The sequence below is a fragment of the Pseudochaenichthys georgianus genome, unplaced genomic scaffold (genome assembly GCF_902827115.2).
Source record: "Pseudochaenichthys georgianus unplaced genomic scaffold, fPseGeo1.2 scaffold_745_arrow_ctg1, whole genome shotgun sequence".
Lineage (NCBI taxonomy): Eukaryota > Metazoa > Chordata > Actinopteri > Perciformes > Channichthyidae > Pseudochaenichthys > Pseudochaenichthys georgianus.
In genome coordinates this window covers 1-71,851 of record NW_027263296.1, presented here as the reverse complement: position 1 = coordinate 71,851, position 71,851 = coordinate 1, and the positions used below count along the sequence as shown (strand labels likewise).

The following is a 71,851-nucleotide window of genomic DNA, read 5'->3' as shown; positions in this document are numbered from 1 at the left end:
ACGATGTGTTTTGGGATATTTGTGGAGTTAGGTGGTCCGCGAGTGTTTTTTCATTGGTATGAAAAAAGTTTGAGAAACACTGCTCTACTGACAGTTCTCCGTGCTTCAATGACACACCCATAGGACACACTACAGGAAAGGGAAAACACCTAAAATGGTAAATAAAGTGATTTGTCATTGCGTCTACAAACCACCTGTGCTTCACAACACATGTCAACATTACATTATTGAACATTCACTCACTGATGTTGCATTCGAGGTTTCAATCTGTTCACCAGGAGCAGTTTGGGGTTCAGTTTCACACACTCTGAACCGAACAAAGCTAACTGAGACTAAGTTCAACTAAACTGGACAACACTAAACTGAAACAAAGATGACGGGATGGAAAGAGAATCCCACAGTAGATACGCTGGAAGGACGATGACCTCCATCTGCAGCGACCACACTAACCAGGTTTTAGTTTTCCGTCCTTTTAGGAGCAAATTACATTTCTGTCGACCTCCCTCCTGCAGGAGCGCATTACGCAGATACACATCTGGCCATCTTCCCCTGAAACCTCCACATTATGCATCACGTATCGAACGCAGAGCGACTCTGAACCGTCGCTTCCTCCCCGAGCAACTCGATGCCTCGTTACAGCCATTAGAGCCAGACATTTCCATGACACCGTCCACAGGCTGGAGAGGAGCTCCTATCCTCGGAGGTGGAGAACCAACCCGCCGGCAGGATCACCCGCCAGGCCAGAGGAATCCAAAAACTCTCCCATCACCCCCACCACCACCACCCCCCCACCTCCACCACTACCCCCCCACCTCCACCACCCCCACCTCCACCACCACCACCACCACCACCCCCCACCTCCACCACCACCACCACCACCACCCCCACTACCCCCCACCACCACCACCCCCCCACCTCCACCACCACCCCCACCATCCTGTGAGTCTGCACTTATTTGAACGTGTGTGTGTGTGTGTGTGTGTGTGTGTGTGTGTGTGTGTGTGTGTGTGTGTGTGTGTGTGTGTGTGTGTGTGTGTGTGTGTGTGTGTGTGTGTGTGTGTGTGTGTGTGTGTGTGTGTGTGTGTGTGTGTGCGTGCGTGCGTGCGTGCGTGCGTGTGTGTGTGTGTGTGTGTGTGCGTGTGTGTGTGTGTTGCGGGGCTTTTAAAACCAGACTGCTGATTCGACTCACAACATGTAAGTTGGTGTGTGTAATCAGTACTTAAGTAAAAGTAGTAATGCTTCAGTGTAGAGATACTTTGTACTTGTACTTACTGTAAGTACAAGTACAAGTACAAAGAGTAGACGTTGTTATTATTCAGAATAGTATGATACTTAAATTGCTATTCTTGAAGCATTAATGTCTTCATCACTTCAATGCTGCAGCTTCTAAAATACTGGGTTTGTGTGTGTGTGTGTGTGTGTGTGTGTGTGTGTGTGTGTGTGTGTGTGTGTGTGTGTGTGTGTGTGTGTGTGTGTGTGTGTGTGTGTGTGTGTGTGTGTGTGTGTGTGTGTGTGTGTGTGTGTGTGTGTGTGTGTGTGTGTGTGTGTGTGTGTGTGTGTGTGTGTGTCAAAGTAATCAGATCTTAAGTAAAAGTAGTAATATTACAGTGTAGAGATACTCTTTGTACTTGTACTTACTGAGTACAAAGAGTAGACGTTGTTATTACTCAGAATAATGTTATATCATTAAATTAGTATTCTTGTTGCATTCCTCGCTTTAATGCTGCAGCTTGTGAATGACTTTGTTTCTGCGATAACACACGTCAAGTCGGTGAAGATGTTGCTTCACTTGGAGGTCTGTTGGCACATTTGTGTTTTTATATCTGCATCGTTTTTCAAACTGCAGCGCGTTTCTCACGATGCAAGTGTTTTGGGCCGTCGCAACACGTTTGAGCCTGACGGCCACAGTAACTAAAACCTGTAAGTCTTGAGTAAATGTGAGGCAATTAAAACTGCATCTGCCTCAGAAACGTAATGACTCTTGAATACATGTGGCACACATTGGGAAAACTCAAGTATGGAAAATAGTAAGTACTGGAGTCAACGTGTTTTTACACTGCTCAAAAGCGTCTCTATCACAGGCTGAATGCTCTGATGTTGCCTTTATATAATAAACGAATCATTGAACAAAATGTCTCCAGTTTAAAACCCAGTTCTTTGATGCAATAGTTAAGAAAGTGTAACCCTGATGTTTGATCATGTGTGACAGGTCGACATCCATCCATATAAAACAAAGCGAAAGCTCCATGTGCCGAGTTTCTCATTTCTTGGCAAACCAACGTTTCACTTCCGCATCATTGGTCCAATGCACCGGCGGAGCGATGCTTGTCGTTGCTGATGTCTCTGTGGAAAACGGGGACAGTTGGCTTCAGGCTCTTTTCCCTTGGATCAGAAATCTCCAAACACAGCTCCGTTCAAAGCGACAGCGTTCTTGTAAAGCGTATCTGAACTAATGCTGCCTCAGTGAAACGCAGATGACTTCACAACACTGTTCCTCACATTTCACTTCACCCTGACGATGAAACATCCATGTGTGTGTGTGTGTGTGTGTGTGTGTGTGTGTGTGTGTGTGTTTTTGTTTTTAGAAGAATACATTGTAAGGTATTAGAGAAAATTGCAGCTGATGCGTTCAGAGAGAAGATCTGAGGCTGGCTCTCACACACACACACACACACGCACGCGCACACACACACACACACACACATAGCATGTATACATCACTTCAGGGGACATTACATTGACTTACATGCATTTCCTGGAGACTTACCCTAACCAAGTCTTCACCCTAAAATTAATGATTCATGGGGACCTCCATTTTGTCCCCATAAGGGAGGCAAGTCCCCACACGTGACTATGTAAACAGATGTAGGTCCCCACAAGTATAGTAATACTAGACCACACACACACACACACACACACACTTCCCGCAACAACAACATCAAAAGATAGGGTAAGGCTTAACAGAGAAAGGCTTCTTTAAAACACCGCAGAGAGACACGGTTCCTCCTCTTTCCATATGCAACATGTACTGTATGGACATTAGGACATTAGTCCTCAGTGAAAGAACAACAAGATTCTGACCCAGTTTGTACATTTCAAAGATCATTTTTCAAGTAAAGAAAGTCACACTTTGTCCTAATACTGTTGAGGTATAGCACTGTGCAAATGCATGCATGTAATTAGAGAAAAGACACAATGTCCCTCTGGCTGGAAGAATGAAATGTCCCTCAAAGAGACAACATAGACTCCACTTGAGCACCACAGTTCCCAGTCTTCCTCCCTCCCTGAAACGCCTCCATTGGACTCCTTTGTTTACTTCTGGAACACTGTGACATCACGATATAACACTCGCACTTCTATTGGCTAGCGCTCCAACACATTGTACGTGATAGGCTTATGGGCGGGACATCTCTGAGCGGTCGACCAATCACAACAGAGCAATCAGAACGGAGTCAAAACCATAAAGCCGATTCTCTCTCTCGTATCCTGCTAGTTATCTCAAATATAAAATGCAACAGTTATCGGATAACTGCTTTTTTTAATGCAACGGTAAGGGAATACGGTTATGTGTCCTGATTACATCATCCCGTAACATCTTATCTGTGACTCCCCAAGCACGCTTGCTCCTATAAGTGGTCGGCAAGTTGCACGTCTGTTCCCACGGGCCAAGTGTCTCGTTATGTGTCGATCACAATGCCAGATTGGTTCTTGTTTTCGCTCAATCCTTAGCCTCCAAGATTGTTAGAAAAGCATCTGCTGTCTCATCTGTATCGACTGGCAGCCCGTTGAAAGCCTTACAAGACAACAAAACGAGTGCAGTCTGGTCCCGTTATTTACATTACACCGTGAACGAAATACAACTAAAAGAAAAGAGTTATTCTGTCTTCCTCTCCACGTGAAGCTTATTTGCGTTGAAACCCACTCTCTGATGAATACACACAGATGATCTGAAGCGGTTGATATCTTAATTATAAGTAAAGAAACGATGTTGTAATTCTTCCCGCAGACGGAAATCACTGCAGTTGGATGCCATGCAGTATAAACAGTTGAAAAGGGGAACATGTGTGTATTTCACAGAGGGATACAGTTCACTGCCACTTTTGTCTCCTGGTTGTAAATATGTGAGGTTAGCCGCAGGAATGAGAGCTGGGATAAAGTGCTGGGTCCAAATGTAAAGTCATTTAATCGGCGCAGCGACACCGAGAGAATCGCCTGCAGATTATATTTTGGTAGAAAAATGCTTGTTGACATTTGATAGTGTGAGACCCTGATGCCCGCTGTCCTTTCTCAGGGGGTTCTGTGGCTTTGCTTATTGAACTGGGTTTGAAAGCAGCAGACAGGAATGTAATGCAAGAGATTTCCTGTTTGCAATGTTCAGCAAAATTAGAAGGCAAGGAAAGGCAAGTTTATTTATATAGCACTTTTCAACGCAAGGCAATTCAAAGTGCTTTACAAAAAAAAAAAAAAAAAAATGAAAGACATTAAGCATTAAAAAAGAAAAGCTAATAAAATAAACATTAAGGAAAAATACATGGATAAAAGTTACAGTGCAGTTTAGTCTAGAGAGAAAGCATGGCTACAAAAGGGCAGTCAGCGGTGTGAAATGCACACGAAATGCAGAATCGACACTCCACGTATCACTGCTTCAATGGACGATGCTTGTTCGGAGTATTGTATTTAGTGACTTATTCACCTTTCTTTTTCCCACCTCTGGAACAAAGACATATGTAAGTTATTCTGGCTTAGCATTAGCATCACTGTAAAGAGAACTAGAGAAAATACAGACTCCACACTAAAGCAAATATCTATCATAACTCTCATTACCAGAAGGGTAGAGAAAGTCCCACCGTGTTAACATTTATAAATACAAGTTAACCGACAGAGCGATTTCACTCAACCTGTCAGTGTACTATTTAACTGGCTAGCTGTGAGTTATCTATCCACAACCCAGTCTCACGGCATTTCGTGTTATAGTCACGAAATTAATTTAATCTATTGATTCGTGTTCACCAACACGATTTCCTCCTTTTTTTTCGTGTCACACAGAACGATTTTAAAAGCAATGTATTTTTATTGGTTGTGTGTTTCGTGCCTGCACCACGTCTTTTCGTCCGGTCGGGTCGTGGAAGACAGGAAGCTGTGTGGTTCATAACAACATGTTCTTACTCAATATCTTACCCTAGCCCTATCCCTTTAATTAAAAAAAATAAAGTGTTTTTGCCGTCCGCGAGGAAAAGAAATGTCGCTCAGAGCCTCAGAATACTGACATTTTTTCCCCTTCTAATTTGTTATTATTTGGTGCAGGCACGAAACATACTACCAATAGAAATGCATTGCTTCTAGAATCGTTCTGTGTCAGGACACTGAAATCTGTATTTTTTTTAAACCTGTTTTTCCTTCTAATTTGTTATTATTGCTTTTCATCGTTCTGTGTGACACGAAAGAAATGCGAAAATCGTGTTGGTGAACACGAATCAATAGATTAAATTCGTGACTATAACACGAAATGCCGTGAGACTGTGTTGCTATCCTACAAGCTATCTAGCAAACGTTAGCTATCTATCAATCAAACTATCCAGCGCACATTAGCAATCTAATTACCAATCAATATTCAAATGTGCTAGTGAACGTTAGCTATCTGATTAACAAGTTAGCTAAAAATGGCTATCTATCAAACTAACTCACGCCAGCTACATCTTAAAAGCCACCTATCAAACTTTAGCTATATAGCTAGTGTTAGCAATTCTTGAACCCTGAGAGCGGGGGAGACTGAAAAGAGTCGAGGGAAGCTTATAAAAGTTAACAGCATTTAATTACACAAAAGATGCGGTGGTGGAAGAGATAAATTATTGGCTTGCTCGTCCTGTTGTCATCTGAGGTCTTCTCCTATTGGCCGGAATCGTCGGGGGCGGGTCCAATCCAATCCCTGCCTTTTTCTGTTTCTAAATTACATCATTCTGGTGTCTGTGGTTATTTAAACATTCCCTGATGAACGTTATTCAGCGGCAATAAATGAGTGTTAACCCCAGTGTGCTCAGTGTACAACATCATATGCCATTTCACCTTCGATTCACGGTTTGAAAACGTAGCATTTCGCCACATGCTAATGCTAACCGGAAGTGAAGAATTTTCAGAATAAAAGTATTAAGTTAATAGTGTGAACTTCCGGTTTTTCAGAATAAAACTGATTTAAATTAAATAGTGTATTTAATTCAAAATACGTCATATCAACATTGATTTTAATTTCTAACACTAATTGGTATCTCTGATCAGTTACATTTGAATGATTATGTATTACCATATGGTTAAACATGTAGTGAGGAACCCTCTATCCTTCTGGCAGTGAGAGTAATTATACAAAACATTTTTGACGTGGACTTTTGTATGTCGACTCTCAAACATCGAGCATCTCCAAACATTGCCATGCATTTCCTAAATATGCGTTATTTGGATAAACTCATCACACATTTGTTATCTAAACGGTTGCATTCCTACATTTCCTTCCTCTATACTATAAATAAAAATAAAGGCACAAAATGCAGCGAGTTCCCATTCCCCTGCGAAAGAAATAATATGAATACATTGAGTTCGACATGTTCGTCTTGATCTTAGAAACAGCCAACTGCACTTATAAAACACTTCTTGGGCTTTGTGCATGTTCCACGTCCCAAACTTTCCAATGTTCTCAACGGTTTTTACGACTCGGACTTCAAACATTTAACAAATGAGAACATGAGCGAGAAGTTTCCCTGCACACAAAGCAGAGCGAAATGAAATGTAATTCCCCTCTGACTGCTCTGTCCACATGAAAGTGAAGACGAGGTGGAGTTAACTGATGAGGAGAATGAGCACGTAGAGGAAGAAGTACTCAGATCGTTTACTTAAGAAACAGTCTGGCATTCATAGTTTTACATTTACGCTAAACGGTAAAGATCGGCTTCCCTAAAGTACCAAACCCGAACGTACTCATTATGCAGAATTGACACTTTTGGAGTAATATGCTCATTCCAGTTAGAGATCCCAAGTAGTACTGTATACATTTCTATGTGATTTCTATTCCTATTAATAATGTGAATCCACAGAGTAAATGATATGATGTTGTTACATACATTTAGAGAAGTAAAGAGTATAATATATGCCTCCAAATTGTAGTCGAGTACAATAATGAATTAGCATAACATGGAAAAACTCACATACCTCAAAATTGTACTTAAGTAAAGTACTAGATAGATGTACTTGTTGTTCCTACACTGACATGGATGAGATATACTATATCCGTCCTGAATTATGATTTTGATTGGGTCACAGCAGCATGTCATTACACACGTTTAAAACATAATACAAATGAATAGAAATGGACTTCACTTAAAAAGCAAAACACAGTATCGAACTATCTAATAGCTATACAAATTCCAGCACAAGTTGGTATACTCTACAAACTTGTCTAAAAACATAGTATACTACACACACATTTGTGCCGCACATACAGTTGTTGTTGTTGTCGGTGTGTGTGTGTGTCCTAGTATTACTATACTTGTGGGGACCTAAATCTGTTTACATAGTCACGTGTGGGGACTCGCCTCCCTTATGGGGACCCAGAAGTGATGTGTGTGTGTGTGTGTGTGTGTGTGTGTGTGTGTGTGTGTGTGTGTGTGTGTGTGTGTGTGTGTGTGTGTGTGTGTGTGTGTGTGTGTGTGTGTGTGTGTGTGTGTCTCGTCTAATGCTGATCGAAGAGGATGAGTTGAGACTTTTCTTCAGGAGAGGATCAGACCTCGGTGGAGCTCAGAAAACTCACGAGGATTTAAAACCTCCCTCTCTGCTCTCTAATCGCTGTGTTGTGGTTGTGGCGCTCCCCCCCCTCCTCCTCCTCCTCCTCCTCCTCCCCTCCTCCTCCTCCCCCCCCTCCTCCTCCTCCTCCTCCTCCCCTCCTCCTCCTCCTCCTCCTCCTCCTCCTCCTCTCTGTATATAAGCGTGGATGTCTGCTTGTGTTTCACACTCAGAGGGAATGAACGCATGTCTGTCGGACGTACGATCCGGAGGGCCACCATGACCTCTACGGTGACCCCGGAGACGGAGAGACCTCCACAGCTACAGGTGAGCCTCAGGTACTCAAGCTGTTCAGAGCAGCAGCCTCTCTCCATGTTCAAATCTCTGTGAGCTACAAAATACTGGTTTCAGATTTCTTAAGGAAGTATTTCGAGATGTTGACTGAGAGGTTTGTGAATTACGCAACAATGTAGACTCGGTATCTGCTGGTGAAACAATCAAGACTACGTTTCTGCTCAGCTGCATCGTTTCTGCATCACTTTTGATATACATTTAAACAGGCTTTTAACAAGTTCATTCGTAGCCTGGACTTAATATTTAATAAAACTGTTCAATATCAACGAACTTCTATTCTTCCACACCTCTATCATGTCGCTGTATCTCGTAACTCGGAGACACGGAATAACGTGAAAGTAGCTGGAAACCAAGATTTTTCTTAATTTTTTTAAGTCATTATTTAAATGTTCTGGTTCATATTTGCAAAGTGTCCTCTGCTGGGACATGTCTCCATGCTTTACAAGACCGTTTACATGCACTAGAACCTCAGTAACACACTCCAGGAAAGGGACAATAATAATAACAATAGGGCCTCTTTAAATAGACTTGTGCATCAAACTTAAACATCTAACTACCAAGTAATGACGTTTTATTCACTTCAATTCTTACGGCCAACCGATTCCCTTTATAAATAACTCTTTCTAAAACAGACCCATCTCCTCGAGCCTGACGGAGTTGCAGGTTTTCTTTTGCGGCGCGAGAGGCTGATAAAGTGTATTTTTAACCTCTGAGGGAGGGAGGGGTGTCACTGCGTCTGTTTGGGTGATGCAGGAAGGGAGAAGGGGGAGGAAGAGGAGGAGGAGGAGGAGGAGGAGGAGGGGGGGAGCGCTATGCCATGAAAGGAATGTTGGCTCACACTTAACAACAGTGGTGGAAGAAGTACTCAGATCTTTAGCGTGGGAGTGACATCATGCATCGTGAACCCTCTGTTGCACGTCCTGCTTTCAAAATGCTGTGTAGGGTCGTGTGCCGCTCAGCTGCAGGGTCACGTCTGGGTTCAGGCCGGGGACGCGTCTCAGAGGTGGGAGAAGGACTCGGGTCGTGTACTTGAGTAGAAGTACTCAGACCTTGTGAGTAAAAGTAGAAGTACTCAGATCTTGTGAGTAAAAGTAGAAGTACTCAGATCTTGTGAGTAAAAGTAGAAGTACTCAGATCTTGTGCTTGAGTAACAGTAGAAGTACTCAGATCTTGTGAGTAAAAGTAGAAGTACTCAGATCTTGTACTTGAGTAAAAGTACTCAGATATTGTTCTTGAGTAAAAGTAGAAGTACTCAGATCTTGTGCTTGAGTAAAAGTACTCAGATATTGTTCTTGAGTAAAAGTAGAAGTACTCAGATCTTGTGCTTGAGTAACAGTAGAAGTACTCAGATCTTGTGAGTAAAAGTAGAAGTACTCAGATCTTGTGCTTGAGTAAAAGTAGAAGTACTCAGATATTGTACTTGAGTAAAAGTAGAAGTACTCAGATCTTGTACTTGAGTAAAAGTAGAAGTACTCAGATATTGTACTTGAGTAAAAGTAGAAGTACTCAGATATTGTACTTGAGTAAAAGTAGAAGTACTCAGATATTGTACTTGAGTAAAAGTAGAAGTACTCAGATCTTGTACTTGAGTAAAAGTAGAAGTACTCAGGTCTTGTACTTGAGTAAAAGTAGATGTACTCAGATATTGTTCTTGAGTAAAAGTAGAAGTACTCAGATATTGTTCTTGAGTAAAAGTAGAAGTACTCAGATATTGTACTTGAGTAAAAGTAGAAGTACTCAGATCTTGTACTTGAGTAAAAGTAGAAGTACTCAGATATTGTACTTGAGTAAAAGTAGAAGTACTCAGATATTGTACTTGAGTAAAAGTAGAAGTACTCAGATCTTGTACTTGAGTAAAAGTAGAAGTACTCAGATCTTGTGCTTGAGTAAAAGTAGAAGTACTCAGATATTGTACTTGAGTAAAAGTAGAAGTACTCAGATATTGTACTTGAGTAAAAGTAGAAGTACTCAGATCTTGTACTTGAGTAAAAGTAGAAGTACTCAGATCTTGTGAGTAAAAGTAGAAGTACTCAGATCTTGTGAGTAAAAGTAGAAGTACTCAGATCTTGTGAGTAAAAGTAGAAGTACTCAGATCTTGTGAGTAAAAGTAGAAGTACTCAGATCTTGTGCTTGAGTAACAGTAGAAGTACTCAGATATTGTACTTGAGTAAAAGTAGAAGTACTCAGATATTGTACTTGAGTAAAAGTAGAAGTACTCAGATCTTGTGCTTGAGTAAAAGTAGAAGTACTCAGATATTGTACTTGAGTAAAAGTAGAAGTACTCAGATATTGTACTTGAGTAAAAGTAGAAGTACTCAGATCTTGTACTTGAGTAAAAGTAGAAGTACTCAGATCTTGTGCTTGAGTAAAAGTAGAAGTACTCAGATATTGTACTTGAGTAAAAGTAGAAGTACTCAGATATTGTACTTGAGTAAAAGTAGAAGTACTCAGATCTTGTACTTGAGTAAAAATAGAAGTACTCAGATCTTGTACTTAAGTAAAAGTAGAAGTACTCAGATCTTGTACTTGAGTAAAAGTAGAAGTACTCAGATATTGTACTTGAGTAAAAGTAGAAGTACTCAGATCTTGTACTTGAGTAAAAATAGAAGTACTCAGATCTTGTACTTAAGTAAAAGTAGAAGTACTCAGATCTTGTACTTGAGTAAAAGTAGAAGTACTCAGATCTTGTGCTTGAGTAAAAGTAGAGGTACTCAGATCTTGTTCTTGAGTAAAAGTAGAAGTACTCAGATCTTGTGCTTGAGTAAAAGTAGAAGTACTCAGATATTGTTCTTGAGTAAAAGTAGAAGTACTCAGATATTGTACTTGAGTAAAAGTAGAAGTACTCAGATATTGTTCTTGAGTAAAAGTAGAAGTACTCAGATATTGTTCTTGAGTAAAAGTAGAAGTACTCAGATATTGTTCTTGAGTAAAAGTAGAAGTACTCAGATCTTGTACTTGAGTAAAAATAGAAGTACTCAGATCTTGTACTTAAGTAAAAGTAGAAGTACTCAGATCTTGTACTTGAGTAAAAATAGAAGTACTCAGATCTTGTACTTAAGTAAAAGTAGATGTACTCAGATATTGTTCTTGAGTAAAAGTAGAAGTACTCAGATCTTGTTCTTGAGTAAAAGTAGAAGTACTCAGATCTTGTTCTTGAGTAAAAGTAGAAGTACTCAGATCTTGTGCTTGAGTAAAAGTAGAAGTACTCAGATATTGTACTTGAGTAAAAGTAGAAGTACTCAGATATTGTACTTGAGTAAAAGTAGAAGTACTCAGATCTTGTACTTGAGTAAAAGTAGAAGTACTCAGATATTGTTCTTGAGTAAAAGTAGATGTACTCAGATATTGTTCTTGAGTAAAAGTAGAAGTACTCAGATCTTGTTCTTGAGTAAAAGTAGAAGTACTCAGATCTTGTTCTTGAGTAAAAGTAGAAGTACTCAGATCTTGTGCTTGAGTAAAAGTAGAAGTACTCAGATATTGTACTTGAGTAAAAGTAGAAGTACTCAGATCTTGTACTTGAGTAAAAATAGAAGTACTCAGATCTTGTACTTAAGTAAAAGTAGAAGTACTCAGATCTTGTACTTGAGTAAAAGTAGAAGTACTCAGATCTTGTGCTTGAGTAAAAGTAGAAGTACTCAGATCTTGTACTTGAGTAAAAGTAGAAGTACTCAGATATTGTACTTGAGTAAAAGTAGAAGTACTCAGATATTGTACTTGAGTAAAAGTAGAAGTACTCAGATCTTGTACTTGAGTAAAAATAGAAGTACTCAGATCTTGTACTTAAGTAAAAGTAGAAGTACTCAGATATTGTACTTGAGTAAAAGTAGAAGTACTCAGATCTTGTACTTGAGTAAAAGTAGAAGTACCAGAGTGCAGGAATACTCTGTTACAGTAAAAGTCCTCATTCAAAATGTTCCTCAAGTGAAAGTAGAAAAGTATTCTCATCTAAATATAGTGAAAGACAGTAAAAGTAGTCGTTGTGCAGATTGGTCCATTTCAGAATAATATATATGATATGTTTTATAATGATTTATCATGAAAGTGTTCTCAAAGCTGGTGAAGGTGCAGCTAGTCTGAAGTACTTTGTAGACTGCAGGGTAGCTGGTGAAGGAGCAGCTAGTCTGAAGTACTTTGTAGACTGCAGGGCAGCTGGTGAAGGTGCAGCTAGTCTGAAGTACTTTGTAGACTGCAGGGTAGCTGGTGAAGGTGCAGCTAGTCTGAAGTACTTTGTAGACTGCAGGGTAGCTGGTGAAGGTGCAGCTAGTCTGAAGTACTTTGTAGACTGCAGGGTAGCTGGTGAAGGTGCAGCTAGTCTGAAGTACTTTGCAGACTGCAGGGTAGCTGGTGAAGGTGCAGCTAGTCTGAAGTACTTTGTAGACTGCAGGGTAGCTGGTGGATTTACTCCAGGTGGAACTAAAGTCTGATTTAACACTCGATTAGATTTCACATCATTCATCCAGATCTGTGAAGTAACTAAAGGTATTAAATACATGTAATGGAGTAGAATTACAAAGTAGCAAACAATTGAAATACTCGAGTAAAGTACAAGTACGTCAAAAGTGTACTGAAGTACAGTACTTGAGTAAATCTACTTAGTTACTGTACTCCTCTGATTATGAGATATTGAAGCATCAAAGCTGGTTAATATGGAGCTAATCTCTACCTTTTATACTTGTGCTTGATATTTTATTAACACATCATGGTTTTTGCATTAGTTAATTTATAGGATGTATTAGATCACAATCTGGAGCGAGATCTGTCAGATACACAACGTGGGGCAAAGAGTACAATACCGACTTCCAACGTGTAGTGGAGTAGAAGTATAAAGTAGCATAACATGAAAATACTCACGTCAAATTGTACTTTAGTAACTGAATAAATATACTTTCCACCACCGCCAAACAATACCCTTGCAGTAGAGAAAGCTTCCCTATTGTATTTTTACCCATAATGCATTACTGTGCTCCTTTAAAGCTGCACACCATTAGCGGAGCAGACATTTAAAGTCTCCGTTTAGGTGGAGTTTCAGTCATTCCGCGCTCTGACTCACAAAGACTTACAGTACATATTCAAAGAGATGAAAACACGGGAGGCTCTTCTTTGAGGGAGAGCATCTGGATTAAAGTTCAGCACGCGCGGCTGTAAGACTTATTTTGTGTCCGTGTGTGTGTGTGAGCTTCTTGTTGTTCAGTCTGCCCTCCACACACACGCAGAGGAGGTTAACATGTCTGGGGTTAAATATCAGAAGCTGACACAGAGAGTGCTGATTGGCTAACGGGATTTCAGGATTTGGCTCGACAGGTAAACGAGCACACACGGTAATCTGAGGACGCTCTGACTACAGGTGAAATTCTACTAAGAAACAGTATATTACCGCATTATGATATATATATATATATATATATATATAAATGTGAAGAATGACATAAGGTTGCTTTTCTTTTTATCCCAAATAAGGCAACGTCACATGTTACAGCAGCACAAGAAACAATGATATCAAATATTGTACTATTTTGCTTGTTTGGTAACACTTTTGATCAATTATTTGAATATAAAATAGTGGTAGTAGTGGTTGTCTTGATAAGAAGCGACATTTTCGTTAATTAAAAACGCATTTATGTAAGAAAAATATCTCAAATGTCGATACTGCCGCCAAAAACCCAATAGTGCTTAATCTGATTCAAATTGTACTGCATGTATTACGAGTTGTAGGCTATGCCACAAATACATATTAAACACAAATACTAATATGAACCTGGAAATTAGCATAATAGGGCTCCTTTAAATTTGACAATGTGGACAAATTAAATGTCTTTACCGTGTTCCTTTATCAATATATCCAAGTACCTTTGTCACATGACTCTTTGATCCTTAACCAACAACAAGTTTCTCTGAATGATCAGAGCTCTAAACCAATGAGGGACTAACTTGAAGAATCAGAATAAACAAAGATTTAAAAGCAGACATGAGGCTTAAAGATATCCATATTTCAGATGTGTTGATCTCCATGAGTTGTGTTTTCTCTGCGCTCATCCATCTGGTTTCTCTATCTGATTTAAATCCTCCTCAAACCCAAACCATCCATCTCTTCTTCCTGGTGTTCTGCGCTCGCAGTGGAAATGTTTCCCTCTTCCTCTCTGGCTTTTGTTTTCCACTTCTCGGGTGAGGAACATGAATCACGACCACATTTTAGCCACCAGGAATATTTGTTGAAATGCTTCTCTCTGCTCTGGTTAACGCGCTTCAACCAGCGTGTTGTGATTCATGGAAAGAAGAGGCGAGGAAGGACACAACACATCTGAATCAGTAAACTACACGGTAGCTATGCACACATGACAACAAAAGCCTTGAGTCCTTGAATCCTTACTTTATTTGACCAACAGCAAAGAAATGTCCAACCGAATTGCAAAGGACAGTGGAGATGATTGGCAATTTTTTTTTTAAATAATTAGTGCCTTTAATATATAAATACTTAAAGGTCACCTATCATGCTATTTGTAGGCAATAGCATAGGTCTCAGATATATACAAATATATAAAAAACATGAAGTGTTTTGCTCAAAATACCAAACAGACTATTCTAGCCACGCCTCATATCCCTCTGTTTCACTTCCTGTTTCAAAAGTGCTGATTTGGGGATAAAGCTTTAAAGAGGAGGGGTCTGAGCTCATGCGGGACCCGGCAGCTACCGTCTAAACTAAATGCTGCCGTGATGAAACGTCATATCATGGATTATCAAGGATCTGAAACAGTCTGGAGCTCAAAGGCTTTCTCTCTTGCCGGTTACACCACAAGGTGAGTTCCTTTCTACTTCCTGCTTCTTCACACACATGCTCTCCAGCACAGGTTAGCTCTGAGTGTTAGCGATGCTAATGTAAACACCGACCATATGACGTCCAAAACAGTCGGGCATTGTTTCTGATAGCAACGTTTCTAGGGTTAGGGTCCACATTTCAGATATTACGTCATATCGGACGCAAATCTGGATCAGCTCCGTTGTTCCCCGTTTTTAGAGATTTGGGTACGGAGGAAAAGAGAGACGCTGCGTGAGTTCAACACATGTTGATGTAGAAAAGACATCAACAAGTGCATTTTGCATGATAGGTCTCCTTTAATGTTTGGCACTAAACAACCCTAATAAGACGTATTATCATAATTATTATTAATTAATTCACTATACTTACTTTAGAATAGTCCATCCATAGTTTCTCTTGGAATAAAATCACACAAGTGGCGGTGGAGATTATTTGTTGACCCGGCTTTAAATGATATGTTGGCTTTACAACTGTTGAACTCCGCTTTATCATTGCCTAGGTCTTTGTTTGCGTTTGGCTCATTTGTTCACCCGAAAAACACGTCGTCTACCTGTACCACTGAAGAGCGGCTCTCACCAAGTACGCAGGGCCGCCTTAATGCACGGGCTGACCTGGGCTGAAGCCCAGGGGCCTACGGAGATTGGGGGCCTATCCAATCAAACCAATTAAAAAAAAAAAAATTTAATTATTTTTTTCTGATGTTTTAAAACATTTTTAAATAAACAAAGTCTTGGCTTTCAGAATATGAAACTTTTATTTCCAAAATCACACAATAAATAGATTTTTGAAGCTTGTAAAGGGAAGAAGACAGCTCTCCCTCGCCACTCTGCTGTTCCCCTCCCTCCGCTGACATTATGAATGTAAGGCGTATAGTAACCATAGATAACACGGCAGGGTCCGTTACAGTTTGTTTTCATCTGGTTTCAAAAAAACAAAGTCTTTCAGAATATTAAACTTGTTTCGGCAAATTCAGATGATAAATACAACGTTGAAGCTTCGGCATAATTACAAGCGGAGAACGGAGTAACTTGACGTCACAGCAGGCAGAACAACAGCCGGTGTTTCTCCTGAGTGTTTTCCCCGGGAAACAAACACAATACACACAAACGCAAAAATACACAAACACACACACTCGCGAGTTTCCCCCAGACCAGTAATCCAAACGAAAATATCTTCCCTCCGTAGTATTTTGATCATTTGCTCCGCTAATCAATCAGATCGATGGATTCCAGAGATGACTCCGAAACAGTCCGTGGGCACCACTTCACAGCCAATCAGGATGAGAATATGTTTCACATGTGACTTATTCAAATTGCGAGTGATTGAGTGACAGATGAAGGTTGTTTAGGAGAAAATGTCGGAGAAGAGAAAGTGTGAGAGTGGCGCTCGGGAAAGGAAATTGTTGAGGGAAAAGTAGTTTCGAGACAAGCAGCTATTACAAAGCATGCCGAAGCTTCCAGGTTATTGTAAACCTGTAGGCCGGGATGAGGAGGAAGGACAGATGAGTTCTGTACGGAGCGGCAGCGATGCCGGCCGCGGGGCCTCGGAGCCAAGTAGGCCGTCTGGTTCTGATAGCGATGGATAGCGGGAGAGGAAAAACAGACAGGAGGGACATTTTCTGTTGGAGGAGATGAGAGGACGACGAGGACTCGCTACGTGGAGGGGAGCCAACGGCAACCGGACAAATACACGAGGGAGGCCCGATACGTCACTCACCTGGAGGAGAGGACCAGGCGCGCAGAGCAGGGTGGAGAAGTGCCATCACAGAGCCTGCCGAGGCTATACATGACTTTCATTTGTTGTTTAAGGGGGCCTACAAAACCATCAGCCCCAGGGCCTGATGGCAGGTTAAGGCGGGCTTGCAAGTACGACTCGGTTCCCTTCGCTCGTACCAAAGAGCCGTTTCAAAAGAATCGGATCGTTCGTGAACGTAACATCACTAGTATATATTGTTTCTTTGACTTAAGTTAGATTTCGAATGCAACGCAAACATATATAACACACTATACAGGAAAGGGAAAACCCCAAAAAGCATAATAGGGCTTTTTTTAAATACTAACATGCAGGTATTTCTTTATGAGTCACAAATACCGGTCTGCAGGGTTATTAGTGGACACTTTGTCTTCAAAGCGTTCACGCAGCCAGAATCTGACTGACTGAGTATCGATGTGACTTCGTGAGATCCGGTTGCTGTTGGAACATATTTTGGCGGCAGATGGTGCATGTGAGGGAATCTGTTATGTTGGCTCCCGCCGCTCAGGGGTTCGGTTCGATTCCCAAACATCAAACGGACAACAAGCTTCTTCCTCTCCTGGCGTCTCTGGAAGTCCTCGTCTTTGTATCCGTTTCCATCGAACAGTCGGCTTCACTTGCTCCCGAGTTCAAAATACTTTCTTTGGGCTTTGAATCCAATCACTGGGGGAAAAATGAACTCCTTTCGAGGGAGCTGTCCAGGTATTATAAACCGGTCACCCTGGTTGCTGATTGGCTAATGGTTACACGAGACAACACATCAAGTGGCCAAAATCTGATCGGCTCATTTTCAGACAGGTTTTTATAGAAATGGATCAAAAAGAGAGAGAATCTTTGTTCCTGAAACTTTCAGAGTCTCTTTCCACAGAGGGGACACATGTTGATGAAGAAGAGGGGACACATGTTGATGAAGAAGAGACATGAAGAAGAGGGGACACGTGTTGATGTAGAGGAGACATGAAGAAGAGGGGACACATGTTGATGAAGAAGAGACATGAAGAAGAGGGGACACATGTTGATGTAGAAGAGACATGAAGAAGAGGGGACACATGTTGATGTAGAAGAGACATGAAGAAGAGGGGACACATGTTGATGTGGAAGAGACATGAAGAAGAGGGGACACATGTTGATGTAGAAGAGACATGAAGAAGAGGGGACACATGTTGATGTAGAAGAGACATGAAGAAGAGGGGACACATGTTGATGTAGAAGAGACATGGAGAAGAGGGGACACGTGTTGATGTAGAGGAGACATGAAGAAGAGGGGACACATGTTGATGAAGAAGAGACATGAAGAAGAGGGGACACATGTTGATGTAGAAGAGACATGAAGAAGAGGGGACACATGTTGATGTAGAAGAGACATGAAGAAGAGGGGACACATGTTGATGTGGAAGAGACATGAAGAAGAGGGGACACATGTTGATGTAGAAGAGACATGAAGAAGAGGGGACACATGTTGATGTAGAAGAGACATGAAGAAGAGGGGACACATGTTGATGTAGAAGAGACATGAAGAAGAGGGGACACGTGTTGATGTAGAAGAGACATGAGGAAGAGGGGACACATGTTGATGTAGAAGAGACATGAAGAAGAGGGGACACATGTTGATGTAGAAGAGACATGAAGAAGAGGGGACACATGTTGATGTAGAAGAGACATGGAGAAGAGGGGACACATGTTGATGTAGAAGAGACATGAAGAAGAGGGGACACATGTTGATCTAGAAGAGACGTGAAGAAGAGGGGACACATGTTGATGTAGAAGAGACATGAAGAAGAGGGGACACATGTTGATGTAGAAGAGACATGGAGAAGAGGGGACACATGTTGATGTAGAAGAGACATGAAGAAGAGGGGACACTTGTTGATGTAGAAGAGACAAGAAGAAGAGGGGACACATGTTGATGTAGAAGAGACAAGAAGAAGAGGGGACACAAGTTGATGTAGAAGAGACATGAAGAAGAGGGGACACATGTTGATGTAGAAGAGACATGAAGAAGAGGGGACACATGTTGATGTAGAAGAGACATGAAGAAGAGGGGACACTTGTTGATGTAGAAGAGACAAGAAGAAGAGGGGACACATGTTGATGTAGAAGAGACAAGAAGAAGAGGGGACACAAGTTGATGTAGAAGAGACATGAAGAAGAGGGGACACATGTTGATGTAGAAGAGACATGGAGAAGAGGGGACACATGTTGATGTAGAAGAGACATGAAGAAGAGGGGACACATGTTGATGTAGAAGAGACATGAAGAAGAGGGGACACGTGTTGATGTAGAAGAGACATGAGGAAGAGGGGACACATGTTGATGTAGAAGAGACATGAAGAAGAGGGGACACATGTTGATGTAGAAGAGACATGAAGAAGAGGGGACACATGTTGATGTAGAAGAGACGTGAAGACAAGGGGACACATGTTGATGTAGAAGAGACATGAAGAAGAGGGGACACATGTTGATGTAGAAGAGACATGAAGAAGAGGGGACACATGTTGATGTAGAAGAGACGTGAAGACAAGGGGACACATGTTGATGTAGAAGAGACATGAAGAAGAGGGGACACATGTTGATGAAGAAGAGACGTGAAGACAAGGGGACACATGTTGATGTAGAAGAGACATGGAGAAGTGGATTTTGCATAATAGGTGTCCTTTAAATCGTATCGAAATACTATCGTATCGTGGCATAAGTATCGCGATAGTATCGTGTCGTGGGGAGCCTGGTGATGCCCACCCCTACTGGTAGAGGCAATCTAGAGATATGCAAGGCGTTGTACCGACATCTCCCTCTTGACCCTTGGCCCACATCATCATGCCGTTCCTCTGCAGAGCTTCAGACACTGGCAGCTTCTTTTCATATTCACCCCAATTTTCCGACGGAGACACTGGAAATTATACGGTTTCTCTAGTTCGCCTTTTTTTGTCGAATGAATGCTGAATGAACGAGAACCACAGACATCAACAGACTGTTATCTTAATCGATGCCAGACATACTCTGGATAGATAATTCACGTTGACAGGAAGCCAGACTTTAAACATGAACAGGAATGAATTAAATCTGAGGCTCTCCATCTTTTACCAACATTGAACCATTGACATGAAGGATGGGGCAATTAAACCTTAGACTGTGGTTGCATTGCACTTTTAATGTTTTAGATAAAAGTGTAACATGACGGCTGTATTGGCTGTTTCCTAAACCACTTAGACGACCGAATTTCCCCTGACAACCCAAGATCTTCAATGCCTGCCTGTTCAGATATGTTTATGGTTGACTAACCAGTGTTGCATGTCCAGAATTATTTATCCGTAAACTGATCGACGGAGGTATTATATAAGAACATCTGTCACATCTCATGTCTCTGGAAGAAGAGCTCAAGCTCGAAAAGAAACCCGACAAAGAGAATATTCAGAAACATTCCTATCATCAAATCTCGCCTGGAAGTGCTTTCAGACCTACATCCATACATTCATTGTTTTGAAAGAGGATCTGCTTTCACTAAGTGCAGCAGTTAAATTATGTCCAAACCTACGGGGAAAGACTGGCAGGAGCACAAAGAGAGGAAAATACTTTGATGTCAAACCGACATAACTAAGATCTGAAAAAAGTCCCATAAACGTTGAAAAACTTCTCAAGACTACAAACCAACACGGAACAAAAGAGACGTAGGAATTTCATGTGAAGTCATGTGACCGTGCTGTAGTTCCTTTATAGCCCACCATTAGCTTCTTTAGCTTAGCGGTGGTGTCGCGAAGTCATGTGACCGTGCTGTAGTTCCTTTATAGCCAAACATTAGCCGCCTTTAGCTTAGCGGTGGTGACGTGAAGTCATGTGACCGTGCTGTAGTTCCTTTATAGCCAAACATTAGCCGCCTTTAGCTTAGCGGTGGTGACGTGAAGTCATGTGACCGTGCTGTAGTTCCTTTATAGCCCAACATTAGCCGCCTTTAGTTTAGCGGTGGTGTCGTGAAGTCATGTGACCGTGCTGTAGTTCCTTTATAGCCCAACGTTAGCCGCCTTTAGCTTAGCGGTGGTGACGTGAAGTCATGTGACCGTGCTGTAGTTCCTTTATAGCCCAACATTAGCCACCTTTAGCTTAGCGGTGGTGACGTGAAGTCATGTGACCGTGCTATAGTTCCTTTATAGCCCAACATTAGCCACCTTTAGCTTAGCGGCGGTGGCGTGAAGTCATGTGACCGTGCTGTAGTTCCTTTATAGCCCAACGTTAGCCGCCTTTAGCTTAGCGGTGGTAACGTGAAGTCATGTGACCGTGCTGTAGTTCCTTTATAGCCCAACATTAGCCACCTTTAGCTTAGCGGTGGTGAAGTGAAGTCATGTGACCGTGCTGTAGTTACTTTATAGCCCAACATTAGCCTCCTTTAGCTTAGCGGTGGTGTCGTGAAGTCATGTGACCGTGCTGTAGTTTGTTTATAGCCTGATGTTAGCTTTTTACTTCACAAATCATGAAGTGGTGTTAAAATGTGGAGATTTTCCTGCTGAACAAAACGTGTTAGTATTATAAACGTGTGGAAATGGAAAAGCCCCATTGGCTTTTTGTCGAAGCAGTTCTTCTTATCTTTCGGGTTGGCCTACAAAAATACGTCATCACTCCACCACTCACTCTGGGCCTCGTGGTAATGCATCATCTCTAGTTACAGAGCATCTTTGGTGAAAGCGTGACATGACAAGACAAACGTCAGATTTTGTCTCCTTCTTCTCTCTGACTTCATATTGGATTCCTCCAGCTGTTGAAGACGCAACACTGAGCCTCTCTGAGGGTTTTGGCAGTGAGGCCTGTCATTGTGGCCTGAGGCTGTGGTGAGAGGAGGACGAGCTGCGTACAGAAAACAGCTGAAGTCCTCCTTACAGTCCCTAGGTGTCAACTCACTTCCTCTCTGTGAACTCTGACCCCCGCGTGCCATTGGAAGAACCAAGGACTATTTAAGTCTCAGAGGACAAAAGACAGAATGCAGTCTGACTTCTTGCCTGTATTGGAAAGAGTACAAAGTGGGGCCAATGTATACAAGCAAATCATCCTCTGGGGAGCAAATATCAACAGCTAATTTCATGGAAATACTTGATTAAGGCTGCAATAAATAACTTTTTCAATGCCAAATAATGTGCCAAGTTCTCTCTTGATCAGTTTATTTGTTAATCTTCTGTAAAATATATTAAAAAAGGGGGAAAGCCCACAACAATTTGCTAGTGGAGTCTTTAAATATCTGCTTTTATCCGAAAACATCCCAAAGATATTCAGTTTTAAATCACATTAGACAAAGAAAGCAGCAAATCCTCGAAAATAAGAAACGACTAATCTATTGTAAAAATACAAATAATAACTATATCGGCCAAAATCATATAGAACTAAAACAGATAACTTAACAGCCGCTGAGGCACTAGCTAGCGGATCTTACGCAGGGCAATGATCCAGGTCCAGACAAGATTCTCCGTTGTGCATTTTATTCCGATAACAAAATACAATGAACAGGTTTCCTATATCTCGTTCCTTAAGCTTTCCTATGGCTTTCCATATTCCCTATGTAGCTTGAAACACCCTGGTAAAAAACCGTTTGCCTACTAGTGCTCTGGCTCCCACAACCCACCTGTCTCCAATATATACAATTACACCAGGTGCTGTAATCACCCAGTGCCCAAACATGCCTTCAAAATAAAAGCATAGAAACTAATTTAACTTATGACGCTAACTAAGAATACATATAAATGATAATAATAAACACTATAAACAGCAAGAAAATAAATGTTAAACTATTAAATAATATAAAGAGATATATAGCTCCAACAATAACCATTGATATATTCTTCAAGTAAGCACTTTAACTCAAGCTTGTACAGTTATGTTTAACAGGTAATGAGACTCAGCAGAATACAGATGTTACCGAGACCAAATCACCCAAAAACAGACGATCAATTCAAGATCGCGAATCCACATTTTCTTTGGATTTCTTTTAATGTTTATTACTTTAGAAAATGCAGGCAATTATTGAGATTCATTAAGTTGCAATATTCCACATGGATTGTGCATAACACAGTCAGTATGTCTGTCCATCGTATTAAAGGGGATCTCCAAGGAATTTTAAATGTCAACAGCTGGAAAATAAATGAAAATGTAATTTCTGCATCGAATGCCTCCCAGATGTTTTAACAGACTTCACAGACGGCTCATAAAATCACATGTAAAAGCTGTCATGATCCTCTGTTGTGCTGACAGTAAAACAGATGTTTATTTAGAAGACAGAAGCTGTGGATTATACGTTTCACGAGTCATTTCACAAAAACTGTAAAACTCATCCAAAAACTTACAAACAATATCAACACAGTCCCAGGGTCAAATGAAGTTTAGGACACCGTCATTAAGAGCTTTGGGGAGGCGCCTCTGCCGCTTATTCTGTCCGTCTGTACGCAGGGTGAAGAGCAAAACATTAAAATCTCTTCCGCTTGCGTTAACCACAGACCTTATTTCACCATAACTACCAAAAACACGTTCAGAAAACTCATTGAGTCCGAAACAAGGGAACCCAGAAGTTTCCGGCACCACTTTCTAAACAGGCCTGGAAAGATATCAATATCAAAACAATGTTTGTCACATGACTTCACGTCACCACCGCTAAGCTAAAGGCGGCTAATGTTGGTTCCGATGAAGTTTAGAAGAAAAATAAATTCAACGTTTCTGTTTTTCTCTTCCCTCCCCCTCCATCTGTCTTCAGGATGATTGACAGCTGCTCCTCCTGATCCCCAGGATGCCCGTGGTGCCGGTGGGCGGGGCTTCCTCCACCAATCAGGTCGTCCCGGTCGCCTTCACCTGCTCCTGGCTGCTCCTTCTCTTCCACGCCGCCTTCGGTGAGAAGCCCGCCAAGTTGCCTCTGATTCCCCGCAAGCCGTTCATCGCCGCCTGGAACGCCCCGCTGGACATGTGCACCATCAAGTACAACGTGACCACCAATGCTGAACGCCTCTTCCACATCCACGGGAGCCCGCGGGCCGATTGGACGGGGCAGAACGTCACCATCTTCTACGCCAACCGTCTGGGGTACTGTACTGTGGGAAAATACTGAATGTACTCTTCCAATATTAGAGTAGCACATGCTAACAAAGTCCCAACTGTAGCTGTGAACATGACAGGATGTATGATTAGCTAGAAGAGCATCAGGACTGTTTGACGCAGATGATAGCTCTGTGATGCTCTGTATGTGATAACTCCTTCCTTTCTGGAGAGATCACAGATACATGGATCCTGATGTTGAAGCTCAAGCCTAACCTAGCCTTTTCCAACAGGTACTACCCTTACTACACGCCTCAGGGTGTGGCGGTGCACGGTGGCCTGCCTCAGAACTGCAGCCTGGACCTCCATCTTGTAAAGGCCTACCAGGATATTAACCACTTCATCCCCTCGGAGGATTTCCGTGGCCTCGCCGTCATCGACTGGGAGTTCTGGCGGCCTCAATGGAGCCGTAACTGGCACAAGAAGGACATTTACCGGAAAAAGTCCAAAGAACTGGCCGCCAAGGCGTTTGTAAACGTGACGGATGCTCAAGTGGAGGAGCTCGCACGAAGGAGGTTTGAAAAGAGCGCCAAAGCGTTCATGCAAAGGACTATCCAGCTGGGGACTCGCCTTCGCCCCAATGCACTCTGGGGATTCTACCTCTACCCCGACTGCCACAACTACAACCAGCACGAGCAGAACTACACCGGCTTCTGCCCCCTGCTGGAGAGGCTGAGGAACGACGAGCTGATGTGGCTCTGGAACAGCAGCGCGGCGCTCTTCCCCTCCGTGGCCATCAAGAAGAGTCACTCCAACAGCATCGGCAACCGGCACTTCGCCCAGCACAGGATCCGAGAGTCGCTCCGCGTCGCCGCGCTCACCTCCAGGGAGTACGAGCTGCCCACGTACGTGTACCTCAGGCTGGGCTACAGGGACGAGGCCATGGCCTTCCTCACCATGGTAAGAGAGATGTTTAGCTAAACGATGTAGATGCTGTTTGTACCAAGCCCCCAGGAAGTGCGCCGGACTCTGAGGGAAATATTCGTTGTGGCCAAACGGCGGTACTACACTTCCGTATGGGTTGCTGGGCCCGGAAACACTTTTTCCCATTGACTTACATCTTTAAATCGTTGGATAATTTTTTTGAAACTAAATAAATTACCCATTATAAACAGTTGTATAGCCCTTATTAAAAAAAATTTGGTCCTAAAGTTGTAAAAGGTGCTAATAACGTTATTCTGAGAGTTATTTTCCTCTGCATTATGAACGTGCATCTGAGAGTGGGAGCTCGGGGGCGGGGCTTAAGGGGCAACTCAACTGTGCATGCTCTATGGGCGCACACACGGGTACTTCTGCTCTGACAGCCAGGCATGCTGGGTAATCTGTGACGTTTCGCTCTCTCGAAAGTTGGGCCATTTTGTCTTCATGCGCCAATGAGCAGCTCTCATAGGAAAGAACGAGGCCCCGCCTCCCACGCTGTATCCAGTTCTTATTATACATCCATGGTTTGTACAGTACTGAGCATGTGATTTACATACTTAGCTCTGATTGGTAAGTAATTTAGTAAGCATCGCAAGGACTCCCGCGACAAAAAGTATTTTCCATTGATTTTCCATCTGTGGCAAACAAACGTTTAGGATACTAACACTTTTTGTTCAGCACGATAATCTCCACATGTAACACCAATTTCTGCAGTTAAAAGCGTATCTTAGGCTATGAAGGAACTACAGCACGGTCTCATGAAATGGATGTGTTTCTCCTTTTCTGTTCTAATCTGCTTCTTTTCCAAATTAGTCCAAAGTTGTCTGAACTGCTGCAGCTCCATGTTGCACAGATATATGTCTTTAGCCACAGCCTGTTGTTATAGCGACCCAGTCACATTGAGACACTTTTAACACTGTGGCCACGTCTGGTATGAGAGTTGTCTGTTTGATAAATAAAATAAGATGTCCTTTACTAGTCACAATTATTCTGTTTTCTTTCGTCTGCAAATGTAATTCAACGGAAACAATGGCCTGCTGCCCTCAATTCTGATTGGAAACAAATCAAGCAGCAAGTTTAGTTAGTACTCACACATGCAAGGGATGTTAATAGAAAGGTAGGGGAAATCTGAGAGGTGGTTTCCAGCAGAAATCAACAGCAAACTTGATCTCACATTATTGTAGCGTTTAGCCTGGAGCTTCAAACTGCATATTTAGTCAAAGTAGTTTTCTTTCTTTCATTTTACCCACACTTTCTTTCGTAAGAAGGGTGTGTTGTGGAGAAGCTTCACAAGCCATAATATCCCATGCAACTTAAACTGCCTAATAAAGACATTTCAACAAATGTCTGACACAAATAATAATAATAATAATAATAAAATATTTTTATAGCGCCTTTCAGGAAACCCAAGGTCGCTTTACAAGTCGGGTAGGGGGGGGGGAGTAGGGGAAAAAAAAGGCAGACAGGTTAAGGGGGTGGGGGGGGGAAGTAGCGGAAAAATAAACCTATTAAACTAACTATACAGTGGGGAAAGCCTTGGTAAAAAGGTGCGTTTTGAGGGCTTTTTTGAAAATGTCCAGGGTTGGGGCGCTGCGGATTTCGGGGGGGGAGAGAGTTCCAGAGGGTGGGGGATGCCACACTGAAGGCTCTGTCACCAAAAGTCCGCAACCTGGTGCGGGGGGTGGAGAGGAGATCCTGTCCAGATGATCTTAGCTTCCGGGATGGATTTGTAATCACAACATTGGCTGCTTGCACTTGTCGTCATTTTCGTTCTCACTCCTGCCATCTAGTGGAGATTGACAGAAAAGCAGTTCAGATCAAATCCATAATTGTTCTTCCATTAACTAATAATGATGTCCATTTGTTTGCACAGGTTTCAGATTCATGACATTTTGATAAACCCATGCATGTGATAGAAAACAGTTTTGCATTTTAGTTTAGTTTTGTAATGGTCTTTGGAGCCAAGGCAGAACGTTTAAAAGTTAGCGCTGAGCTTCAGTCTGCAATGTTCAAACCAACAGATGAAGCCAGAAATCTAGGTGTAGTCATGGACTCTGACCTGAGTTTCAACAGTCACATTAAAACAGTTACTAAATCAGCCTACTATCACCTAAAGAACATATCTAGGATTAAAGACTAATGTCACAGCAGGATCTGGAGAAACGTGTCCATGCCTTTATCTTCAGTAGACTGGACTACTGCAATGGTGTCTTCACAGGTCTCACTAACACATCTATTAGGAAGCTGCAGCTGATTCAGAACGCCGCTGCTCGAGTCCTCACTGACTCTAAGAAAGTGGATCACATCACTCCTGCTCTGAAGTCTTCACACTGGCTTCCTGTGTGTCAAAGAATAGATTTCTAAATACTGTTGCTGGTTTATAAAGCACTGAATGGTTTAGGCCCAAAATACATGTCTGACCTCCTGCTAAATGATTAACCATCCCGATCTCTCAGGTCTTCAGGGCTGGTCAGCTTCCTGTCCCCAGAGTCAGAACTAAACATGGAGAAGCAGCGTTCAGTTATTATGCTCCAAACATCTGGAACAAACTCCCAGAAACCTGCAGGTCCGCTGCAACTCTGACTACTTTCAAATCCAGCCTGAAGACTTTTCTTTTTGTCGCTGCTTTTAATTGAACTATTCATATCTTAGACTTTACTGTAACTTTTATCCATGTATCTTTTCTTTTAATGTTTATTTTATTAGCTTTTCTTTTAGATTTTAAACGCCATTTTCTTAATGTCTTTCATTTTTTGTAAGGCACTTTGAATTGCCTTATGTTGAAAAGTGCTACATAAATAAACTTGCCTTGCCTTTGTTTGATAAATAACTTGAAGACTTTTTAATAATAATAATCCTTTTTTTTAATAGAGCGCTTTTCTAGACACAAAAAAAAAACTTAATTAAAACATAATTAAAACAACACACTTGAAAAATATAAAACACAACATTAATGACAGATTAAAATCAGTTCTGAAGAGGAGAGTTTTGATTTGTGATCGAACATGGCGGTCACGGATGTGTTTGGAGATTTTATTGCAATCAAATATTTCATTGTGCTTCAGGAATCACTTTGGGCCTGGTGTTGAAGTAAATGTGTGTTGTACTGTATGACTTTACTTGCGTGTCGGTGAAGGAAACAGACCATAATGTGCGACGTCTGTACCTGTGTGTGTCCTGCAGAAAGACTTGATCCACACCATCGGAGAAAGTGCTGCTCTGGGAGCTGCAGGCTTCGTCATCTGGGGAGATCTGAACCTCACCTCCTCCAGGGTGGGTGTCCTCCGCCTGTTTCCAAAAATAAAACAACATCTTTACCCTCTCTCTTTGAAAGCTTGCTCACAGAGGGAAAGCATGTCCTGACTCCCTTTGTTAGAACATGATTGATAGATCCATAGAGATCTAAATACATGTCATTTGTTGATTTACTGTCTTCTAATTTGTGCAGTTGAGTGTTGTTAAAAAAAGCATTCTTTCCTCGAGCGTCTTCATTTGTTTTGGAATCCAAACAAACCACAGCTGTAAATATAGCCAGACAATAGAGAGCTGACATAATGTGGTCTTCGCGTGTTGTGAAACCACTTGGACAATTTAATATATATAGTTTTAAAAATTATAATACACATGTTTTTATGGCCTGCAGTTATCCTGTCTGCATGGGAAAGAGTTCATCCAGAGCATCTGACTGCCTCAGGGAGTGTTTTATATTCATTTAAAGCAGATATTTAGATGTTTGTTCGACTTCAACTACTTCACGGTTTATTCCTCGCATCAAATCTTATCTGAAACACATCTTGGTGAAATATTTTCATCATGTAAAAGAAAGAAAGGTTTAAAAAGGCCCAATGTTGGTGTGAAATCTGGGGGTAGCAAAGCCACAAATTAAAGCGTTTGCATTTGTGCTCTCTGCGTTTCGTCTCCCTGTTCCTGCCTGTTGGCGTCAGCTGATAGAGGTGTTATGGTTTATCTTGTTATGCAGCGTGTTGATTCTTCTCTCAGAACTGGCTCAACACATGGGTCTGGGGTAGAGATCTTCAGAAGTGGTTTGGCAGCAGTGGAGTCACCTCGTGGCCAGTGGCGGTTCTAGACCAATTTAACTGGGGGGGGGCAGTTATTTTCTGAGGGGGGCTCAATAAATGCAGGACGAAAAAGAGAACTAGACGGTATGAAGTAATTGTGCATAAGAAAACAATGCAATACAGTTATTGGTATTTGTTTCAGTACACTTATTTATTTCAGATAGATCTTATATTACTGTTAGCTTCAGCTTAAGTTATAGTGCAATGTTTGCAACAACAGTTACATCTCTACTTTACATAAGGGTGTCTGCACAATCTCACATTACAGCAACAAAATCCTGAGTACCAGAAAATATACATTTAAAAAAAAAAAAATGTTCATTGTTAGGGGGGCCAAAGGGGGGTCAGAGGTCAGTGTTAGGGGGGCACTGCCCCCCCCCCCCCCCTAGAACCGCCCCTGCTCGTGGCTCATGTCTTGTGAATTCTCCGGCCGAAGCTCCAAATAAACCGTCAGTGTTTGCCATCAAAGTTCCTGCTCTCTCCGAGTCGCTCTGAGTCTCCATTGCTCCAGAAGTTTCCATCACACTAGGAAGCACTGAAAACTAATTAAATGTCTTCAATGTTTTCTGAAACATCTTGTGAACTTTAATGGCATGGACAAAATCAGTGCCTTGGGCTAAGTGGCACGTACATTCGGTATCCAATGCTAGAAAGTAGAGTGACCACTTGTATCTAAAAAAGTCCATTAGGCTACGGTTGGTTTATCAGAGCTGGGTTGATGTACAGTAAGTACCTGCCTACTGCTACTGAAAACTTAAACTAGGAGCCAAACTGGAGTCTTCCATCACATCCTGACAGTTGTGTGTTTCTCCATTTCCACAGTTTAACTGCACCAAGGTGAAGACGTTGCTGAGCCATCGCCTGGGTCAGTACATCACCAACGTGACGCGAGCGGCCGAGGTCTGCAGCGACTTCCTGTGCCAGGCGAACGGCCGCTGCGTCCGGCGAAACCCCCTCTCCCGCCACTACCTCCACCTGAGCGGCACCTCCTACCACATCCAGCCCTCCAACGACGGGGACTTCTCCGTCACCGGCTGGCACTCTCAGCACGAGCTGCAGCTGCTCACCAAGAGGTTTCGCTGCCACTGCTACGAGGGACACGAGGGCGAGAGATGCGACTCCATCAACATCGTGAGGGAGGACGACGTGCCGAGGAGGGAGGAGGAGGAGGAAGACGAGGAGAAGGAGAGGAAGAGGACAGAGTGGGAGGACGAGCAGGGGGAACGGTGGGAGGGAGGGGAGAACGAGGCGCCGCCGAACACCTGCAGCCTCCACCTGATGGTGCTGATGCTCCTGATGAACCTATCGTTAGTGAAGACGCTCGTATGATGACACAGATGTGACTTTTTAACACACAGACAATGTTTTTTTTATTTGAGATGGAGAAAGACTGGAATTGAACCCAATATGTTACTGTTTCAGTTGATGCACCAAGCTATGTTGTACAATATGTATTATTATCCTCATAAGGAAAGTGGTTCTCCGCCTGGAACAGATCTGGTGCTGTACTCATTATCCACGGTGTTCCTGGCTGGCGAGGCTGAATTAAATCAAAAAATGTATTTTATTAAATTAAATGCTATTTGAAACTTCTACAAAAGCCCCAAAACAGTCAACAGCTGAACAGTCAGAAGATATGCTAATACAGGCTGACTGTCAGCATTTACCACAACATGTTCGTCATTGCTTCCCAAAGTCCAAGGCGATTCTTAAAAATGCTTATTTACGTTATTTTAAAATGTCAGCATGCTAACATTTGCTATGTGGCATTTAGCTGAAAGTCAGGCTGAGGTTTGGTATAAGTTGCAGGTATTTGGTTATAAATTAAATTATAGGACTTTTGGTGCAGAAGAAACATTTTGTTAAATGTGTGTAGCAATTGTTAAAGCCATCCAATTTAAGACATTTGACTTCAAAACCACCAAAGTCATCCTCATGGTGGCGCCACCGGAACAGACAGTGGAAAAGCAAAGTCAGTCAGGTTCATCCTCTCGGAGACACTGGTGGCCATTAAAGGAAATACTAACACACATTGTCAAGTTAAAGAAGAACTTAAAAAACAAATGGTGTTCAATGTGAAGTGAAAACAGCTGCTATGTTAAAAGGTAACTGGACATTTTCTTTTCGGAGCACTTTACATGAAACAAACATGAGGTTGGACGTTTGGTTGATTGTACCTCAGTTAATCAGGTGAACTGTATTTCGCCAACAACTGCATCCGTTCTTCCAGGAAAGTTAGAAAATAATGTATATACGTTTGTTTAAGAGTGGACGGAGTCACCTCCAACAATGAGGAGATCATCTAACGTCGGAGGGATTACGGATTTAACTGCAGGATTATCCTCCATTTTGTTTTACGGAGGTACAACAGCCAAATCTATAATCTAAAAACCAAAGGGTGCTACTACTCGCAGCCATATGTAGGTGCAATAATCACTAATATTAGACGCTTGGTCTGTGGTGATTTTAAGGCACCCTTTAAGAAGCATTACACTTGATACGCTGTTATTGCAATGGCATTATACATGAAGTATGTATTTTTTGTACTGTTACTTACTCTTGAAGTACGGCATGTTGGGATATGCTACATACTTTGAGTGATTGGGACATATGTTATAGGTGTTATGGACTTCAACATATCTGTATTCTTTCTGTATGGATATAAGTACAAACAGGTTTGTTTTGTAGTTATTATTCAGAGGTTAACGTTACTATATCTGAGTTTGGAAGAATCTAATCAAACGATCTGTTTAGTTTTTCATCTTGTTGTGGCTGTAGCTGAAGAACAGAACTGTAGGTATGACGAAACACTGAACAGGAAGTAAGAGACTTTATCTGAATTATAATAATGACGAAAAGACTTCCTGTGTTTCTTCAATGCCAATCACTTGCAAAACGATGACAGATACTTGTACTTGAAATAGTCCACAAATACATGTTCCATTCCTGAGCGTTGATGCCTCCAGTTATTCTAAATTCTTGGGATTTTGCTTTTCCTCTCTTCATTTTATCTGGAACAATTCAAACTTGAGCCCACAGAACAGCTAACAGATGCTAAAGCTGACAAATCTGCATTCAATGTTCTGGCTTCTTCTGGAGCTTTCAACCGTAAAAACGAGACCAAGTCAAGATGAGAAAAGACTCCTTTCAGAGGGGAAAGACAATTCAAGATAAGCCCTTTTTTTAACCAAGGTTAAAATATTATAAACTGTCTCAAATATCTCTTTTTAACTCTATTCATGCCACTCATCGTAAGTCTGTTAGACACTCGAAACCATTCGTCAAATACACGCTGCTCTTAGTCCAAAATACCAATATAGAAACTTAGAGACTTCTCTTCATTGACCACAGAGAACTGGAGCATTTTGAAATCACAGCCACGCAGAGGTACACCTGAGACCTGGTTCTGGTCATCCCAAAGACTTCTAATGAAAGTTTCTATAGCTTTCTGGTACGACCAAAAGCAAGTCTGTTTTCCATTTGTATACAATCAATCCTCTCGTCCAATACACTCAGTCGAAACACACTTTTACTGAACGTTGCTGCAGCTACGGATTAAGAGTTCTATCATATTTAGAAAAAGACACTACAGCCTAGAGAACTGGAAGGGTTTCAAATCAAATCAATCTCAGAGAAGAGGTAGACCGGAGACAAGATTCTGGATCTGGTCGTCCCAGAGACTTCTTATGAATCGTTAGGATTAGAGTTTCTTTAACTTTCTGTTCTTTAAAAAGTAAACATGTAGCATCTGTCACGATCTCTGCACCACTGATCCGGTACGTTCATCTCAAACCAGCCTTCAGGTGAAGTTTCCTGGACTTACTGTGTGCTTTGTTTCCTAAGATTGTAAAACCAAATATGCATCAAGGACTATGCAACACTTGGAAAATGTCACCTGAATGTAAATGCACTGCAAATAAAGACTTTTCTTCAAAACACCTGACTTTCCGAATCATTTCTGTGCATATCAAGAGAGGATGTCTGCATATATCTTCAGTTATAAGAGCAACAACGTGTGCAACGTGTTCTTGCCACATATGATGAGTCTTTCAGGGCTTGATTATTCTTTGTAAGATATATCCTGAAGGGGGAATTCGAAGTGCGTTTAAATAAATATTGAAGTCATCCTGGTCTTTCCAATTCCACAGCAACACACTGGGAAACCTGAATCACCAAACCAGCTGGTTTCTGTTTGGGTACCGAGGAAGAGGTGAACACAGAGAGGTGACACTCTCTGACCTTTTCACAGAGGATGACTCGTGAAAAATACCACGGAATTCACCAAAAAAGGAAATATTTATCAGCCACAAAACAAAGGAAGTTTCCACTTGAAGATCAAGACAAGTCCTGCAGTATCTTTTAAATATCAGACATGAACTGAAGGGTAAGGTGGTTGGGTAGACACAGCAAGTCTAACCTAGTGTGTTAAGTAATAATTACAATTTAAATAACGAAGGCTACACACTTAGATGGATGGATGAAAGAAAGAAAGATAGATAGATAGATAGACAGACAGATAGATAGATAGATAGATGGATAGATAGATGGATGATAGAAAGATATAGATAGAGAGATAGATAGATAGATGGATGGATAGATAGATAGATAGATGGATAGATAGATGGATGATAGAAAGATAGATAGATAGATGGATGGATGGATAGATGGATAGATAGATGGATGGATAGATGGATGGATAGATAGATGGATGGATGATAGAAAGATAGATAGATAGATAGAGAGAGAGAGAGAGATGGATGGATAGATGGATGGATGCATAGATGGATAGATGGATAGATAGATGGATGGATAGATAGAAAGAGAGATAGATGGATGGATGGATGGATGGATATATGGATAGATAGAGAGATAGAGAGATACATGGATGGATGGATAGATGGATAGATGGATAGATAGATGAATGGATAGATAGAAAGAGAGATAGATGGATGGATGGATGGATAGATGGATGGATAGATAGAAAGAGAGATAGATAGATAGATAGATGGATGGATAGATGGATGGATGGATAGATGGATGGATAGATGGATGGATAGATGGATAGATAGATAGATGGATGGATGGATAGATGGATAGATGGATAGATGGATGGATAGATGGATGGATAGATGGATGGATGGATGATAGATAGATCAATTGGAAAAGGGTGGTGCTACATGAAGTGAAAAAACAGAGGATGTTGTCCAAGCCGCTTATGATGATCTTCAGAGCCTTGTAATGACCTAAAGTCTTTTCTCTAAATATATCATGATAGGGGAACAGACATGTACCCTGAAATCTTTATTTTGTTATGAATTACAAAGCAAAAAACGAGTTAATAAAACAGATGCTTTGTTGTTCTTTCATTGCGGTGGAATGAAAAGATGAAGAGGTGAACATTTTGAAGATGAAGATGATTCATAAAAAACTACCAGACATAATAAAATACACTCTCACATGGAAAAAACACTAAATGTGTTTTTAGATTTTTTCTTTTCACTTAAAGTGGACCTATCATTATATATTGGAAAACTATATTGTAGGGCCACACCTATACGAAACATGTCTGTGAAGTGTTTCGCTTAAAATACCAAACAGATCCCCCGTTGTAGCCATGCCCCATACTGCTCACACCCCTCTGTTTTAGCCCTGTTAGAGAAACGCAGATTCTGGGTCCTTAGCTTGAAAAAAAAGAAGAGGAGGCGGAGCTAATGCCTGATCAGAATTCTACCGGAGATAAAGTTAAATTCTGCTGTGATAAAACACCATCCTGTTCTAAACCACATCAAGGATTATTTCTGAAACAGTATGGAGCTCAAATGCCTTTTCTCTTGCAGGTTTATCACGAGGAGAGTTCCTTTCTTTATTTCCTGCTTTTTAAACACGTGCTCTCCAGTTCAGGTTAGCTCTGAGCATTAGCGAGGCTTGCTAATGTAAACAAAGACGAGATTACGTCCAAACCACGTCAGGCATTGTTTCTGATAGCAACTTTCTGTGGGTCCACCTGACGATATTACGTCATATCGGCAGCAAATCTGTATCCGCTCGTTGTTCCCCCGTTTTTAAAGATTTGGGTACGGAGGAAAAGAGGGTTTTTTTTCTGACGCTGCGTGAGTTCCCCGACGCACCGGGGACAAATGTTTATGCAGGGTGCGAACTGGAGGGGAGCAGGGGGAGCTATAGCTCCCCTAGTGGTGACATGAGCTCCCCTGGGAACAAGGTTTGTGAAATTTGGGGGGAGCTCTCTAAAATACTGATATGATGACCAAATAAATTCCATTGTGGGCATGTTTTTTTTTTCAAAGGTGTAAAATAAGTGAAATAAAATTATATTTAGAGTTTATGATTCATGAAAAAAGTGTCGCCTGCTTGCACGCTGCCCGCAGCTCCACCCACTCCCACTCACTCACAAGCTCGTTTAGTTAGCACTGCATGTTTACCAGGCATTGTTGCTGCGGCTGATATGTCGAAAAGAAAAAGAAAACGTACCTTGGGCAATTTCTTTAAAAAGACGGCTAAACAACCTGATCAAGAAGACCAACCGAATGTAGCCGGTGGTAGCACATCGTACGTTGTGACTGCTGCTACAACAGAACCGAGAGAGGAGGGAGCTAACGTCAGTGCTAGTGCTAACTTGACAGCTAACGTTAACTTGGGGGCTGAAGAGACACAAGAAGACGAGCCAAGAGAAGCTAACTTGATGACTACAACTACCATACAGTAGTAGAGGTCGAAGGAGATGTGGAAGAAGATGATGATGCTGCTGATGACCACCCCACCTGTTCTTCCTCTTCCTCCCTGCCTGCTGCTCGAGATGGGGGGGCGAAGTTGCTGCGGTGGTCCCGCGGCCGCCGGCTGGCTGGACCAGCCAACAGTGGAGTGAGTGGATCACATTTTTGAGACATTTTAAGTTGATTTAATTAAACAGTCAAACGTTACATTGGTGGTCCGTGGATTATTTATTATCAAGTTGATTGAAGTTTGCGTAGCCCATGCATGCTCGGAAAATCTGTTGACATGAACATGATCCATCGGGACGTTTCATGTCAATGTAGACCTGTGGCACCACCCCGTGTGCAACAGATGTTCTCTTTATAATAGGCCTATGTCTGTGCTGTTGCTATTAATGCACGGATCAGCATTTACTCTCGCAAAAAAAAAAATCCCGGCTCCCCCGGAGACCATGGTATAGTTCGCACACTGTGTTTATGTATAAAAGACATCAAAAAGTGCATGTTGCATGATAAGATAAAATAAGATGAAAGGCATTGCACATAATAACAAATTAAAAGAGTAGAAATAAACAATTCTAAAATATAAACATCTCAAAAAAGAAATAGAAATAAACCAGCGAGTAAGAAAAGTATAGGCTACAGATGACCATGAAGATAAAATAAATCTATAAACTCTCTGACGAGTAAAAACACTTTTGAAGGGCCAATTTTCTGTGAACACAATATAAGCAGGATATTATTTAGTGTGCATGGAATGGAATAATCAATGAAATATAAAATGTACAGTGTGAAAGTCCAGCTAACCAAGAAAAACGATGGTACTGAAAATCGACATAATAAGGAAGCAAAGCTCTGAAAAAGCAATGTTTTCTGTCGTGTCCCGAATGCGTTTTAATGTAATATTCACTGGTGATGGTAAATGTGCATAAAAGCATCTAATTGAAATGTCAAAACATACAAAGAGGTGTTTATGGGACAAACGTGAACTCTAACAAGGCGCTGACCTCAACTTGTGTGAGAAGCGTCGGGACAGACGTCTGACCACGAAGCAGATACAGAGAGGAAACAGTTTGTCACGAAGCAGCAGAAAAGAGAAGCGTTTCAGAAACACTGACGAGTCCTTCAGGAGACGGCAGCAGGTAGGACATGTTGTGGAAATATAAATACCTCATTGTTTATAGTACGATACATGAGTCATATGTATGAATGATATGGAGTGGATCATCAGGCATTTTGGGGGTTTTCTGCACATTTTCTGACTGATTTTGCGATTTACATCTTTCCAATTAGATTACTTTATCTATTTCGCAATTTTATTGTTAGTCGCTTTTGATTAAAACATCAGCCAAGGCAATGTCATTTTTAACATAATCTGTTATCTGCATTAGGACACTTTATCTCTACGAGACTGGAAAAAGGAAATACATTAAAAAAATTCGGTTTCGGTTTCATGAGAGTTGCTCCATTCTAGTGAAAACATTTTACAATCGACTCATAAAGTTATCCAATGCCCTTTTGAGTAACAAGCAGACTTTTACAATATTTCCTCCAATGGGGATCTTGCACATAATTAATAATGCAACCTGTGCAATTATTAAAATGTGCAAAAAAAATATTTTTTTTATTTCTCTCTGACAATACACTTTAAGCAACAACCTGTTTTATCATCAATGTCTTACCTCTGTATTTATTGTAATTTACAAATCATTTTATATTTCATATTTTCATTGTTGTGACCAGGCTTGGATTTTCGTCATTTTAGAGGCAAGGCCATTTTACCTTTGGTGTCACACCATTTTTCAGGGCGCAAAGGCCATTGAGGGAAACATTTGGATTTGACGAATAAATAACTTCACTTTCTGATAAGAAAAACACACGAATGACATGGAAAACAAATCACTTTTTTAATATCAATAATGTCAAACATGATATCATCATATAGGCCTTCTTAGTATTGCCGTATATACAATGAAATACTCTACTTTGAATAATTAGTGTTTGGTATTTTTTCCATCTACTACTTCTCCCATTCACAAATCCAAAATCAAATAAAAAAAATCTAGAATTCTATGTGTGTGTGTGTGTGTGTGTGTGTGTGTGTGTGTGTGTGTGTGTGTGTGTGTGTGTGTGTGTGTGTGTGTGTGTGTGTGTGTGTGTGTGTGTGTGTGTGTGTGTGTGTGTCTTTCTTTCTTTCTTTCTTTCTCTCCCTCTGATTCCCCAGGTGCTCCCAATCCTCACTCAGGGCCTCCATAAAGGACCTGAGGAAGGCTGCAGTCGCTCTCTCCTTCTCCTCTGGCTGCATCGTGTCTCTGTGTGAGGCCTGTGTTCTTGTGAATTGTTAGATGTGCTGCAGTTTACCTTTTCGTTTATTTCAGTTTGCTTTGCAAGTTGGCTGGTGAGCCCTTTTTCTTTTGTCCATTAAAACATCACTTTGTGGCTTCAGTACACAGTTTCCTCCTTTTCCTCTCGCCCGGTTATTTTGGCGTTTTGTTACTTACCCCTAGTTAGGAGGGAACGTAACAAAACGCCAAAATAACCGGGCGAGAGGAAAAGGAGGAAACTGTGTACTGAAGCCACAAAGTGATGTTTTAATGGACAAAAGAAAAAGGGCTCACCAGCCAACTTGCAAAGCAAACAATAAACAATACACGAAAAGGTAAACTGCAGCACATCGAACAATTCACAAGAACACAGGCCACATGATGCAGCCAGAGGAGAAGGAGAGAGCGACTGCAGCCTTCCTCAGGTCCTTTATGGAGGCCCTGATTGAGGATTGGGAGCACCTGGGGAGAGGCTGCACCTGGGGAATCAGAGGGAGAGAGAGAAAGACACACACACACACACACACACAACGGCACGTAACAAATATACTCCATTTCAGAGCAGAAGAAACAGCCTTCAAGGGTCAAACTCTGCACATCATTCAGCAGTGAAGCTCCAGCATTCGACTGTATGAACGAGCAATACTTTGGAATGCAAAAGTGTGACATATTAGTCAAATGTTCACATTTTCACTTGTTTTGTTTTATTATATTTCATTTATATTATATTTTAGCTTTAACTTCTTTTGTTTATATATCTTGTCTATTTTATTTCAGCATATTCCTGCTTTTACTTATGTTTGCATAACATTTTCATTTGATATCTTTTCAATATTATTCTAAAGTTGAGCAGCTGTCACATAAATAATGGATAAAAAGACTAAAATAAGAATTCTTATAAATGAAAGGGAAAGCAGACGGTTTTTTCTGTCCACTTCCTATCCACAGAAACATATTTGTTATGTTATGTACGAGTGGAGAGGCACGTTGGGAATTGTAGATCATTCTCATATGATTAAAGTGTGTCCTTTGCAGGCTACTGTAGCTAGTGTGCCACCCGGTGACGTGTTTAGGCATTCAGTTGGTAGTCGGCATGCACTGTCCATGCTGTGGTCCTGGATACAGCCACCACTTGCCAATGCATTGTGTATTCCTTCATACACACATGCAAGTTCTAAGAAGAAGAATAATTAATTAAGATTTAACTTTAATTGTTGTCTCTCCACAGCCAACATGACTCCATCTTCCTTCCTGTCCTCCATCGCCCTCTGTATGATCGCGTCTAACGCCACCCCCATCATACTGCCTCACACCGAGCCCCCGCTGATCCGACACCACCCCTTCGTGGTTATATGGAACGCCCCGACCGACAAGTGCCAAAAACTGGAGATCCCCCTGGACACCGCGGTCTTCCAGGCGGTGACCACGCCCAACCCGGTGCCCGGCCAATTCCTCACCATCTTCTACGAGGACCGCCTCGGCCTCTACCCTAAAGTGGACATCGTCAAACGCAAGCAATACAAAGGCGGAGTCCCTCAGAACGGGAACCTGACGGAGCATCTCCTCAAGGCCAAGCGTCAAATCGATCGCTCCATTTCAGAGGATAACTCTCCAGGATTGGCGGTGATCGACTGGGAGTCCTGGCGCCCACTGTGGGACCAGAACTGGGGATCCAAAAGAGTCTACAAGAACCTGTCCATCAATAAAGCCATGCAGATCGCCCCGTTTTTGTCCTCCGATAAGATAGCCGAGGTAGCAAAGAAACAATTCCAACTGGCAGGGCATCAATTCATGGAGGAAACTATCAGTTTGGGGATAATGGAGCGTCCGAGCCGCCGTTGGGGATTCTACTTGTTACCGGACTGCTTCAACTACGATTGGCAGAAGAAAGACTACACGGGGAAGTGCTCCAAGAAGGTCCAGAACCAAAACGACCAGCTGATGTGGCTGTGGAAAGCCAGCACCGCCCTCTTCCCCTCCGTCTACCTGCACCTGTCCACGAGGAACTCCCACAAGGCCGCGCTTTTCGTCCGCAACCGTGTCCTCGAGGCTCTGAGAGTCGCCGCGCTGCCAAAACGTTCCTACACCGTGCCGATCTACGTCTACTCCAGGCCTCTGTACCGCGACCAAACTGAGATCTTTCAGAGCAAAGTGAGAAGTTTAATATTCAAGGCTTTTATTGTCATTTGTAAATAGTTCCTGTTTTCCTCGACTGGAAGTCTTTGGTTTTCTGAAAGGGTTTTTGGTTGTTAGACTGAAATAAGGTCCGTGGTCAACAAAAGCTGAAGATATTTTTACATGTTGTACTACGACATAAAATACGTCAGTAAATACCCCACTGGTGAATTTAAAAATGGCAGTTGTTAACAAATGTCTACATGAGACGACTAAACATCATCGCACACAACATTAGCCACCTTTAGCTTAGCGGTGGTGACGTGAAGTCATGTGACCGTGCTGTAGTTCCTTTATAGCCCAACATTAGCCACCTTTAGCTTAGCGGTGGTGACGTGAAGTCATGTGACCGTGCTGTAGTTCCTTTATAGCCCAACATTAGCCTCCTTTAGCTTAGCGGTGGTGACGTGAAGTCATGTGACCGTGCTGTAGTTCCTTTATAGCCCAACATTAGCCACCTTTAGCTTAGCGGTGGTGACGTGAAGTCATGTGACCGTGCTGTAGTTCCTTTATAGCCCAACATTAGCCACCTTTAGCTTAGCGGTGGTGACGTGAAGTCATGTGACCGTGCTGTAGTTCCTTTATAGCCCAACATTAGCCACCTTTAGCTTAGCGGTGGTGACGTGAAGTCATGTGACCGTGCTGTAGTTCCTTTATAGCCCAACATTAGCCGCCTTTAGCTTAGCGGTGGTGACGTGAAGTCATGTGACCGTACTGTAGTTCCTTTACAGCCCAACATTAGCCACCTTTAGCTTAGCGGTGGTGACGTGAAGTCATGTGACCGTGCTGTAGTTCCTTTATAGCCCAACATTAGCCACCTTTAGCTTAGCGGTGGTGACGTGAAGTCATGTGACCGTGCTGTAGTTCCTTTATAGCCCAACATTAGCCTCCTTTAGCTTAGAGGTGGTGACCTGAAGCCATGTGACTGTGCTCTAGTTCCTTTATAGCCCAACATTAGCCACCTTTAGCTTAGCGGTGGTGACGTGAAGTCATGTGACCGTGCTGCAGTTCCTTTATAGCCCAACATTAGCCACCTTTAGCTTAGCGGTGGTGACGTGAAGTCATGTGACCGTGCTGTAGTTCCTTTATAGCCCAACATTAGCCACCTTTAGCTTAGCGGTGGTGACGTGAAGTCATGTGACCGTGCTGTAGTTCCTTTATAGCCCAACATTAGCCACCTTTAGCTTAGCGGTGGTGACGTGAAGTCATGTGACCGTGCTGTAGTTCCTTTACAGCCCAACATTAGCCACCTTTAGCTTAGCGGTGGTGACGTGAAGTCATGTGACCGTGCTGTAGTTCCTTTATAGCCCAACATTAGCCACCTTTAGCTTAGCGGTGGTGACGTGAAGTCATGTGACCGTGCTGTAGTTCCTTTATAGCCCAACATTAGCCTCCTTTAGCTTAGAGGTGGTGACCTGAAGCCATGTGACCGTGCTCTAGTTCCTTTATAGCCCAACATTAGCCACCTTTAGCTTAGCGGTGGTGACGTGAAGTCATGTGACCGTGCTGCAGTTCCTTTATAGCCCAACATTAGCCACCTTTAGCTTAGCGGTGGTGACGTGAAGTCATGTGACCGTGCTGTAGTTCCTTTATAGCCCAACATTAGCCACCTTTAGCTTAGCGGTGGTGACGTGAAGTCATGTGACCGTGCTGCAGTTCCTTTATAGCCCAACATTAGCCACCTTTAGCTTAGCGGTGGTGACGTGAAGTCATGTGACCGTGCTGTAGTTCCTTTATAGCCCAACATTAGCCTCCTTTAGCTTAGAGGTGGTGACGTGAAGTCATGTGACCGTGCTGTAGTTCCTTTATAGCCCAACATTAGCCGCCTTTAGCTTAGCGGTGGTGACGTGAAGTCATGTGACCGTGCTGTAGTTCCTTTATAGCCCAACATTAGCCACCTTTAGCTTAGCGGTGGTGACGTGAAGTCATGTGACCGTGCTGTAGTTCCTTTATAGCCCAACATTAGCCGCCTTTAGCTTAGCTGTGGTGACGTGAAGTCATGTGACCGTGCTGTAGTTCCTTTATAGCCCAACATTAGCCACCTTTAGCTTAGCGGTGGTGACGTGAAGTCATGTGACCGTGCTGTAGTTCCTTTATAGCCCAACATTAGCCGCCTTTAGCTTAGCGGTGGTGACGTGAAGTCATGTGACCGTGCTGTAGTTCCTTTATAGCCCAACATTAGCCACCTTTAGCTTAGCGGTGGTGACGTGAAGTCATGTGACCGTACTGTAGTTCCTTTACAGCCCAACATTAGCCACCTTTAGCTTAGCGGTGGTGACGTGAAGTCATGTGACCGTGCTGTAGTTCCTTTATAGCCCAACATTAGCCTCCTTTAGCTTAGCGGTGGTGACGTGAAGGCATGTGACCGTGCTTTAGTTCCTTTATAGCCCAACATTAGCTGCCCCAAAAAAAAAACGGCTTGTTCGCGGGCGTGAGCCGGCTCCCGTCATTCACTTAAAAGAGTTTGCAACCGACACATCACTAATTTTGTAAGAATTGTGTTAAAAATAACTAGTTGTAATGTTAATGTTGCACTTGCATGAAGCTTCAGTGGATACGCCTCACAGCTAACATGGCACTTTATGTTATCTGCTCGCTGCACGATATTATTATTTTTTTTGTTGTTGTTGCTGTCCACAAAATAATTCACATTCACTCAAACAAATGGAAAATAAGCTACATACATTTATATTTAGGATTATAATGAAGTAATGAATGAAACTTAAAATGATAGGTATGATGTGTAAATATATGTATTTATCATTTTTGACATGTTAGTTATGTTGTGTTCTTGGTTTAATCAAACCGGAAGTTCCACCAAATGATTTGATGTAATTCCGATGCAAGTAGCCGACAAAAAAGGCCTCAAGTTGGAAGCACTGTCGGGCCGTCTTTTTCACTCCATTGCAAAGGCAGATCTCGCCTTTCACCAAGGCCGAGGTCGGGGGTCTTGGGCTTAAACATGTTGGTGACCACTGCTGTAATTGGTGTAAAGTATTTGAATTGACAAGAAATATTGAATCTCCGTTTTCTTTCAGACGGACTTGGTGAGCACTATCGGAGAGTCTGCAGCTGTGGGAGCCTCTGGGGTCGTAATGTGGGGAGGAGTCAGAGATTACAACAACAAGGTAAACACACCGAACTGACCCCAGCGCTAAGTGCCTTCTTTACTCTCTTTATGAGTTGGCTTTAGGTGTAAATGACTAAGCCACGACAACAAAGGCATTGCCAGTGGAAGAGACTGAGAGTTCTTATGAGTCTACATTTGTGTCAACTGGGGGCCAGCTAGAAACCATCACAATCTTAAGAGTTTTAAAGTGTTTGTGTGTTTGCATGAGAACATACTGTGTGTGAAATACTCTTCAAAAGGTCTGAAAACAGGAACACCGATGACTGGGCGTTAATCAGCAAATATTCAACCTGTGTGTGTTTCCTGTTTGAGGAGGAACTGACTGCCGTGACATTGCAGTGTTTGTTATCTCGCCTGACAGATGTGAAGAAACTCTTAATGACAGAAAATACAACAGTTAATCCCTCACTGGCGAATTTAAAAACAGCAGTTGCTAACAAGTGTCTAAATGAGACGACTAAACATCATCACGTCCAACATTAGCCACCTTTAGCTTAGCGGTGGTGACGTGAAGTCATGTGACCGTGCTGTAGTTCCTTTATAGCCCAACATTAGCCACCTTTAGCTTAGCGGTGGAGACGTGAAGTCATGTGACCGTGCTGTAGTTCCTTTATAGCCCAACATTAGCCGCCTTTAGCTTAGCGGTGGTGACGTAAAGTCATGTGACCGTGCTGTAGTTCCTTCATAGCCCAACATTAGCCACCTTTAGCTTAGCGGTGGTGACGTGAAGCCATTTGACCGTGCTGTAGTTCCTTCATAGCCCAACATTAGCCGCCTTTAGCTTAGCGGTGGTGACGTGAAGTCATGTGACCGTGCTGTAGTTCCTTCATAGCCCAACATTAGCCACCTTTAGCTTAGCGGTGGTGACGTGAAGCCATTTGACCGTGCTGTAGTTCCTTCATAGCCCAACATTAGCCGCCTTTAGCTTAGCGGTGGTGACGTGAAGTCATGTGACCGTGCTGTAGTTCCTTTATCGCCCAACATTAGCCACCTTTAGCTTAGCGGTGGTGACGTGAAGTCATGTGACCGTGCTGTAGTTCCTTTATAGCCCAACATTAGCCACCTTTAGCTTAGCGGTGGTGACGTGAAGTCATGTGACCGTGCTGTAGTTCCTTTATAGCCCAACATTAGCCACCTTTAGCTTAGCGATGGTGACGTGAAGCCATTTGACTGTGCTGTAGTTCCTTTATAGCCTAATGTTAGCGTTTATGCACTACTATGTCTTCCTGACCCTCACCTGTAACCCCTCCCCTTTCTCCAGGCTGCCTGTACGTCTCTCTCTCTCTACTTGACCTCCACCTTCAACCCGTACGTCGCCAACGTGACGGCGGCGGCCATGTTGTGCAGTGAGGTGTTGTGTCAGTGGAAAGGTCGCTGCGTCAGGAAGAACTACGAGTGCGGCCGGTACCTCCACCTGAACCCCGAGCGCTTCAGCATCTTGCGAGCCGACAGGAAGTACGTCGCTGTCGGGATTCCCTCCGAAGACGACCTGAAGATGTGGGAGGAGCACTTCACCTGTCAGTGCTACGCTGGAGAGAGCTGCACCCCCAAACTGGTGCCTCCCACCAAAATCAAGCAAATCTGGGTTTAATCGGTTAAATGTTTACAGGATAAGGCCTCCTGATGATCCACAGATTCCATTATGTAGTCACTTAATCCTTAATTTGATAAAAGTATGCCCTGTACAAACAACAAAGTAATAAATGCTTTTCTGAAAACAATTTATTTTCTTTCATTTGCTTTATATTATCAGAATTCGGCCTCTTGCTTATTTACAGATGTTATTACGTAGTCATTTAAACTTTAATTCTGTCTTCAATTTGATGAAAATGTTCCTTCATCTACATTACACCATGAGTAATCTATTAAAAACTAATATGTATCTAATGAATACAATGAAAAATATAATATGGAGAATATTACAATTTTGCATTTTTTATTTGTGACCTTTGCGGGCTTTCCCATTTCAGACACGACACTGATTTATTGGAATTGAAAACCAAAATGCACCCAAATAAAAGATTTTCCAGAATCTATTTATTTAGTCTTTTGTTCTTTTATTGACATACCGTTCTCCACTAAAACGAGTGATGACGCACTTAAGTCCGTGAGTGAGTCACAACACAGACAAGAGATGTCTGAGTCCAATCTGAATTAAAATACCAAGTAAACAAAGTCCAGTACACACACACACACACACACACACACACACACACATCACATACCAGAAGGAGAGAAGTCTAGGTCAAGACACCGGCATGTCTTGGAGACAATAAGGTCAACTCAAAGTAGAAAATGTCCCCAAGTCCGAATCCAACGACCCGATTATCCAGTCAGTCGTCCACAACACCCTTCAGTCGCACCACATCACATACATGTAGCATCCTGACAACACAATGAGGTGAATCAGACGTGACACTTAGTCTAATCCCAAACACTGAATGTAGGGCCAACTTTCAGCGCACCTACTTTGCAAAGTGCACCACCCACATCAACACGCCAAACACAACAAGGGAAATAAGAGAATGGACTCCAAGCCAATCATGTTGGGGAATGTACAACTTGTCCCTAATCAGATTCATTTCAGATCACATGACTCAGGAGACACCCAGACATTCAGATACTTATACTACTCTTACTTTGGATGTTATGTATGTACGCTTCACATTTAATTAGACTTAACAGAACATGATATCAGAACTGGTGATTGTGTGTACATGTCCTGTTCACTTCAATGCATTCTTCAGGCAGCACTTAGTCACCTCCTTGTGGATACAATTAAAGTGAACATCTGTTGATACGCATTTTAACTTTGAGCTGAATTTGATGCAACTTGTTCAACAAATATGAACTTAACATTGCGACCATGGCTTGAAACTAATGTGTGCTTTATATTCATATGTTATCTTCTGTACTAGCTTTTTTACCGGCTATGCCACACCCCGCTGTGGGACTAATAAAGGATTCCTGATTCTGATTCTAATGTTTAATACTTTAGGAATTGTCCCTTATAATTACATTTAGAAAATCAGAATCAGAAACAGGTTTATTGTAGAGTAGATTAACACATACGAGGAATATGTCTTGGTGTATATTATGGTGCATATAAACACAGTTAAAGAAGAACAACCAAAAAATAACAATAAAAACAATTGAAACTATTATACGATTAGATATAGAAAATTCACATGAAATCTGGATACACTACGTGCAAGGGAACTGTTGCAAAGTACTACAAATAATAAAATATGTGCAGTGTTGTTGTGGAAGTGGACGAGAGGCAGCTTGTGTACAAATGTGCAAACATATTTGGAGGGTTGTGCAGAACAGGCAATACTTAAATGAAATCAATAAGAGCAAGATGTTGTTTGTGTATTAGTGTAGTCACGCTACCAACATTTTGGTTTCGATTCCAAGTCAAGAATTGCGATTCCGATTCTTTTTCGATACTTTTCTTAAAAAAAGGGAAACAGTCTTAAATGTAATTATTGTGCTTTATTTCACACCATAACCATAACACAAACCTTTAAACAATGAGAACAATAAATAAAATAAATTACAAGAATTTGTATTACATACAATTAAGCATCATCTATAAACAACTTTTTTGTTTTTCGCTTCTGGCGTCTTTGTTGTCAACAAGCCGAGGCGCAGCGGCAGTTGCACTCCCACTTGCAGCCATGCTTCTCGTTTTCTCACATGCTCTGGCAGCTAGCGCGTGCACGAGCGAGGGGAGGGACTTAGAGCGTGCACGAGAGAGGGGAGGGACTTAGAGCGTGCACGAGAGAGGGGAGGGACTAGAGCGTGCTTGAGAGGGGAGGGACTGCAGGGGCTGCAGCGCAGGGAGTGGAAGCAGAGCGCTCAACATACACGGCTCTAATTAAAACGGCGCTTTCTCGTCGGAGTACTTTCCCCCGTCATTCTTAAAGTACCGATACTAATGAAACGGAGGAATCGTAACGTTTTTAACGGCAGGGTATCGCGGTACCTTTCAAGTATCGGTACACCGTGCAACACTAGTGTGTATTAGTGTAATAATGCATGTCTATATGGTGGTTGAAGGCAAGTGGGGTCGCAGAGGGGAAACTCACATAATAAATGAATAAATAACACTTCGATATGCAAAAAGATCACATTAAGAAACCACCTTTTCAAATGGTGTGAAACTAAATGTAAATAACTCCCTGTAGAGCAGGGGTGGGGAACATCCGGCCCCCGGGCCGTATACGGCCCACGAGACAATTTGGTATGGCCCTCGAGGTAATTTATAAACACACGCAAAAAAGAAAAAAATTAGAGAAATTGAGACTGCAACAAAATTAAACAAGCGAGTGCCTGTTTTTCCTGGCCAAGGTCAGGGTCCTTGAACACAACACGAGCATAACATGTCATCACGTGGTATATATCTGTCTGACAGGGGTATAGTTCTGACGGAGAGCACCAGAACGCGGCTCCGGCACTACAGAAATTGCAGTACCCATAAGGAGCCGTACACATGCCGCAGTTTTTGCGTGGCTGTGTCTTTAGCTGAAAGCCCAGTGGCGATCTGCTCATCTGTCATACTGATCATACAGTCAATAACTGTGTTGTTATTAGCATCTGGTTAGCTAGCTATGCTAACGAATATAAGAAGCTTTTTCTCCAACCAGTGAGGTAAAGGCACATCTTTATATGATCATTATACACTGAACAAAAATATAAATGTTTTTGCTCCCATTTTTCATGAGATGAACTCAAAGATCAAGATGCTGATTAGACAGCATGATTATTGCACAGGTGTGCCTTAGGCTGGCCACAATAAAAGGCCACTCTGAAACGTGCAGTTTTGCTTTATTGGGGGGGTCTGGGGGGGTCCGAAAACCTAACCCTCACACCAGATACTGCCTGGTTTTCGGACCCCCCCAGACCCCCCAATAAAGCAAAACTGCACATTTCAGATTGGCCTTTTATTGTGGCCAGCCTAAGGCACACCTGTGCAATAATCATGCTGTCCAATCAGCATCTTGATATGCCACACCTGTGAGGTGGGATGGATTATCTCGGCAAAGGAGAAGTGCTCACGATCACAGATTTTTTCAGATTTGTGAACAATATTTGAGAGAAATGGTTATTTTGTGTAAATAGAAAATGTTTTAGATCTTTGAGTTCATCTCATGAAAAATGGGAGCAAAAACAAAAGTGTTGCGTTTATATTTTTGTTCAGTGTAGTTATACAAAAATAAGATAATAAAGTAAAAAGGTATAAAATACTATATGATGACAGTAATAAAAAGTTGTTATTAATAAACAAGAACACAGTTTAAAAGGGGAGTGATTTGTAAAATATCCATAAAGAAAAATAAATCTGTTTACAGTTCTGCTTCATATGGATGTTGAGAGATGTTTCCATAGATCTACTAATGTTGCTCTCAAAGTGCACCAGATTGATGCTTTTAACTTCAACATTTAAAAAAATAAATAAAAATCTTCCCGGGGTGTATGCCCCTGGACCCCCCTAGAGGAGGTTAGCCCCCCGCCCCGCCACTTAAATCATGTCCACATGGATAGGAAACTAAATACATTTGCACACATCTTGTGTCCATATCTTTCTGTTTTGGTGGTCATGCCACAACCGTGCGCGTGCGTGCGCGAGTCATGGTAAGATATCTGGATTAAGAGGTTGCTATTTCTTTGCACAGCATAAAAGAAAGGCGAAATGAATCCGTGATTTTAGTATTTTGAAGCAGAGGTCAATAACTTGTATACGGCCCTCGGAGGATATTGTAAAAATATAAATGGCACTTGAGAGGAAAAAGGTTCCGCACCCCTACCTGGAGAGCATCGCAAGGGCCCCCTCCACACATCCAATGGGGTGTTTCCATTGGATTCAAGTAATGAGTCAAATCTAACTCAGAATTTGTTGAATATTATTTTAATTTGGAGCCGGATGCAATAATTATCTCTGATAGTGCTTCTTATTCGTCAGGTGATTCATCGCTCTGATGGTGAAACAGAGTAGATTTCCTTCAGTACATTTCCAACAAGTTACAAAATGCTCCCTGCATTCTTTGCGTGTTCGGACAGAAAAGAGCCCGGATATAAACACCAGTGTGTCCCCACATGGTCCCGGATCCTCCTCAGTACATAGGAGCGAAGGGACGGCGGAACATGTCTTCAGTGGGAGCATCAGGACGTCCTAATAAAAACCAGAACACCTCGAGTCTGTAAATCATTCTCGCTGACAAGTTTCCCCACGCCTGTAACTGAAGCTCCTGCGGCAGATATCTACAGAAGAGCTATTTACACTCTGAGGAGGGACTAACGGAATACTTTAAAGACTTATCGAGGGACACGTGTGGACGATAAGACCCCGAGAGCAGGTAGGTGCTACTGCTAACTAACGACGTCTCATTTAAGTGTTTCATTAGGGTTCAAAGGTTTATTGGTGTGTTCTGAACCTGATCGTTACTGAGGTCGGGTTCACCTGCAGCTGTCACGTTTACTTCCTTGTGAATCAGAAGAGGCAGCAGTTTAGATACTTTTGAAGAAATCGTTAAACTGTCAGTCTGTAATCTGCCTAGCGACAAAGATAGTCTTGACTGAAGTTCAAGTAGTGTTGGAGCTATATATCTCTTTATATTATTTAATAGTTTAACATTTATTTTCTTGCTGTTTTATAGTGTTTATTGTAAATGTATTCTTAGTTAGTCTCATAAATTAAAGTAGTTTCAATGCTTTTATTTTGAAGGCATGTTTGGGTGATTAGAGCACCTGGTGTAATATCGGAGACATGTGGGAGCCGGAGCACTAGTAGGCAAACGGTTTTTTACCAGGGTGTTTCAAGCCAGCAAAAGGAAAGCCATAGGAAAGGCTTAAGGAAAGGGGATATAGGAAACCTCTTCGTTGTACTTTGTTATCAGAATAAAATGCATAACGGAGAATCTTGTCTCCTGGAGCATCGCCCTGCGTAAGATCTGCTAACTAGTGCCTCAGCGGCTGTATTATTTTAAGTTAATTATCTGTTTTATTTCTATATGATTTTGGCCGCTACAAGTAGTAATACCACAGTCTAAAAATACTCCATTGCAAGTCAAAGTCTTGTTTATCATACAAAGGGGAAACCTCAACAATTAAGGATGTTCTTGGGTGTATGGAGGTTTTCACCCGATACGCAGGTGAGTTTTAAAATCAGAAAGTCCGAAGGTTTTTGGATATTCTGTCTTTTGCTCGTTAATAGAAGTACAGAAAGTTGTGGCTCCACATTTAGAAACATTCCGCTGACTCGTCGCGCTTTAAAGGGGACCCATCATGCAAAATGCACTTTTTGATGTCTTTTATACATAAATAATTGTCCGCGTGCGTCGGGGAACTCACGCAGCGTCAGAAAACAAATGTATCAATTAGATGTATTAATGATAGACTCAGTTTCAAAAATAAACATTCTTAGTTCTTCCGTCACTACCAATACAACAACATTAAAAATAAAAGGTCTGTTTAATTGACGAGGTGAACAATCATCCATTTGCACTGGTCAGCTGATAATAATAATAATAATAATAATAATAATAGTCAGTTTATTGACTACATTTTGAATTGTAGAATGATTTCCGGCACTTTAAAACAACTTTTACTAAGTATTGCTTTTATTACTAGAAAGAAAGACGTTTGAGTCCCAACCAAAGTAATACATTTGAGTTAAATACTGTACATATATAATATAAAGTGTGTGTGTGTGTGTGTGTGTGTGTGTGTGTGTGTGTGTGTGTGTGTGTGTGTGTGTGTGTGTGTGTGTGTGTGTGTGTGTGTGTGTGTGTGTGTGTGTGTGTGTGTGTGTGTGTGTGTGTGTGTGTGTGTGTGTGTGTGTGTGTGTGTGTGTGTGTGTGTGTGTGTGTGTGTGTGTGTGTGTGTGTGTGTGTGTGTGTGTGTGTGTGTGTGTGTGTGTGTGTGTGTGTGTGTGTGTGTGTGTGTGTGTGTGTGTGTGTGTGTGTGTGTGTGTGTGTGTGTGTGTGTGTGTGTGTGTGTGTGTGTGTGTGTGTGTGTGTTGCGTCTCATACAAACGGGTCAATAAATCCAAAGTGTCTGGAAGAACTCTCCTCTTGGCAAACGCATGAGGAAACGGCACCACATGTGTGACTGCAGGGAAGGTTTAGGCAACATATTTTAATATCCTGAAGATAAAAAGCTGACTGAGGTATGAAAGCTCAGCAGATTCAGTTGTTGTTGTTTTTCAAATCATGACGGCAATTAGTTCCAGATGCTACAGATACATTTAGTAAATAATTAAATATGGGTATAGAGAGAGAAAGGCCCAGAATTAAAAGTAAATAAAGCTGTGGAACAAATGTGAGTAAAAATACACTTTTTCTTCTTTTAAATGGCTTTTAAAAAAACATGTGGGGTTTATTTTTCTCGTGTCAATCTGAAGATCAGGTAAATTTGAGATTTTTTTTAAACGGCAACACCTTCTACCCGCTCTAATGAGGTCGGAATGCAACATTTAAATATTTGAAAGAAAATACATCCAACAGAGACAGTCATTTTAAAGGTTCCTGCTTTTTTTTTGTTGCTCCATCTGATAATTACTCCGTTTCCTGTTGATGAGCCAGGTGAGCTGGAGACCAGGTGAGCTGTAGACCAGGTGAGCTGTAGACCAGGTGAGCTGTAGACCAGGTGAGCTGGAGACCAGGTGAGCTGTAGACCAGGTGAGCTGTAGACCAGGTGAGCTGTCGACCAGGTGAGCTGTCGACCAGGTGAGCTGTAGACCAGGTGAGCTGTAGAACAGGTGCGCTGTAGACCAGGTGGGCTGTAGACCAGGTGAGCTGTCGACCAGGTGAGCTGTAGACCAGGTGAGCTGTCGACCAGGTGAGCTGTAGACCAGGTGAGCTGTCGACCAGGTGAGCTGTAGACCAGGTGAGCTGTAGAACAGGTGCGCTGTAGACCAGGTGAGCTGTAGACCAGGTGAGCTGTAGGACAGGTGAGCTGTCGACCAGGTGAGCTGTAGACCAGGTGAGCTGTAGACCAGGTGAGCTGTCGACCAGGTGAGCTGTAGACCAGGTGAGCTGTCGACCAGGTGAGCTGTAGACCAGGTGAGCTGTAGAACAGGTGCGCTGTAGACCAGGTGGGCTGTAGACCAGGTGGGCTGTAGACCAGGTGGGCTGTAGACCAGGTGAGCTGTAGACCAGGTGAGCTGTAGACCAGGTGAGCTGTAGGACAGGTGAGCTGTAGACCAGGTGAGCTGTAGACCAGGTGCGCTGTAGACCAGGTGAGCTGTAGGACAGGTGAGCTGTAGACCAGGTGAGCTGTAGACCAGGTGCGCTGTAGAACAGGTGAGCTGTAGACCAGGTGCGCTGTAGACCAGGTGCGCTGTAGACCAGGTGCGCTGTAGACCAGGTGAGCTGTAGACCAGGTGAGCTGTAGGACAGGTGAGCTGTAGACCAGGTGAGCTGTAGACCAGGTGAGCTGTAGACCAGGTGAGCTGTAGGACAGGTGAGCTGTAGACCAGGTGAGCTGTAGGACAGGTGAGCTGTAGACCAGGTGCGCTGTAGACCAGGTGAGCTGTAGACCAGGTGAGCTGTAGGACAGGTGAGCTGTAGACCAGGTGAGCTGTAGGACAGGTGAGCTGTCGACCAGGTGAGCTGTAGACCAGGTGAGCTGTAGACCAGGTGAGCTGTAGACCAGGTGAGCTGTCGACCAGGTGAGCTGTAGACCAGGTGAGCTGTAGAACAGGTGCGCTGTAGACCAGGTGGGCTGTAGACCAGGTGGGCTGTAGACCAGGTGGGCTGTAGACCAGGTGAGCTGTAGACCAGGTGAGCTGTAGACCAGGTGAGCTGTAGGACAGGTGAGCTGTAGACCAGGTGAGCTGTAGACCAGGTGCGCTGTAGACCAGGTGAGCTGTAGGACAGGTGAGCTGTAGACCAGGTGAGCTGTAGACCAGGTGCGCTGTAGAACAGGTGAGCTGTAGACCAGGTGCGCTGTAGACCAGGTGCGCTGTAGACCAGGTGCGCTGTAGACCAGGTGAGCTGTAGACCAGGTGAGCTGTAGGACAGGTGAGCTGTAGACCAGGTGAGCTGTAGACCAGGTGAGCTGTAGACCAGGTGAGCTGTAGGACAGGTGAGCTGTAGACCAGGTGAGCTGTAGGACAGGTGAGCTGTAGACCAGGTGCGCTGTAGACCAGGTGAGCTGTAGACCAGGTGAGCTGTAGGACAGGTGAGCTGTAGACCAGGTGAGCTGTAGACCAGGTGAGCTGTAGACCAGGTGAGCCTCACAGCTAAATCCTGCAAATCTGAAAAAGTCACCAATTGAACCTGTTTCAATATGTTTCTATGTTTCTGTATCTAATGTTGAAACAAGATATAGATACATAAATGATAATTATGGTTGTTCACAATGACAACATGTTAAAGTTTGACGGACACAATGTGTGCCATGTTTATTATCTTAGTTGTGAGCTAGCATGCTAATATTAGCTAATTAGCATCCTGTAAAGCTTGGGAGTGTTTGAGTGTCTCTTTTGGTCATTTTGGTCATATTTTCTCGACATGATGATGGCGCTTGAATCAAGGAATGATTATCATCAGAAGAGGGACTTGCTCCACATTTTCATGACCAGGGGTAGGGGGTAGACATTAAGGGTACAATGCCACTGGCCCCGCCATTGTAACCACTGGCCCGCAGCATTCGTCCAAAAAAAATCGACTCTAATAATGAAGAAAATTAACAAATGTGTTGCAATAGTAATTTATGCACTAACTACATGACTACTAGTACTACAACATTTGAGTCATCAGGAGTGGAGTGCACCAGCTGGGCGTGACTCTACGTCCGACGTAGAACCGAAGGTTAAGATCAAACTAAAGTTATGACTAGTGCACCACTTAGACTTAAGCCCTGCATGCGCTGCGCCCGGGTGTAACTTTTACGCCTAGTATGGAGCAGGCGTAAATCGGAAAGACAGACTAGTATCCATAGTAACGTAAAACAGGCAAGAAGGATATTATTATTAACGATGGCAGGGCGTCTTGTTTACATGTTTAACAATGAAAGGGCATTAAGAAGAGAGAGAGTCGTCCGTGATCGAACAAACGCACTGGACGTCTATCCAGACAGTGAACTGATAGAGAGGTTTCGGCAGACGAGCCCTTTTTGATTTAGTCGAGGAGATCTCCCTCAACTCCAGGACGGATCAGACCCAACCGCTGCGCTCTCCCCAACCTTGCAGGTGCTGATTGCGCTCAGATTCTACGCGAACGGGGCCTTTCATAATACTGTGGGAGACATGATTAATGTTCATCGCACAACTGCATGTCGGGCGATAAGACACGTTTCATTGGCCCTCCAGCACCGACTTCTTTCTCCGTCCGTTCCCGCTGTAGCTCTGACAAATCCCTCTTTCTCTTTCGGGGTGCGGCCATTTGGGATTCCCCTTGAGTCATCGCTGACGCTGTGGGTGTGGGACTTCCCTCTTCTCTGCGGTCCTCTGAGTCTGTAAAATGGCGTTGCTTGGCAACAATGACTGTTTCGCGTGTATTCACGTGGACGTGCGTCTTAAGACCAGGCGCAGCCACGCCCGAGACGAGTCAGGCTTGGTGCACTCGGTGTAAATTCGAATCACTACGTCGGACGTAGCTAAGCCCGACGTTAGAGTTAAGCCCTACTTTTTTACGCCCATCTGGTGCACTCCACTCCAGGTCTTCCTCATTTTCCTCAATTGTTCATATTTGGTTTATTAAAATAATGATATTGTGGTCATTGTTAAAAAATGTCTGCTATTATGAGTATTATTATTTGTATAATGCGCTTTCTGCCTTCCTGTCATTAGGAGTTAGACATGTAATGGCTATAGATTAGAACCTTCATTATCCTAAACTGCTGAGACATTTCCCTCTAGATACCTTTTATATGTTCTACTCTTCACTTACTTGTCAGCATCGGTCGGCATTGATGTACAGATCCGACAGAAGACCTTGTTTATATTGGCATCATATTGAGAGGTGCAGTGACGCGTCCTGAAACCAGGAAGTAGCTGCTGGTTCCCTCGACAGAAAGCAATGGGATTTCTCCACAGGGTTTTGGAAAATAGCTGGAAATAAGATCTGTGGAAAACGAACCTGTTTGATAAATGCCCGTTTTCGAATCGTAAATCTACTCGATAGATTTGTGATTATAAAAGGGTTTTAGGACGCGTCACTGCACCACTCCATGGAAGCCAACTCCATCGATCAAGCTGGCTGAAACTTCCTCTCCCTCTTCTTCTCATGTCACTGTCCTTTAACTCCTCCGGTGACTTTCTTTTATTTGAAGATTGTTTTTTGCCCGGCGCTTGGCCGGTTACCGCGGGTATTAAAAACATTTTGGAGAATGGTTAGGAGGCGCGAAAGTCTGTAGTGAACGAGCGCTGCGATCCGCAGAAAACAGCTGTTTGCTTTTCACCCGACAACGGACTCACGAAACGCTATGTTGTAGCGTTAATAAACGAAACAATTTAGCAAAATTGCTAGTCAAAATACCAATACCACAAGACCATTTTTTTTTTTTAAACCAATATTTGTATTGGCCCGTGAGGCTAACCGAGTGGAACCAAGTGGAATTTACGGTATGCTGGCCCGGGGTGTCTACATAGTGTTTCCGGGCCGTTTATAATGTCGAGCCCAGATGACCATTCTTTTGAAAGTTGTTGAGATGCTTCAGTCTGGATTTATCTTGATCCAGCTCTTCTTCATAATGCATCTCTGAAGATTAAACTAGTGGACTAACTGTTTCGAAGTAAAACAGGGAGAAATATTAAACTTATGGCACAAAGTAAAGCAAAGTCCTAATCATCATTCATCAATGTGATGTCAAATATATAACCATAAATCACGAGGAGGCCATTTTCTGCAGAATGATGAGATCAGAAACTGTATTCAGCCGATTATACCTTTTTACTGACTTACAACTGTGACCAAAACGCTTCCAAACACAACCAGATGAATTGAACGGCTGCAGGAACTCAATCCGACCTCGTATCTTTCTTCTGACCTGCGTTTCTGCTTCTCCTCCTCACAGATCAGAACACCGTTTTCAACATGAACCAACTACAGTATTACAAACCTTTCTTCTCCGTCTTCCTCCCCTTGTTGGCGCTGCTTTGCTCCGTTCAATCCTCACCGCGGACAGACCCTCCGATCCGCCCCGATCACCCCTTCCTCTTCATGTGGAACGCTCCGACGGAACTCTGCGATCTTCGCTTCGGGATGCCGCTCGACCTCTCGCACTTCCACTCCGTCAGCAGCACCCTGAAGACGGCCACCAACCAAAACCTGTCCATCTTCTACACCGATCGATTCGGCCTTTTCCCCTACGTGGACGAAGACACGGGCGAGATGTACGACGAAGGTCTACCGCAGCTCGTCGATCTGCAAGAGCATCACGAACTAGCCGAAGACGACATCGAGTACTACATCCCGTACGATCACCCGGGCCTCGCTGTGCTGGACTTTGAAGAATGGAGGCCTCAGTGGGTCAGAAACTGGGGCAGCAAGGACATCTACCGGCAGATCTCCATCGAGACGGTGCAGAAGAAGAACGCATCGTTGTCCGAAGATGAAGCGGAAGACCGGGCGAAGATCGTGTTCGAACGCGCCGCCAGGAAGTACTTTATCCGATCTATTCGCATCGGGAAGAGGCTGAGACCCCACAGACTCTGGGGTTATTATCTGTACCCCGACTGCTACAACTACGGCTACAACAAGGACATGGAGGGCTTCACCGGAGAGTGTCCGAACATCGAGAAGGACCGGAACGACGAGCTGCTGTGGCTTTGGAAAGAGTCCACGGCGCTTTTTCCCTCCATTTACCTGGAGCTGGTGCTCAGGGACTCCCAGCAGGCACGCAGGTTCGTCCGGCATCGAATCCAGGAGGCCATGAGGGTCTCGAAGCTCCCCAACAGCTCCTACTCCATCCCCGTCTACGCCTACATACGACCCGTGTACAAAGACAGCATCGACGACTACATGTCAGAGGTCAGACACACCTGGGGTCGAACATTCAGACTTTTAGACACACAATTTCTCTGATATATTCTCATCATTTACGTCATAAAAAAGGCTGCAAGTAAGGTTGTGCTGAGTGCAATTATTGAGATGCTACCAGTGAAGAAGAACTTCAGCAGTAGTGAAAATGACATACTATTAAACATACTATCATGACATACTATCTCCTGAGCGTCAGAATAGGTGTACCAGGAAATCAAAAAGCATCTAAGAGCAGCATGTATTTCCATTCAGGAGATAAATATCATTCAAGGGGTTTTTATTGTCTTAATTGACATCTTTCTGCACGAGGCCTTGTTGAATGTTGTACATATGAATGTTAAATGCTGGTCTCTGATTGGTGGGCAGTTGTCGTCTGTCCTTATTAAGTGTTTGAAGTATATTAAACTGCATCAAACCAAAAGTACAAATTCCAGAACCAAATGTAGGAGTTTGTAGAAACTCTCTTAGAAAGGACTTACTCCGATCAACTGTTATCGAAAAAGACGGCCAGTATTCTATTAGAAGTCGTTTTTCTCAGGAAATAACGAGTATCCTAAATAAGTAAAATGATTATCGCTCTTTAAGGGTTTGCACTCTTCCAGTTGGTAACTTCTGCCGTTCGTATGGAGGAATATTCCCTGCTCGTCTTTGATGTTTGGTTTTACTTGCAGCTCGATCTGGTGAACACGATCGGAGAAGCGGCTGCTCTCGGTGCCGCTGGCATCGTTTCCTGGGGAGACATGAACGTCACCGACTCGGAGGTGAGACGTGGCCTCTCGCTGTGCGTTTTTGGGAACTTATTTGCATCGGTTTTACCAGCAGTTTAAAATCAGCTTAGCAGCTACGCTATTCTTTGTACATATATCTGTAGGGAGTGATGAGGCTGAAGGCCGTCTCGATTCTCAATCTCTCCTGAGTAACCTGCCATGGCATTGACTTTGAACACGATGGTGTGGATTCCTTCTCTAGTGTTGTCTAAAAGAGCACGTAGATGTTGTGCCCTAGCAGGAAGTGGAGACTGCTGCTGCTGCTAGTGTTAATTTCGTCAGCTATTTTTTTATTTAGTTTTAGTCCTGTGTTAAATTTCCTTTTTAGTTTTAGTCATATTTAGTCACCTTCATCCTGTTTTTATTTAGTCAAGTTTCAGTCGACTAAAAGTCTGAGCATTTCAGTCTTATTTTAGTCAAAGAAAACTAATTATTTTAGTCTACTTTTTGTCAATGAAAACGGTTGAGTCTTCTTTAGTCATCAGATTATATAGAACATTTCAGTCAAACTAGTCGAGCCACTGTAGCAAATCCTTACAAACTGCTCAGTTAACACTCAACATTCTTCTGTTTCTTTTTGACACCAGCAAAGAACTCACTGCTGATCCCACTTTATTTAACTTGGGAATAAATGATGATGATAATTAACATTTAAAGCGTGCATTGTCTCACTGAACTGACTGCATATCCCTCAATCCTCCAGGACTCGTGCTTGGACGCCCGCCTCCACCTGCAGGAGGTGATGAACCCGTACATCCTGAACGTCACCACGGCGACGCGTCTCTGCAGCGACGTGCTGTGTCAGAGTCGCGGTCGCTGTGTGAGGAAACGATGGGACGAAGACGTCTTCCTGCACCTCGACCCGCGGAGATATCGGATCCATCGACGGCACCGCGGGGGGCCGCTGACGGTGAGCGGAGGCTTCTCGTTGGACGACGTTAAAACATTCAATGCGAGCTTCGACTGCATGTGTTTCAGCGAGGCTCCGTGTCGCTTTGTGTCCACGTTTAACGCCATCCAACCGCAACGGATCGTAGTGACCACGAGGAACAGGGGAGCAGATAAGCCCCGCCCCTTTCTGCTGGTTACGATACTGCTCAGTTTGAAGTGCGTCGTCACGTGGATTTAAGTTAAAAACACACACACCTGAGATACAGGATGAGGCTGCAGGGAGTAAAAGCATGTTGTTTAAATCTAGTTAAGATAAGAGAGAGCTTTATTGATCCCAAATTGGGAAATGTTACTTTGCATTAAAGATATTAATAATTGACCTTCGACAAATCTCTCACTCATTCGCACTACTTTTTTTGGGGGGATATGCATGTGAGAGAAACTCTTACTGATTTCAGATTTACCATGACAATAATAATAATTACTATTAAGGGTTTATATTGGCACATCATTTGCATAAAAACTATTTGAAAATGTTTTAAAGGCTTGATTCCTCCTTGTGGTCCCGAGGTCGAGGTTGAAACACCGGGGAGCCAGGGGCTGAAGTCGAATAGTCCATTTAGCGTGAAATGCCCCGGAAGTCCCTCAGCGGCAGCCGTTCAAAGTCTCTAGAGATGATCGTGTCACTACCCGATCTGCAGCTCTGCCCGATCTGCAGTGCGCATGTGCGAGATGGTCCGCCATATTGGAGAACTCCGGACGGCAACCCAAGTAGGACACTTGACACAGTGGCTTTTGGCAAAGCTCAAAAGGAAAACTCGAGAGAGATGAGTTATTAGTACAACGTGACTTCACTATTATTTAACAACTATTTTTATTGGGTTCTTTTATTTGGGGTTAAGTACATTGTTAGAATAAGTGAGAAATGGATTTTTCAGCCATATGCCATACGTTTTTGCACACATTCACAGTAAATATTTATTCAGTATGATAGCTGCCAAAAGCCACTGTATCAAGTGTCCCTCTTGGGCTGCCGTACGGAGTTGTCCAATATGGCGGACCATCTCGCACATGCGCAGTACTGATCGGGTAGTGACGGATAGGAAAGGAGGTTTCAAACTTTTTTCTTTTTTCTATTTTGTTGTGTTTACATCGTGTATAAGGGTTTTCAGTCTGTGGCTACAAGTATGGTTTTATTGTCTCGTGCTTTTACATTCGTTTATTTTTGTCCAATTGGTTTTGTCTAAATGTATTTATGCTGCTTTTGTATATATGTATTATATGTATTATTATACAGCACTTTGGTCAAATCTGTTGGTTTTAGATGTGCTATATAAATAAAGTTGGATTGTTTCTAAACTATCAGTACATTAACACAGATATTCATAATCCCCCGGGGATGGATCCCAATCACTTTGGTGAATAACATTTCTCTTCAGCGCCACCATGAGGTTGATGCGTTTGGTTAACACTGAAAGCCACCAAACACTAATTACAGCACAATATAGTCGATCAAAAGTTAATCAATTCAATGTTTAAGATGGTAAAGGTGGACAGTAATAACATACTTGTTTTTGTTTATTTCTAATTGCGATAATCAAACTACAACGTTTTCAAATAAAGGTAAAAATACAATACTTGCCAAAGTAATAACAGAAATACTCAATTAAGTACAGGTGCTCAGAAGTACTTGAATACATGTGCTTTGTTACTTTCCTCTGCGTTTAATGGACAGCAGCAACAGTCTGAGCTGCAGTGCATGTTGTTCTCCAGCAGAGGGAGCCACTGACTTTATGAAGAAGGGTTTACTGACCAACAGATGCAAAACACACAGACATCCGGAAGACAGAAATATACTAAGGATGCACTGGACAGAATTTCAACACCAACCTTCATTGGTTGACATACTTACGAGAAACAAACCTTATTGTAGCGGCCACAATCATATAGAAATGAAACATTAACTCAAACACTGGCACCAGTTAGTGGATCTTACGCAGGGCAATGATCCAAAGTCCAGACAAGAATCTCCGTTTGTGCATTTTATTCCAATCCGATATCATTAACAAAGAACAATGAACAGGTGTCCTATGTTCCTCTCCTATGGCTTTCCTTCTTGTGGCTTAAAACACCCTGTCAGTGTCAACCTGTTGAGCCCTGAGCCCGTTTTCCAGGTCTCAGGCTCGAAAAGGACATTCCCAGAACAAATGACAATATCTTCACTTCCAAAAGGGGTAAATTAATCATCTTTTTTCTCAAAGTAACGATAAACCTGTGAGTTGGATCTAGAAGTGTCATCAATATAGATGTTTTTTTATTTTAAAGTAAATTCAGATGGAATATAGTAAGAAAATGTAAATTATTGTGTCCGTCCAAAATAAAAAACATTAGCCTACTTATAGTGAAAACCACCCTTGAATTATGGGATTGGGATAGTAGACTAAAAGCTTTAGGAATCCAAACTTTAACATGTAATAAGTACCCTGTATCAAGATTGATGCAAAATAAGTTAAATTTGACCTTTTTAGAGAGATTTAGAAAACCCCACTTCTGGGCCATTTGGGTGCATTTTCCATAGGCTTGTTTGAGACAAGCGAGACCTGCGCAGTTGCGATCGCCGTCTTGCTAGTGCGTTGCACTATTGTCCGACTTGCTCTGGAGGCTCGCCTACATGAGACGCTCGAGATACCAGCGAGTCGTTTCCCATCAAGCATTTCGCTTCCGCAGCCCCTGGAGAGGAACTGCGCCGCCGCGCCTCGCCACGCCTCTCCACGCCTCTCTCTGACGGCCCGTCCACACAGCGGCGTGCGTTGACGCTTGCCGGCGGGCGTGTCTGAAACTCGACCAACAACCAATCACATGAATCTCCCGCCCCTGACACACAAGCAGCGGTTTGATTGGCTAGAGCTTGTACTGGCATATGATTCGATTGGCTGACGCCTCGCCGAGGCGTCAAAAGTTGAACATTGCTCAACTTTTGCAGCCAGCTACGCTCCGCGTCGCTTCCCACGATGCATTTCGGCTAAAAGTGACGTCACCCCATTCAAAGTGAATGGGGTGACGTCAACGCACGCCGCTGTGTGGACGGGCCGTCACTCTCCACGAGCTGCGGAAGCGAAATGCTTGATGGGAAACGGCTCGCTGGTATCTCGAGCTGAGCGCTCATTGGTGGTTTTTACCACGTGCTGCTGATGAAGCTCTCCCATTGGCTGGCAAAAGTTTGTTGTTGTTTTGTGTCAGTTTTACGTCGCCACATCCATTCCCATTTTTCATCATTGTTCCACAAAGTTTATCATCATGAAATTAATATCTATATATTTTATACTATACTTGCACCGCTTACCGTTTTCATACTTTATATATCTTAGCATATTCATACACACTGTTCATACTGCTCACAGGCTGATATCTAGTGTATTCATACACACTGTTCATACTGCTCTCAGGCTGATATCTAGTGTATTCATACACACTGTTCATACTGCTCACAGGCTGATATCTAGTGTATTCATACACACTGTTCATACTGCTCACAGGCTGATATCTAGTGTATTCATACCCCACTGTTTATTCATCATTCAATTCATTCTATATGTTATTCTGTAGATTGTGTACATTACTTTTCACTTTACTGCTTGTTGCACCTGGTTAGAAGCTAAACTGCATTTCGTTGTCTCAGTACCTGTAATCTGTGCAATAACAATAAAGTTGAATCTAATCTTGAGCAGGAACTAATGATTTAACGATTAAACACGTGTGCATTCTTTATAAATGCAAACCGAGTCAAGCCGACTCCGGAGGTGGCGGTATGCACCTTAAAGTTGTTAGGTGGGTATGACACATTAATAGGTTTTTAAATGTTAAGAAACCCTAAGTTTCGTGAAAAAAAAAAACCGCAGCCCCCGCGATATATAGCTCCAACACTTATTCTTACATTCTTTGTGTTGATTATTTAAAAAATCCATAAAGTGACCAAAACATGGATTTCAAAGTTGCTCATGCCCGGAGATGAAGAGGCTGCTTTATGTTTTGTATATTTCAAGTGGGAACCAGTGGGAATGTCTAGTCTTAGCATAACTTTGTGTACAGAAGACTGGAAACAAAGTGTAACAACTAGCCTTAGCTTAGCGTCATGAAAGATATCTGCCCCCAGCACTGAGAAACATTGCATTTGGGTAAAGACAGTATTCATTGTAAAATAAAACACATTCTGAACTATATGCGGAGCTCGGTTCTGAAACACTCTCATTGTTTGAGATGAGAACGACCGAATTCCTGAGCACAGTGAGATTTTCTGTCACAACATGTTTGGCTTCATCTCACGTCCTCTCATCCATATTCAGGCATCAGCTGCTCCACAGAGGACTCCAGTATCTGAAGAACAGCCCACTGTTGTGAGCCCGATGAATATTTCATGTCTCCTCCTGGTTTCACTGCCGTTATGTGGCTGGAAACATTTCTACAGCAGTCATTGTGGCCTAATTAAAAGCTGTTGTGTTATCGGCGAATGCTGGCTCATCAAAAGTTTGACTGTTGATACATCGTTACGTCCGGGCACAGACATCATTGAGTATATTCACTTTTGAGTATTAGGCTTTGAGATCCTGTTAAACGAATAATAACCATATTTCTCCATGTGTCACAATCTTATGAAGGACCCGAATGCAGCACTCGAGAAACCAAGGAGTATTGGTAATGTACTTTATTGGTAATATTATCAGAGCAGAGGGATACCGGCAGAACGGTATCAGCCGGAGGAGGTGCAGGCAAACGACCCAGAGGACAGCGGGCAGAAGGTGAGTGAGGGCCGGGCAAAGGGTCAGGGAGCAGGCGAGGCAGGATAGTCCAAGTACAAAGTACAGGCAGGATCAGCAGGTCGGGGACAGGCAGGGTCGGAACCAGGTAGGCGTCCTTCGTTGCGGGAAATTTCGAGGCTGCACATGTGTAGACTCCGCGGTCTTAAAATCCCCACAATGCTTTGCGCACGGACCAATTTCCATTTAAGGCGGGGCCTCGCATATGATGCACACCTGTTCCCCCATTCTTCGTTTTCCGAGGCTAGGAAGGATTCTTGCATCGCTTCTGAAGGACCTGACTCGGAGGGACTTGTCCTACCAAGGAAGCGTCCTCGACATTGACACTATGTAAATAGGGCTTATTTTAAGTTAACAATTCTTAGTCTTAGAAGAATATACTCTAATAAAAACATCTAGATATACATTAACAGCCATTCTTCCTATAAATCCCCCGAAATGCTAATACCTTTAATGGACCTTCAAGTTTTAATATTGCAACAAGTGAGTTAACAAAATGACTAAGAAATTAGGAAGGACTTTACTGTAGGGATGGATTAACGGAGAGACAGATTACTCACCCCCCACCACTCTCTACTCTGAAGGATAAGTGTTTACACCTTTACGTTCCTCCTCTCCTGGATTTGGGCTCTCCATAAATCCATTATCTGTGAAGGCGAGGTCTAATGGTGGCATTAAAGACATCCAGCCATTATCTAGACTGATACCCCGTTAAGCTAAAGTGATGTTTACAGGCGAGGTCAAAGGAGGGGGTCTCTAACATTACTATTCCTATTTTTGTATTCTTATTATCTTTGTGCTCATACTGTACTAGGAATGAGTCCTAAAACCCTAGAAATTAGTTAGCATCTAAGCATGTCTGGTTCCACTGTTTCAACAGTTTTGTGAACATGTTTTTAGGTCTGTGGTTAAAACAAGGTGAAGAGATTTTAACATTTGGTTCTTTAAATTCCCCACTGGTGGATTTAAAATAAGCGGTTTGTCAAACAAGTGTCTAAACGAGACGACTACATGTCATCACGCCCAACATTAGTCGCCTTTAGCTTAGCGTTGGTGAAGTCATGTGACCGTGCTGTAGTTCCTTTATAGCCCATCATTAGCCTCCTTTAGCTTAGCGGTGGTGAAGTCATGTGACCGTGCTGTAGTTCCTTTATAGCCCAACATTAGCCACCTTTAGCTTAGCGGTGGTGACGTGAAGTCATGTGACCGTGCTGTAGTTCCTTTATAGCCCAACATTAGCCACCTTTAGCTTAGCCGTGGTGACGTGAAGTCATGTGACCGTGCTGTAGTTCCTTTATAGCCCAACATTAGCCACCTTTAGCATAGCGGTGGTGACGTGAAGTCATGTGACCGCGCTGTAGTTCCTTTATAGCCCAACATTAGCCACCTTTAGCTTAGCGGTGGTGAAGTCATGTGACCGTGCTGTAGTTCCTTTATAGCCCAACATAGCCACCTTTAGCTTAGCGGTGGTGACGTGAAGTCATGTGACCGTGCTGTAGTTCCTTTATAGCCCAGCATTAGCCTCCTTTAGCTTAGCGGTGGTGACGTGAAGTCATGTGACCGTGCTGTAGTTCCTTTATAGCCCAACATTAGCCACCTTTAGCATAGCGGTGGTGACGTGAAGTCATGTGACCGCGCTGTAGTTCCTTTATAGCCCAACATTAGCCACCTTTAGCTTAGCGGTGGTGAAGTCATGTGACCGTGCTGTAGTTCCTTTATAGCCCAACATAGCCACCTTTAGCTTAGCCGTGGTGACGTGAAGTCATGTGACCGTGCTGTAGTTCCTTTATAGCCCAACATTAGCCACCTTTAGCATAGCGGTGGTGACGTGAAGTCATGTGACCGTGCTGTAGTTCCTTTATAGCCCAGCATTAGCCTCCTTTAGCTTAGCGGTGGTGACGTGAAGTCATGTGACCGTGCTGTAGTTCCTTTATAGCCCAACATAGCCACCTTTAGCTTAGCGGTGGTGACGTGAAGTCATGTGACCGTGCTGTAGTTCCTTTATAGCCCAACATTAGCCACCTTTAGCATAGCCGTGGTGACGTGAAGTCATGTGACCGTGCTGTAGTTCCTTTATAGCCCAACATTAGCCTCCTTTAGCTTAGCGGTGGTGACGTGAAGTCATGTGACCGTGCTGTAGTTCCTTTATAGCCCAACATTAGCCACCTTTAGCTTAGCGGTGGTGACGTGAAGTCATGTGACCGTGCTGTAGTTCCTTTATAGCCCAACATAGCCACCTTTAGCTTAGCGGTGGTGAAGTCATGTGACCGTGCTGTAGTTCCTTTATAGCCCAACATAGCCATCTTTAGCTTAGCCGTGGTGACGTGAAGTCATGTGACCGTGCTGTAGTTCCTTTATAGCCCAACATTAGCCACCTTTAGCTTAGCGGTGGTGAAGTCATGTGACCGTGCTGTAGTTCCTTTATAGCCCAACATAGCCACCTTTAGCTTAGCCGTGGTGACGTGAAGTCATGTGACCGTGCTGTAGTTCCTTTATAGCCCAGCATTAGCCTCCTTTAGTTTAGCGGTGGTGACGTGAAGTCATGTGACCGTGCTGTAGTTCCTTTATAGCCCAACATAGCCACCTTTAGCTTAACGGTGGTGACGTGAAGTCATGTGACCGTGCTGTAGTTCCTTTATAGCCCAACATTAGCCACCTTTAGCATAGCCGTGGTGACGTGAAGTCATGTGACGTGCTGTAGTTCCTTTATAGCCCAACATTAGCCTCCTTTAGCTTAGCGGTGGTGACGTGAAGTCATGTGACCGTGCTGTAGTTCCTTTATAGCCCAACATTAGCCACCTTTAGCTTAGCGGTGGTGACGTGAAGTCATGTGACCGTGCTGTAGTTCCTTTATAGCCCAACATTAGCTTTTGACTTAAAAATCAATAACGTGGTGTTAATATGTGGAGATTATCCTGCTCAAAAAGTGTAAGTATCATAAAAACGTGTTATTTTCAACAATAATTAAAAATCGAATGGAGGAATCCCATTGGCTTTGAGGGAACCAGGGAGATGCCAACATAGTGAATATACCCAGTTGAATACACCCAAACAGCTGATGTCTGTATAATCTGCTCTTCAGATCAGGGGTGCTTGGGGGGAATAAGAGCTTTATTGTCCCGATTCTTCTCCTTTGTTGGGGATTGCAGCAACATTTCTAGGTCACCGGCTGTGCCTGAACGCCCCGCTGCCCAAACTGATTCCCCCCCCCCCACACTCCACCTCCCCATATTTCACCCGGTACTGTCAGGGGAAACACGATCAGGAAAACTCTCGCAGCAACAACAGCAGCTACACTTCTCCTGTGTTCTGTCACAGCAGAAACATCATGGCTGCTGTTTGAAGAGAAAGGCTCTTTCATGGTGATGATTGGGCGGTCCGGCTCTCAGAATCTTTCTCTGTTCACATTTCTCTTCGGGATTATCTTCAACCTTTCACCCAGATGTCTCAATCTGAGGGGTTAAACACACATTATTGTCCTCGCATAATTATGGTGGTAAGAGCCAGATTACTCATTCGAAATGTGGTCAAAACTATTTGTTGCTCTGTTTGATATTTGAATATTGGATTGCATTTGTTTATCCAATCTGACGTTTTATACTTATATATACTGACTATACTTTGTGGAGTTTTCCTTTTCCTGTAGTGTGTTATATACTCTCGGTTTTAGTGCATGTAAATGGTCTGCAAAGCTATGATATACACCTGAACACCAGCAGGAGAGGACTCTTTAAAGTAGAGACACTACATACTGATATACACCTGAACATCAGCAGGAGAGGACTCTTTAAAGTAGAGACACGACATACTGATATACTGAACATCAGCAGGAGAGGACTCTTTAAAGTAGAGACACTACCTACTGATATACACCTGAACATCAGCAGGAGAGGACTCTTTAAAGTAGAGACACTACATACTGATATACACCTGAACATCAGCAGGAGAGGACTCTTTAAAGTAGAGACACTACACACTGATATACACCTGAACATCAGCTGGAGAGGACTCTTTAAAGTAGAGACACTACATACTGATATACACCTGAACATCAGCAGGAGAGGACTCTTTAAAGTAGAGACACTACATACTGATATACACCTGAACATCAGCAGGAGAGAACTCTTTAAAATAGAGACACTACATACTGATATACACCTGAACATCAGCAGGAGATGACTCTTTAAAGTAGAGACACTAAATACTGATATACACCTGAACATCAGCAGGAGAGAACTCTTTAAAGTAGAGACGCAACATAATGATATACACCTGAACATCAGCAGGAGATAACTCTTTAAAGTAGAGACACTACATACTGATATACACCTGAACATCAGCAGGAGAGGACTCTTTAAAGTAGAGACACTACATACTGATATACACCTGAACATCAGCAGGAGAGGACTCTTTAAAGTAGAGACACTACATACTGATATACACCTGAACATCAGCAGGAGAGGACTCTTTAAAGTAGAGACACTACATACTGATATACACCTGAACATCAGCAGGAGAGAACTCTTTAAAGTAGAGACGCAACATACTGATATACACCTGAACATCAGCAGGAGAGAACTCTTTAAAGTAGAGACGCAACATACTGATATACATCTGAACATCAGCAGGAGAGGACTCTTTAAAGTAGAGACCCTACATACTGATATACACCTGAACATCAGCAGGAGAGGACTCTTTAAAGTAGAGACACTACATACTGATATACACCTGAACATCAGCAGGAGAGAACTCTTTAAAGTAGAGACGCAACATACTGATATACACCTGAACATCAGCAGGAGAAAACTCTTTAAAGTAGAGACGCAACATACTGATATATACCTGAACATCAGCAGGAGAGGACTCTTTAAAGTAGAGACACTACATACTGATATACACCTGAACATCAGCAGGAGAGGACTCTTTAAAGTAGAGACACTACATACTGATATACACCTGAACATCAGCTGGAGAGGACTCTTTAAAGTAGAGACACTACATACTGATATACACCTGAACATCAGCAGGAGAGGACTCTTTAAAGTAGAGACACTACATACTGATATACACCTGAACATCAGCAGGAGAGAACTCTTTAAAGTAGAGACACTACATACTGATATACACCTGAACATCAGCAGGAGATAACTCTTTAAAGTAGAGACACTACATACTGATATACACCTGAACATCAGCAGGAGAGGACTCTTTAAAGTAGAGACACTACACACTGATATACACCTGAACAACAACAGGAGAGGACTCTTTAAAGTAGAGACACTACATACTGATATACACCTGAACATCAGCAGGAGAGGACTCTTTAAAGTAGAGGCACTACATACTGATATACTGAGCATCAGCAGGAGAGGACTCTTTAAAGTAGAGACACTACATACTGATATACTGAACATCAGCAGGAGAGGACTCTTTAAAGTAGAGACACTACATACTGATATACACCTGAACATGAGCAGGAGAGGACTCTTTAAAGTAGAGACACTACATACTGATATACACCTGAACATCAGCAGGAGAGGACTCTTTAAAGTAGAGACACTACATACTGATATACACCTGAACATCAGCAGGAGAGAACTCTTTAAAGTAGATACACTACATACTGATATACACCTGAACATCAGCAGGAGAGGACTCTTTAAAGTAGAGACACTCCATACTGATATACTGAACATCAGCAGGAGAGGACTCTTTAAAGTAGAGACACTACATACTGATATACACCTGAACATCAGCAGGAGAGGACTCTTTAAAGTAGAGACACTCCATACTGATATACTGAACATCAGCAGGAGAGGACTCTTTAAAGTAGAGACACTACATACTGATATACACCTGAACATCAGCAGGAGAGGACTCTTTAAAGTAGAGACACTACATACTGATATACACCTGAACATCAGCAGGAGAGGACTCTTTAAAGTAGAGACACTACATACTGATATACACCTGAACATCAGCAGGAGAGGACTCTTTAAAGTAGAGACACTACAAACTGATATACTGAACATCAGCAGGAGAGGACTCTTTAAAGTAGAGACACCACATACTGATATGCACCTGAACATCAGCAGGAGAGGACTCTTTAAAGTAGAGACACTACATACTGATATACACCTGAACATCAGCAGGAGAGAACTCTTTAAAGTAGATACACTACATACTGATATACACCTGAACATCAGCAGGAGAGGACTCTTTAAAGTAGAGACACTCCATACTGATATACTGAACATCAGCAGGAGAGGACTCTTTAAAGTAGAGACACTACATACTGATATACACCTGAACATCAGCAGGAGAGGACTCTTTAAAGTAGAGACACTACATACTGATATACACCTGAACATCAGCAGGAGAGGACTCTTTAAAGTAGAGACACTACATACTGATATACTGAACATCAGCAGGAGAGGACTCTTTAAAGTAGAGACACTACATACTGATATACTGAACATCAGCAGGAGAGGACTCTTTAAAGTAGAGACACTACATACTGATATACTGAACATCAGCAGGAGAGGACTCTTTAAAGTAGAGACACTACATACTGATATACTGAACATCAGCAGGAGAGGACTCTTTTTGTATGTTGCATTGGAAAATCACACAATCTCTGTTTTGCACCAAACTAAGCTTTTTCTGTTGTTTAAACTTTTTATTTGTGTCTGTTTTTGAAGCTGTTTTGATGTTTTCGCCGTGCGACGAAGGAATAAAAGACGTTCTCCTCACCTTCCAGGACGAGGGCTTTGGTTGCCGTGGAGGCCTGGCTCCTGTCCACCAATCAGAGGTTAGCGATCCCCCCCCCCCCACCCTGACCGACATTAGTCTGAACCCAGAGTGCATGCTGGGAGCTTTTGGAGAAGGTCAGTGATCAGCCTGTACCCGGCGCCCCTTTGTCTCTGAATGAATGGGGCTGTCTAATTACCGCCTTGTTTACAAAAGACTCAAAACACGCCGGTTCGATGCCAGAGAGCGAATCAACGCCAAGTGATTAGGGAAGAATGTGGTTTACGCACAAAGAGTCCCCTCCGGATGATTGTGGGGCTGAATGCAATTAGACAAGAATGTTATGTCATTATGCAAATCCACTTCTACAGGAGTTATCTCAAATTATGGGGAAAAAAACCTGATATTTGACCAAATTTGACTGTAATTGTATCATTTGAAGAACAAGAATCTTAATTTCCTGAAGCATCTGAGTGAGTAAGATATGCGACGGTATGTCCACTAAGAAAACGAGGCGTTGAAATGTTGCATCTCAAATTGAGAGAGGACAGGAGACACAAAGGGACAACAGAGTACAACTGGACAGAGAAGAGATTGGAAATGAGGTCGGAGCTAACGATACAAATAAACCAGAAACAGATGAACATGAATACTGCCTTCTCAAGAGTGTCGAAAGTACAAATATTAAGGTTTTAAAATACTCCACTACAAGTAAAAGTCCTGATTTAAAAATTGCAATGATTTGTATTACAGCGATGCATTCGGTCGTAAAAAAAACCCGTCTGATGCTCAGAGGGCCAGGCGGGCATTCTGTAAATTCCCCCAGGCGTGAATCGGGTCGTTTTCCACATATTACCCTGTTCTACTTTTCTCCGATGAGCAGGAAGGCTTCGGGCTGTAACGAATGACCTGTATGTTCAGCATGTTTACAAACATCCATATCGTCTGTTTTAGAGCCACCGACAGCGAGAGGCCGAGAACTGAATCCCACCTCTCAAGGATTAAGAAACTGTTTATACATTCTATAATTAAAGAGGTCAAATTCTGCTTTTCGTGGTCTTCCCTCTCCTGTATAGTGTACTGTGTTCGGTTTGTGTGCATGTCAATGGTCTGCAAAGGCTACATTTAATATATTCTCATGCTACTGCTCACTGACACGGTTTTAAAGACATTATTCTCAAACGTTTTGCTTTTGAAACATCTTCAAAACCACATATTCAATCCGGGATTTCAACGTTATTTGGCGTTCGGTATGACCCCCATCAGAAAGCTAATTCTTCCACCTCTGTGTTTCTAACGTCCCTGAACAGGAAGTGTCTGTCAGCGTCAGACTGCAGCGGTTCAGAGCAGAAAGAGTGATTGAGCCTGATGTTTCTCTGCAGACTCCATCCCTCCTCCCCACAGTGGGAGGCGAGGACAATGGCGTACTGTCTGTGCGGCGCGCATGTTGACGAACCGATGGCGAGAGAAAAACCAGTCCAGGGTGACTTAGCAAATGAACTGCAACTGTAGCTTTTCTATTTAAAGGTCAC

General features: G+C 42.7%; 3 protein-coding genes across 6 annotated transcripts; all 3 read left to right on the top strand.

Annotated features, from left to right (window-relative positions):
• Window positions 1-8,008: 8,008 nt before the first annotated feature.
• LOC117444185 (hyaluronidase-4-like) lies at window positions 8,009-32,667 on the top strand. 2 transcript variants are annotated; one of them, XM_034079844.2, is made up of 5 exons: window positions 8,009-8,094; window positions 23,412-23,734; window positions 23,980-24,646; window positions 27,851-27,940; window positions 29,569-32,667. In XM_034079844.2, the coding sequence occupies exons 2-5, from the start codon at window positions 23,445-23,447 to the stop codon at window positions 30,073-30,075; spliced, it is 1,554 nt and encodes a 517-aa protein (XP_033935735.1). In that variant the 5' UTR covers window positions 8,009-8,094; window positions 23,412-23,444; the 3' UTR covers window positions 30,076-32,667. The 2 variants fall into 2 exon arrangements, with proteins under 2 accessions (XP_033935735.1, XP_033935737.1); XM_034079846.2 differs by having other exon boundaries at window positions 8,017-8,105.
• Window positions 32,668-36,509: 3,842 nt separating this feature from the next.
• Window positions 36,510-45,142, top strand: LOC117444187 (hyaluronidase-4-like). The gene is made up of 4 exons (XM_034079851.2): window positions 36,510-36,619; window positions 39,030-39,952; window positions 43,015-43,104; window positions 44,368-45,142. The coding sequence occupies exons 2-4, from the start codon at window positions 39,035-39,037 to the stop codon at window positions 44,695-44,697; spliced, it is 1,338 nt and encodes a 445-aa protein (XP_033935742.1). The 5' UTR covers window positions 36,510-36,619; window positions 39,030-39,034; the 3' UTR covers window positions 44,698-45,142.
• Window positions 45,143-49,200: 4,058 nt separating this feature from the next.
• Window positions 49,201-59,134, top strand: LOC117444186 (hyaluronidase-5-like). Of its 3 annotated transcripts, none has more exons than XM_034079849.1 (4): window positions 49,201-49,465; window positions 56,130-57,085; window positions 57,769-57,858; window positions 58,568-59,134. In XM_034079849.1, the coding sequence occupies exons 2-4, from the start codon at window positions 56,150-56,152 to the stop codon at window positions 58,991-58,993; spliced, it is 1,452 nt and encodes a 483-aa protein (XP_033935740.1). In that variant the 5' UTR covers window positions 49,201-49,465; window positions 56,130-56,149; the 3' UTR covers window positions 58,994-59,134. The 3 variants fall into 3 exon arrangements, with proteins under 3 accessions (XP_033935740.1, XP_033935739.1, XP_033935738.1); XM_034079848.1 differs by lacking the exon at window positions 49,201-49,465 and adding an exon at window positions 49,958-50,260; XM_034079847.2 differs by lacking the exon at window positions 49,201-49,465 and adding an exon at window positions 51,589-51,707.
• Window positions 59,135-71,851: the final 12,717 nt, after the last annotated feature.

Excerpts from the sequence above, each read along its gene's own strand:
- LOC117444185 (XM_034079844.2), top strand. The coding sequence starts at position 23,445 with ATGCCCGTGGTGCCGGTGGGCGGGGCTTCCTCCACCAATCAGGTCGTC. Across the intron at positions 24,647-27,850 it reads CCATGGCCTTCCTCACCATG|AAAGACTTGATCCACACCAT; the intron begins GTAAGAGAGATG and ends TGTGTCCTGCAG. Across the intron at positions 27,941-29,568 it reads TGAACCTCACCTCCTCCAGG|TTTAACTGCACCAAGGTGAA; the intron begins GTGGGTGTCCTC and ends CCATTTCCACAG.
- LOC117444187 (XM_034079851.2), top strand. The coding sequence starts at position 39,035 with ATGACTCCATCTTCCTTCCTGTCCTCCATCGCCCTCTGTATGATCGCG. Across the intron at positions 39,953-43,014 it reads CTGAGATCTTTCAGAGCAAA|ACGGACTTGGTGAGCACTAT; the intron begins GTGAGAAGTTTA and ends GTTTTCTTTCAG. Across the intron at positions 43,105-44,367 it reads TCAGAGATTACAACAACAAG|GCTGCCTGTACGTCTCTCTC; the intron begins GTAAACACACCG and ends CCCTTTCTCCAG.
- LOC117444186 (XM_034079848.1), top strand. The coding sequence starts at position 50,236 with ATGGAGGTTTTCACCCGATACGCAG. Across the intron at positions 50,261-56,129 it reads GGTTTTCACCCGATACGCAG|ATCAGAACACCGTTTTCAAC; the intron begins GTGAGTTTTAAA and ends TCCTCCTCACAG. Across the intron at positions 57,086-57,768 it reads TCGACGACTACATGTCAGAG|CTCGATCTGGTGAACACGAT; the intron begins GTCAGACACACC and ends TTTTACTTGCAG.